The 53,295-nt window shown below is 31.0% G+C and overlaps 1 protein-coding gene, 1 long non-coding RNA gene and 1 other non-coding gene across 3 annotated transcripts; 1 reads left to right on the top strand and 2 right to left on the bottom strand.

The window, feature by feature from the left end:
- Positions 1-2,076: 2,076 nt before the first annotated feature.
- On the bottom strand, positions 2,077-6,590 carry LOC143203080 (uncharacterized). The gene is made up of 2 exons (XR_013007279.1): positions 6,433-6,590; positions 2,077-2,270 (listed from the first exon to the last, which is right to left on the bottom strand). It is a non-coding gene; the product is annotated as an uncharacterized LOC143203080 (long non-coding RNA).
- A 6,054-nt stretch (positions 6,591-12,644) lies between these two features.
- LOC143203275 (U6 spliceosomal RNA) lies at positions 12,645-12,747 on the bottom strand. Its single transcript, XR_013007301.1, has one exon. It is a non-coding gene; the product is annotated as a U6 spliceosomal RNA (small nuclear RNA).
- A 1,333-nt stretch (positions 12,748-14,080) lies between these two features.
- On the top strand, positions 14,081-21,709 carry LOC143203089 (larval cuticle protein 16/17-like). Its single transcript, XM_076415205.1, has 2 exons — positions 14,081-14,285; positions 21,321-21,709. Exons 1-2 carry the CDS (start codon positions 14,158-14,160, stop codon positions 21,556-21,558), a joined length of 366 nt encoding a protein of 121 aa, XP_076271320.1. The 5' UTR covers positions 14,081-14,157; the 3' UTR covers positions 21,559-21,709.
- The last annotated feature ends 31,586 nt before the right edge of the window (positions 21,710-53,295 follow it).

Here is a 53,295-nt window from a genome sequence, read left to right as displayed (position 1 = left end):
TTAAAACAATCAATTAAATTATTCCCTTCCATAAATTATTACCACCGAAAGGGGTAAAGATGATGCATTGATCACTATTCAATGATTTCTTGTGTTTGGTCCTCATCCAGTAACGTTTCCAATTATTCGTCACACTTTTTTATCCAACTCAAACCTTCTCTATCTTTCATATCAACATAACAAGCTTTAAAGCATTAAAATCAATAAAGAAGATAGAATACTAAATTGGAAAAAGTGCCTTTGACAATATATTGAGTGCCTAACATGTCAAATAATAAATTAGCCGTCAACCATTCGTTTTCAAACAGCGATAATGTATGCCTTCAATGAAATTCCAGAACTTTCCCCAATAAAATACTGATTATTCCAGTTATCCAAACAACAAGAGAATAATAGATGACTAGATATAATTCTGTTAAATTGTTACGAGTCGTAAAAGAAGTACTAGACACAAAAGAATTGAAATATGACTCAAATGGTTATCTTTTTGTGTTGATTTTCTCAAATACATATACTTTGTACGTATACAAAACCCAAAATGTGTGAATATTTTTTAAAATCTCCATTTATTTAACACAAGCTCAATCCTATAAAATTCCCTAAAAAAAAGAAAAATTTACCTAGAGGTGGCAATAGCAGGTTAATGTAAAAATATATTCCCCTGACTTTCATCATATCATCACTCAGTTGGGTTCATATAAAATTATCAAATGTATAATAGCAGTTAATAGACTAATTGGGAGTTTTTATCACTGTTTTAAAACAAACATTAATTTAAACAAGTTACATAAGCGGTACATCATTAACATTTCTTATTACGATGTGAAATAATCCTTAAATGGCAAGACGGCATTGTATAAAGGAATATTATATTAAAAAAGACATAACGCGTCGACGCTTTTTTGTTTAAATTATGGGTTATGTCTTCCAAGACCTAAGGTTAAAGGTTTAATAGTAGCCATGTATAGAACCTATCTCTTAAAGTTAGTGTAAACTATTAAAATTAATCATTATTAAAATACAATAAGATGTTTATTAGGTCAATATTATACCTTACAATCAAATAGTTATTCACAAAATATATACAGCTTGTTTGGCTAAAAGAAATGTTAGATTTGTGTAGGAAAACACCCAACGTATGGTTAGAATTGCTTTAATTACGTTTTATTCTCAAAGTTTTGGTGCTGTTATTTATATTATTACTCCTAGGTTGAGATAGAAAAGATTTGATCCAGTACACATCCCTCTGGTACATCTGCCCTAGCTTCTGTTCTTGTAGAATAGACTTTGCGTTGTTTGATTTTAAATATTCTAGTTGTGATATTATAATTTAGGAATTTTGCAATACTCTGGTAACATTTTCTGAAGTTTATGGATAAGTCGAAGTCTAAAAATATAACTGAGTAAAGCTTTTTCTTATCTACGTAGGATTTCTCAATGATGTCTGTGATTCTATACACCTAGTCAATTTTTTTCAAATACCTTAGCTATTACCTAGTTTTCCTGGTTTAAGAATCATAATAATTTCAGCCATCTTCCAAAGATATAGGATAATGTTTTAGTCGTAATACTGTATTAATTATCTTAATAAGCTTGCAATTCCATTTCTTGATAGATTTTTACACGTGTACACTTTAGCACTGTGCTCTTTTGGGTTGATATCAGCTTTTTAGCTTTAGTGCCTTCCTTTGGCATTTGAGCATTGAGTATCAATTATATATTAGTACATCTTAGTTTCTTTTACATAATATGTATAATTATTTCACATTGTTAGGCTTGATACCGTATTTTAAGACAACTAAAATAATAATGACCAACATATTTTTTATTCTAGTAGTATTTTATTGGCGACATTCTGGCGAAGGTATTTTTACTGTTACCTGTACAATGGCGAATGCGCTGGTAAAAGGAACACTCATTATTAAAGGATATTTAACCTAATGCGCCTGGTTGGCATAATCTATCGAGATCAGGAATAAATTCAATAATATATCTCTTTGGTGTCGTTACATCTGAAGGTAATGTATTCACTGTAATTTAAAAAAATGTCTTACAGCATCGGAAAAATACAACTGATTCAGTTTAATAATGGCCCAACGAATGAAACATTTCTTTATTATGCATGTTTGTTACAATTTCAATTTTCTTATCCTAAACCACCCCCACTAAGTTTATGGGTTGCTGGTGGGAATCCGATAATATAAAGTTTTTCAGTTGTTTGGTAATCGGCGCAAGGGGTTGCAGGTGATCCAAGTTGGCTATTTTCAGATCTAAAAAAATAATATTTTTGGAAACAACATGGAAGCCATACTTGTAATAATGTTGCCAATATTTAATATATGAAACTCTGAAATCTATTTAAATTATTACTAACGATAATGGGTTATGACGAATTGAAAAGAAATATAGAATAACATATATTATATTTTGTTACCTTCAATATAAATAATAATATAGCAAAACGAATAATACAATATTCAGTAATTTAATAATAATGGAGAAACAAATAAGATGCAATTCAAGTCTAGACAAGATGCAGAGTGCAATGATCTCCAAAAAATATAAACAATATTTATTTAATTGTAAATCGTGTTCAGTGTATAAACGATGATTCCAAAAATATATTCTTTTACGATATTTTTATTTAGTGTTTAAAATCAACATAACATTCTTTGTGATGAAGAAATTGCAAACAATCCTGTCAATTATTGCTCCATATTCATAAATCATTATCCTAAGAAATTGTTGTTCATTTGCTAAATATTCTGCAAAATGAATCCACATGAACAAAACATAAAATAAAAGTTATACCAAATGTATCAAGTGTTCGCAAAAAAATCAAGAGAATTTATAATAATATTCTTCAAAAATGTAATAGAAATAATCCAAATATAATAATAACATGAAAAAGTACATTTCCCAAAAAAACTATATCATAATCAATTCAAAAGCTTTCTAAAATCTGCAAAACAGATATCACAGATATTCAATCATAGGATCAAAATATAAAAATTAGAAAAATGAAAGCTCGAACAATATCTAAACACTCACTAAAATTAAACATGCCAAATTCTTGATGATATAATACCTAATAGGTACGTATTGATGTAGGCATACTCTTATTTCCATTTTACGGTTTTGTATTGCACAGTAGACTTTGTTTTTAGGTTCACATGATCATAAAAAATATTGCCAAAGTCAATTTGTTGTTATTGAATAAGAGCAACCATAATAACTGACTGTATCCTGTATAATAAGCATATTAAAAGATATAAAGAAATACCTGGGAAGATATGGACCAGACAAACTCAAGCAGGACTGAATAGGAATATAATAACAATACTGGACAATGGAGACTATATAATAATTTAATATTTATTATTATATAGCAAGACGTATTTTATATTAAAAAATAAAAAGGTCAATAACTTGCTAGGTCAATAATATTTTGAAGAATAAATATAAACAACATTACAATATAATACCAAAGCAAAATACAATTATTATAATATATACAATTATAATAATTTTATTAATACCAAAGCACTATCATTTAGTCATTTTGCTAGGAAGAACACATTTTTCTCACTAAAGATAGAGCCCAGATATCACCATTTCCAGAAATGTTATTTTTATTTGTTGTGAAATGTCTGCCTCACTATATCTCCTGCTTTTTAACTAATAGAGCTAGTAATTAACGTAGGCTCCGAACCACGGTCCTTGGCATTAAAACCTACTGACTAAAGTTACCAATTCAGGGACGATTTTAAAAAATATTCAATCTTCCCCAACCTTGTAACTGGAATACACTGAGATAATTATAGTTTGTCGAAATAAACACTCTTGTCTCTGCATAATTACAATTGCGAAAGATTACAACCAAGTGTGACAGAGTTGCAAAGCAAACGAAACCATCATAAAATTTACACCAAATTATCAGAAAGGTTACAAAAATATTTTGATATTACAATAATTTCCCTGTAAGAAAACGACTACATGGGAAATACAGAAAACTAGAGAACAATAGTTCCAAGTGACGAAAGCTTGAATTTATTTAGAGAAATAATTCACCCTAATTATACTTCCACCAAAACCCACAAATTATAAATAATAATTTATTTTTAATATTAATTTGAGTGTTGATTCAACTCTAACCAATCATTATAGTTAATTATTAGAGAACCTTATTTATAATACATACTAATTTTTAATTAATAAGTTGGTAAGTGTTAGAAATTAATTCATACTCTTTAAAAAAAAAGTCTATATAAACATAAATTATTAAATATTAACCAGTTACTATTACATATTATAGTTCATTTCGTTATATTTCATTTGATTACAGGACAACAACAAATAACATTGGTTTATATGCTTATATCACGTTTTATTTCAGTAGTTTAATATGAATAAAAGAATCACTAAGTAAAATTATATTTTAGCAAACTAGATTAACTTGAATCTGTCAAATAAATCAAAAATTATCCAAATTAGTTGTCTCACTGTTCTATCGACAGTAAGCAAACGCCTATAAAGCTAAAGCTTTACAAATACGAAATCAGAAAAGAAATTAGTTCCCTTACGATCTGAAACCCAGATATAATGTGAGGGGTTCTTTGATTTATAATCTGCTCTATTAACAATACAGAAAGAAAATATTTTAGCAATAATCTGCAACATAAACAAACATCAAATCAGAATCACAGCCGTTTAGTGGAATCAATAAGATGTAATATAACAGGTCAAATGCAAAGTCCCCGGCCTATCATAGTAACACACATTTTTTTGGCAAAATTATTTTTTTCTAATCAACTTAATTCCCTACAAGGATACACCGATTATAGCGACTCTCCAAATTTTCGATACCATTTTTGTAGTACGATTTGTCCTTTGCTTCAAAATAGGTCTCAGTTTCGGCGATCACCTCTTCATTCGACGAAAATTTCTTCCCAGCGAGCATCCTTTTGAGATCTGAGAACAGGAAATAGACGCCGGGGGCCAGATCTGGAGAATACGGTGGATGAGTAAGCAATTCGAAGCCCAATTGATGGATTTTTGACACGGTGAATTGTGTTGGTGAAGCAGCACTTTCATTTTCTTCAAATGCGGCCGTTTTCGGCGATTTCGTTCTTCAAACGGTCCAAATAGTCGCCGCTGATGGTTCTTCCCTTTTCAAGGTAATCAATGAAAATTATTCCATGCGCATTCCAAAATGCAGAGGCCATAAACTTGCCAGCTGACTGTTGCGTTTTCCCACGCTTTGGAGCAGGTTCATCATGTGCAGTCCACTCGGATAACCGTCGATTAGACTTCGGAGTGATATGATGGAGCCATGTTTCATCCATTATCACATATCGACGCAAAAACTCGGGTTTATCACGCTTGATCATCTTCAAACACTGCTCCGAATCATCAATTCGTCGTCGTTTTTGGTCAAAAGTGAGCTCGCGCGGCATCCACTTTGCACAGAGGTTTCTCATACCCAAATACTCGTCAATGATATGATGTAGACGTTCAGTTGATATCTTTAAAGTGTCTGCTATTTTATTCAATTTCAATTTACGGTAGTTCAAAATTATTTTGTGGATTTTTGTTGATTTCGTCGGTAACAACCTCTTTTGGACGTTCACTGCGTCCACCGCCTTCGGTGCTCATTTCACCACGTCTAAACTTAGCATACCAATCCTTGAGGGTTGATTTTCCTGGGGCAGTGTCCGGAAACTCGGCATCAACCCAAGTTTTTGCTTCAACTGTATTTTCTCCCTTCAAAAAGTAATATTTTATTAACAATCATCCATTTTTTCACAATAACAAAAGTTGCTTCAGTCAAGAAGCTATAATTCACAAACTAATGATCCGACAGCTGTCAAATTTATACACGCATCTTTTGAGGGTTAGGGCTAACTAAAAACATATGGATTTAAATCTAGTAGCGCCATCTATGTGTCAGGCCGGGGACAATTTCAATTTCAATTGACCTATTATTGCTGAAATTGATAAAATAAAATGATCAAACCAATTGGGGTAGCTGCTCGTGTCTAGTGGAAATTGAAATTCACTTCTTATACAACGATGATGCACGATTCTTTCGATTATATTCTAAATAATATATTTTTAAAGACACTATGAAAGAATTTCAACACGCAATAATACAGAGATTTTGATTTATTGGAACCAATATGTTTCTAAAGCAAATATGATTATTTATATTATGGTGAATGGTACCCTCAAGACTATTAATAATAACGAAAGAATTCAGTGATGTATTCGGTTTTTTTCTTCTTCTACTTTTGCTATTTTTCCGTCGTTAGCGCCCACTCATACCGTAGAGATATATAAATTATAAAAGAAAGTGATTAACTAATTAGAAGGAACCTTCACCAAACACGCATTTTAATATCTAAAAACATCTCTAACTAATTTTACAAATACCTGCTGTTGTATTGGGAACAATCGATCGTCGGTTGAGCTATAACCATGCAAATCATGGCATAAATAACCAAACTTTCTAATGTCAATCTGAACATGACGGGACGTCAATGAATTTTTACCGGCAAAATTATTTTGATCATTCGAAACGTGTTTTATATTTATATACAATTCAGTGAAGGCCACCGCATGGAAACAAGAAACATAAGTCAACTTGTTTTTTTTAATACAAACAAAAAGTCTATTATTATCAGCTCTTGACTCTTGACCACCTCTGCTCATACGTTATATAATCAAAAAACCACGATTAGTTTTGGTTTTTATGCCTGCATTTCTAGTTTAAACGCTAATGTTACCTGCCTCGGCAATCAATTATCATAAGATACGCTAACTTGAAGTCAACGCCCTTACCAAAACTCGACGAAGAGATAAAATGTATTAATATAGAAACGATATTACTTTAATTGATGAAAACCAGATATTTTTTTGCTAATAACTGCTTTGGTAACAACCTGATCAATATCTCGATCAGTTACTAATATTTCTCTAACCAAAACTTAGATGTAGTTTATTCAGAAATATTTAAATTGAACAAAGCCATCAGAAGCGATGGCAATTATTCATACAACCATTTTCCCACACAATTATGTTACTGTGATAAACAAAAAAGTAAAACAAATCGGTCGCTTATTTTTACAAATAAGCTTCATCCCCTTCAGTTCGTATCATATTATTTTATAATAAAATTATCTTTACTCTTAAAAACAGTTGAATAGTTTTTAAAGTCTTCTTCAATTTGGTTTAAATATCCGAACCGAATTTAGAGAATCACTATAAGTCCGATGTATTTAAACCAGGAGAATAGTTCAGTTGCTAAACGAAAAAGTTAGGAAAGACCAATATTGTAAGAGAATTTAAATTACCTACAGTTATTAAAGAATTATCAACAGATAAATCGTGCAACACTAACTTAAGTAATTCGTTTTTTTTTTTGGTAGCATTTTACAAAACCTGTGGAACCTGTGTATTTACACTTCGTATTCACCAAACATTACTTCAAATGATTTTAATTTATTCTAGTCCATACTCCATGATATCAGTAAATAGAGCCTTCTAACGAAGATACTCTCGCGCTCACCACTCATCCGTCCATCAGGCTACCCGTTTGGCCGCACACATCCATCACACTCTTGACCAACGTAAAAAGCATGGAGCAGTTCTTCTGGACCTATCCAAAGCCTTCGACAAGGTCTGGCACGACGGATTGATCGCAAAGTGCGTGCGGTTAGGCCTCCCAGAAGACCTAACCGCTCTCATCAAGTCCTATCTCTCGGACAGATCTTTCCAGGTCAAGATCAGGGAATCACTTTCCAGTCGTAAACAAATCGATGCTGGCGTACCTCAAGGTTCCCTGCTGGCCCCAGCCTTATTTGACCTCTTTATTTCAGATCTGTCGAGAAAAGAGCACATTGACGTAGCGTTTTACGCTGACGACACTGCTTTCTTCACGGCCGCCAGGTTCGGAGTTACAATTCATGAACGTTTACATAAGCAGCTCGATCATGCTGTCAAGTGGTTCAAATTCTGGAGGTTGCAAATCAACCCCCTGAAAACTCAGGCCATCATTTTCCACAAGAAGCGTTACGCACTGCGCGTCTCGCAACTTAAGATCGACACCGCAATAATTCCATGGCTGGATAACGTCACGTACCTAGGTCTTCACTTCGACCGGCGGTTCGGTTGTCATTCCCAAACCCAGAAAGCAATCCAAAAAGGTTCGGGGATAGCAAATCTGCTATCTTCTCTGATCTGCCCTTCTAGCAGACTTCCCATCTCCATCAAATGCTTATTTTACAAGATGTTAATTCGGTCCGTACTCCTCTACGGATCTAATGTCTACTTCAAGTTTGTTACACCCAACCAAGTCAAACGGCTTCAAGTTTTCCAAAATAAGCTCCTCAGGAGAATATTAAACGCTCCATAGTTTGTCAGAAATAATCAAATTTATAGGAAAACTGACACTCCAGAAATCAAGCACTTTATATCTCAATCATTCCACAAACAACAACTCAGCTCAAGTTCTTCTGGAAACGCACTTGTTCGCGAGCTGGTCGACATGCTGGGAGCTTAGCACCGCGTCACCGCCAAGCTCCCCCCTTTTCCAGGCTGAAAGGACCTCATCCGTCGCTACAGTCATAACTTTTGCCCCCATACAACAGTATCCAGTTGTGTGTTAACTCAGGTTCGCGAATCAATAGAATCGTCGGGCCCTCGTGCCCAATAACGGCTGCCCGATCAGCGGATGCCATATCCCCAAATTTAATGCAGTAGCAGTAGTGATCCACAGGGGTCAACTGTGAGACGGTTTCGGTTTAGTGTATTGGTAAGCCCAGAGGCAGTCCCACATAACCCGGTCCAACTTGTCACTCCAGGGCAAGTCTCCGCGGCCAGGTATGTGTCATGCATTCCACCGCCCGGTTTTTAGGCCAGAATAAAAAAAAACCAAGATACTCAAGAATGAGCACCAAAGATCCTAATATATATTCTTAGCGTTTAATGGTTACAAAGTCGCTTTTCTGTACGAAAGTTTCCTTGATCATCTTTTAGTTATCATAAATATATTCTAATATAACATCTATTCGTCTTATAAAAAGAGTCATAGACCAGAAGCATAAAGAAAAAGCAGAGCTCATCATGTCTAAAAATATCACACTAGTTATCCTAAAAAAAACCAACCAAGAAAATAAGGATAAACTTAAAATCAAATAAAGTATTGGTATCCGATCACATATGATAGCCATAATGCCAATAACAATGCCTATAAAAGCTATAATGAGTTTTTCTGCCTATCTAATGCAACCTTTAGACTATCTATATATGTATCTGCAAACCGGAAAACGACGGGGATACCAATGATACCAGAGTCTATTAAACAACTAATCGATGTTATAATAGATGTTGCAGCCCTATTCCTCTATTAACAATTGTCTCAAATATATTGATGGAATACTACTCAAAGACCTAAAATGAATAACAAAATGTACTTGTTTGGATTCAGAAAAAAATACTCAGAGTCAAATCCACAGAATAATAGGCATTGCTGAACGTTGTGGAAAAAACAGCTTTTGTTTGTGTTAACACACAAACTGACTGTTAAAGTAAACAAAATGTATCCGAACAGATATGTAGAAATCTTAATCTACTGTATCTCCAACAGACTCTTCTTAATTAGACATGAATATTCTTAATTAAAATAAATACAAGCAGGAGTGCATTAAGACAATTTCTTAGAACGTCTATCTCTATCTTCTATCATCTATCTGCTCTATATTGATAGTATACCTTGTTAATTGCTATAGCTACATTCGTGGATGATACAGTACCTTCAGCAATGAGCAAGAACTAAAAAGCATTTATAGCAACTTCAAGCACTTTGCAAGAAAATAATAAAATTGACTAAAAAATGGCGAAAAAATTATAAAGATCGGGAGCTAAAATCTGTTTCAATCAATTTTACGAACAAAAAACCCCCACTGACTTTAAATTTAAGTGGCATCACTTTACTATGTGATATCAAAAGTAAAATACAGCTTCTTGGAAAAAATATGAAATGATAATATACAATAACATTTTAATTGCAATTTTGTTTATAAGTGGTAAAACTAATATATAAAAAACTACTAACTTTCGGGAAAGCAATATAAGGAATATTCAAAAATTATTGTATTAATTTTATTTTATATTTTTGTATTAATTTATTATAAAAGTATGGTGTGTGCGCAGTGGAGAATACGCGAAAATGAAACCTAAGAATCCCTTCAGTTAAGTAATCTTGAAGGATTTGTTTCTTTTATCAATTCAACACTTGTATTTACAGAAAATGTACATACTATCTTTTGATATCAACCACTGCGCTACCAACTAAACTACTTGCCATTTAAATAAAAAAGTATAATCTTTTAACTAATGAGAATATTATCATTTAATTTAAAAACACTATACACATTTTTATAATCCTAAAAAAATATAAATATTACCTCTAAAGTATAGACGATCAACAATAATCCACAATATATAAATTTAATTTGCATTCGATCATATTAGTTACTATAAATAAACATTTGCAGGAGAATATTCTTAGAATCCAAAAAAAATTATGTACATTACCTTACTAAAATATTATTGCTAATTTAAATAATGAACAATAACTTCTTTGTAACAGTATAAATACACATTGGTTGTACTTAGATTTTTTAATAATTCCATAATTTTCTCTCAAAAACCCAAAACATAAAACATCTCGATGACACTTTTATTATTATTGCTAACATTTTAAATGCCAACATTCACTATTTTTAAGCGTAGAATAACTACGGTTGATAGTCAGCCATGACAAAATTTAAACAACATCGTATCGGTTGAACTGAAAAAATTCAAATAATTTATCAACTGGTTAAGATCAAGATTTTAAATGTTATACTAGAATAAAATACTATTGTAGTAGAAGGAATCATCCAAAGATGTTTTTTCTTCTGGTTATAAATATAGTTTGGTGGCATTTTAGTAATTAATTTTCAGTTTGATAGCCCAATGCCATTTATATTGTCTAAGGATCTTTGATATATCTTTACTAGAAATAATTAATCGATGTTATTTATAAATAGTATAGCAAATTGAAAGATTTTTAGATTTATAAATAGATCTTATTTCAGGATTTATGATATGAATTTATTTATTATTCGAACTTGTCAGAATAAGGGCCGGATTAAATTTTATTATTTTGTTATATTTTAGAGTCTCCTTTTTACCAATTAGGGTTTATCTGGATTGGACCTACCGCTTAACGTGGGCTCGGAACCACAGTCGTCGGCATTAAGCCTACTGACTGGTAAGTGATCCCAGGCAAGAACAAAGACATCCGGTCTTACCCAGCCTGGTTAATGGCGTGGCTGATATCAATTTACATGTCGAATATATACTTTTGCCCTTTCTAATATATACAATTAATATCGATCCGTTAATCAATGATTCTTCCAAGGTACATAGGGCCATATAGATATCCAGCAGCTCCGCGGAGGAAACGCTAGTTAGTGATGGAAGCCAAAAGTTTCTCTCAAGTAGGCTAGAAGTGTAAGCGGCGCCCACAAAGTTTTCTCGTTTTGATCTGTGTAGATGATAAGATGATTCGGATAATTCACTTTAATTATCTATCGAAAAAGCCTTTTTATTGTAGAGAGACTAGTTGTTTCCTTATGCAAAGCCTTCATAGAGAATTCTGTGTGTATTTTTAGGAACTGCCATGGTGGTATAGTAGTGATTCCACTGTTCACATCTGAGATCGTAATCATCATTCAATTGCATATCCCCTGGAAGACTGATGAAGGGCGTATGTGCCTTTTCTTTATATTGATTCAGTCAGTGTTTTCCGTGGGACAAAGGTAGTGAACTGGTTCATTTCTGGATGGAATTTGGAGCTCTCGCCGTGACTTTAGTGATGAGATCTGTGCCTCGCACTGTAAGCTTTCAACTGGACCAGCGCGGAATGCTCCCAGTATGATTCTCATAGCGACGTTTTCGACAGGATCCAGTTTCTTCACGTATTAAGGGGGTGCCGTAATGTAGCACTGGCTTCCATAGTCTTTGCTTTTGATTAGCGCCTGATATATATTGCTTAATGATGTTCTACGTGCTCCCCAATTACTGTAGAGGGTCTTCAATGGGCGTATGTCTGCCACACACTTATCCTTGATATGATTTATGTGTGGGGACCAGTTAAGCCTATGGTCAAACATCAAGCCAAGGAATTTGTGTTCTGGTTTATTTATCAGGTTCTTACCCTCCGTCATTAGTGCAGCTATTCGCGAGCAGCTCCTCCATCTACAGAAATGAACACTCAGGGACTTTTCAGCTGGGAACTTCAATCAATTCCATCCTGCCCACGTGAGTAATTCATCGAGGCAGTTCTGTAATAGGAATTGGCTATGCTCATAGTCTGTATGTTTGTTGTAGATAACCACATCACCCGCAGAGATTCGGGCGTTGATGTAAGTGGGGATGACTTCGTTAATGGAGTTCATGGCAATAATGAATAGTATTGGGCTGATGCATGAGCCTTGAGGTACACCGTTAGTTTGATAATATGTTGATGATGTTACTCCATTCACTCTGACCCGAAAGCTTCAGTAAGCCAAGAAGGAGGCAACGAAACCGAGCATAATAATGTGGAATGCTTCACGATTTTGCGTGTCATCCTTGCGCAGGGGCCATGCTAATCTTCTCTGTATCGTTCCAATTTTAGTATATGTACCGCCGAAGCCCTTTTATTTGCCTAAATATTTGCCTTTTTAAGTTATTTTATAATCTCGTTTTTGACCACTGGAATTGATCTAGATTACATTAACAATATTAACAAACAATTTCTAAATATAATTAAATTAACGAATAATTCTTTCATTTTTAATAACGTGAGAAGTGTAAAGGCGACAGGACGGTCCACCTACGGTTGCGATAGTCCCGGGTTCGAATCCTGCTGTGGCATGGTCGTAAATTTATGTTTGTAATTGTTTGATATTTGTGATTGTCCTAGGCAAGAACGTAAAATCCAACAAGTAAAATTATCCCAGTCACGCCAGTAACCAGGCTGGGTAAGACCGGATGCCTTCTTGGATGATTTTCTAAAGTTGGTCACTCGCCAGTTACCGTGGTTCAGAGCCCACGTTAAGCTGTAGGTCCAGTCACTAAAAAATCCAAGAGGTTGACGTGACTAAAAACAATATAACATTTTTTTGTTAACGTGAAAAGTCACTAAATATCTATCTTAAACTCCTCTATGATATGATATTTGTAAACACACTCTATTTTGCCATACGCCGCCCATCTTAAGAGTCATTTTCTCTTTTCAAATTCAGTTTCATTCAGGTTCAAAGAACACTGAATATCAAAAAAAAATGCAAAACAGAAAATGCCGTTATAAATATATATAAAGAAAGTTAAAATATATAGAGTGGATAAAAAAAAATGTATCCACATTTTACAGATAAAAAGTTTAATTTCTTTAATTTCCGTAATTTAATTTACGAACAAAATAATAAAAACATTTCTGTGTTTCTAGTTGAAACTGTATTTAATGACTAATTAACGTATATAATTACAATGGGAGTATTTCAAATATCCATTTTAGATATATTTTTAATCCCCTATTATTATATTCCTTTTCTTCTCTAAACACCAAATGTAACTTTATAAATGTATGTATCTCATAACTGAATCTCATCATATAATATTAATAGTTAACTAAACTGTCTTATTTTTTAGTTTTTTCAAATATTTTTTTTTGATAATGTAAAATATATTGTAGATAAAAAACATAATTTCAAAACTTATTTTTTATCCCATAATCTTAATAATAATCACCTATTTTGATCGGATTATTGAAACTTGACATTGACCTGGTTGCATGATCGTTTCTAGGACACCCTATAGCTAATTTTTATTAGATTGAATCGCCCGAAGCGCCATATTCGATTTCGTGATATTAAGCCCTAATTTTTCCACCGTCATCATCTACATCAACCACTGTTTTTTTATCTATCTGATGTATATTAAACAATCTGGTTGACCTCTAGCTCTTCAGAAGATATCAGCCAACGAATTACAGAAGAAGGTTCTTTCGACATCGTTTTCATAAACGTTCAGTTACGAAGAACAAAGTAGAACAACAGCATCACAATGAAAACATTAGTAAATTGTTGTGTTTTGGTGTTTATGATTTTACTGTCGGTTTCTCAATCGCAGAAGCATCAGTCCAGAATCGTTGATTATCAAAACGAACGAAGAGATACTGGATATTATTTTAAGTAAGTTAAACTTATTTTATCAGTATAGTTATTTATTTGATAATTAAAAGCATATGTACAGACGATATATTTAAAAGAAAATTTAGGTTTAATTAATTATAGTCTTTATAAGTGTATTTATGTATACTTGGGCTCTTTCAAAATATTGTATATATAAAATATAACATATACGGTTATCCTAAAATTTAGACAACACAGTTATTTTTTAATTGTAATTTTCCAAAGCACAAATGGAGGCTTGTTATATTTTACAAATCAGTTACATATAATTAACATAATAAAATACTTACAATGTAAATAACAACTGGAAACCATGTCCCTGTTAAGCAATGCTCTTCTATATTTCGGTTTGTAGTTATCCTGTGTAAAATGTACATTAAAAACCCTTTGCTCTAATTTAAGACCTCACAAGAGATTGCCATCAGTTTTTCATTATTTATTGCTAAAATCAATTTCTGGCATAGATCAGGGTCCCTAGGAAAGCTGTGTATTATATTTGAAATGGCGCTACATCCAGGAACGCAACATTTGAGATATCTTAAGATTTAAACAAATCATTTTAACTAAAAAAGAACCATAAAAACGCAGTTAACAAAATAATAAATATTCTTACACGTAAGTTCATAAATTTTTTAAGTTTGCTTAGTCTGAAATGAAAGAGATTCTTTCAACAAAAGCTTTGTCAAAAAAACGCCAAAATTATTTTTTTATAAATCAAATTGTTTCTATGGGAAGCATAGTATTACCAAAAAAGTCCAAAATATCCATTAAATGCTTAATCATTTCCACCAAATATAAACATACGTATACTACGCCTTCTTATTTTTAGCATAGGCTTCTGAAAGCAGAAAGTGTCAAATTTCAGCTTTGCTACAAAATTTATACCTCGAGCCACCTGGCGGCAAATTAATAAACTAATACACTGTATCGCATGCGCCCATTTAAGATACACTTCTAAATTCTCAATATTTTATGGAATTATTCCTTAACTTGAATGTCATTTGGCGCCATCTTTCTGAAATTACATATCATTCACATACATATTCAATTCAATTTCTCCAGAAAGGACTCAGTATTCGTGTGGCGATATCAATACGAGTACTTGCTGCTTCACAGGCCACATTTTCGAAAACGCCGCATAAAATTCCCAATAAATAGTGACGTATTATTTATAATTCAGCTTTGTGACAATCACGTGTAGGTTTTCAGAACACCAAATGTAGAAATGTAGTACTTTTAACGATTAATGTAGCCATGAAGGTGAAAATCTTCATTAATTAGAGTAATTTTGCCCAACAATTTGCAGCGATTCAGCAACATCTGTTCCATATACCCCCTACTCCTACTACTCCTGATTATTTTATGGTTTGCCAACAACCACATAAGCAGCAGTAAATTCTAGTGTAGTTTAAATGTTTACATCCTTTATATTCTTATTTAGTTTGTGCTGCGTTTCCTACTAATTACACAATAAATAAATATACCTTAATTGGCATTATTAAAATCTTACTAATATTGTTATAGATTGAAAAGTAATATAGTAAAGAGATAATGTAAAATATAATAAATATTGAGTTTAAAAATGTATGAATAGGCACAGATATAGTGTAATAATATAGGTATCTTTAAAGTTTTTGATACCCGTGTTCATTTAGGTATACATTTTATGGATCCTGCTATCTATTTAAATAAAAATAAAATATATTAAGCCTATAAATTAGTTTCAATTAAGCATAATTGTGAAAAAATGTTGCAATATATATTATTCAAAGCATTGTTCATCGATAGTCGCTGCTCTTCCTCGTCTTTCAGATTATATATATTAGTAATGTATTTATACCTGTTACCATTCAATTCATTAATTTCTTTGTACTCATCTGATGTTATGTTATTTTTATACCCATCATGACCTTTAAAGAGATGATCTAGTCGTTTTTATTGCTATCAAATAGGTGAAATCATTTTATTGTTTCGGTTTTTCTGTTTAGCAAACAATGGTTTGAGTTTCGATGCTTCTATTAGGTGGCCTAAAAAGATTCAGCATTTGATAAATATTCAATAGATGAATACATACAAGGATCACTATTTATATTTTGGGAATTGGTAACACTGTTGTCATGTGAGCCAATCTGACGGTTCCATCGTAAAGTTTGACATTTTTGACAATATACGTACTAAGAATATTTTGTCGCACGGACACTATTTGTTTATTTTATACTTAGTTGAAAGTTTCGTCTCGGCAAAAAATGGAACTGAATAGTGAACAGGAGTGCATCAATCAACTTAATTTGACTTTTGGCGATGAAGTTCCATCAAAAGCCAACGTGTATCGCTGGTTTAGTGAATTCAATCATGGTCGTAGATCGCTGTCCGACGAGTTTCGTGAAGCTCGTCCAAAATCGGCTGTTGTGCCAAAACACATCGATGCCGTGTGCGAAATGATAAAGCAAGATCGTCATGTCACCTATTGTGAGATTGAAGCATCCCTAAGCATTAGTTCCACCAGCATATATGCGATTAAAAATGAACACTTAGCTGTGCGAAAGTTATGTTAGTGTTGGATCCCACCACATAATAAAAATTGACAATCGTTCAAAAAAGGCTTGTATCGATTGGTGCAAAGAAATGCTTAAGAAATTCAATCGCGGTGCTTGGAAAGAGATTTATAAAATCGTGACATGTGACGAATCATGGATATATTCGTAAGAGCCCAAAAGTAAGCAGCAGTCGACTGTATGGGTGCTCTAAGATGAATCAAATCCAACACAAGATGTTCGCGCAAGAAGCACTTCAAAGAAAATGGTGGTCTGTTTCTTCGGGAAAACTGGTCATATTGCAACAGTGCCTCTAGAGGATCATAGAACAGTAAATTATGATTGGTACATAACCATTTGATTGCCAGAAGTCTTCGGTGAAATAATGAAAACAAACAAGAGACGCCGAATTGTTCTTCATTATGACAATGCGAGCTCTCACACATCGGCTCAAACAAGAGACTATTTGGGCACTCAAAACATCTAATTGATGGATCATCCGCCGTACAGCCCTGATTTGACACCCAATGACTTCTTGTTCCCATCCATGAAAAATAAACTGCGTGACCAACGATTTCCATCGGTAATTAGAAGCTATTGAAGCTTTCAAAAATCATGTTTTGAAGATACTTCATTCGGAATTGAATAAATGCTCTGAAAATTGGTTTAAGCGTATGCAAAAGTGTATCGATCATCGTGGCGAGTACTTTGAAAAACAATAAAACAACAAAAACAATAAAAATATATTCGCCGCTTAACTATTTGTTTTTTTTTACTATTCCCGAAATATAAATAGTGACCCTCGTATATACTGGATATGTTTCTACACATTACTCTCTATACTGATAGATGTTTATTGTGAATCACGATATATGTATTTACATTTGGTATCCATAGAGTCTTTGGATAGAAATCTATTATTTTAGTTTACTTCAAAAATCTGCCTTTTGGCATTGTTAAAAATATAATATAAGCCAAGATGTAATATGTTATCGAGAGATGTAATATGTTATATAAAATGTATATTAATGTGTACGTCATAAAATAATTATGGTTGTTTTTTGTTTTTTATGTCAGTATTTTCTTTAGAATTATAGTCCATTCAAAATAACAGTGAACTCACATCCTCACAATATCAAATGTATTGCCTATCGCAATTTGTAAGATCGTTTTAAAATCAAACAATATTTTCGTTCTTATTTTATTCTAGTTAAAAAGAGATACAATGCTGTCTAATACATACGAACATGTAACCGAGTCAGCAAACAAAATTCGCCTTGTTGTCAAACGTCTGCAAAATTCTTCAAAACATTATAATAATACTTAGAAGTTATAAACCGGCAAATGTTTTGGCGCTTTGACTGTTTAGATACATTTTTAACCACTGCCTATTATTACCCTTATTGAAAATGCCGAAGCTATTAGATGATCAGAGTGTGAAATAGATGACTACATACATCTGATAAACATATACTTGATAACTTTAACATATATAAATTTTGAAGAAAGTTTATTTCCGGTTTTTCTAATCTATGCTTTAAGTCTCATACCTCCAATGAAATTCATTCAAAGAAACCATGCAATGGAGCCTTTGAAAGGTAACAGTGCACAAAATATCCTAAATACAAAGGTAGTGTCATTTATTAAAAAGTTATTACCCTTTAAAAATGGATTCCAGAAGGCCATACTTTGATTTTTTATTTCTAGAAAGCAAAAAAATAAGCAGAAAAAGCAGCAAATACATTACCATGGAACTAAACATCGACTATAAGATATATTTGAAGTATTCAAGTAAGACTGGACTAAGACTCAAATGGAGTGGACACAGAAGCTCTGGATAATTGGATTCTGCATCAATTAATAGCGAAAATGTTCAGAAAAATGTGTTTGCATTTATGAATGATGCCAAATGAACAAGAATGATTGCAGATATAGTATAACAATAATATGCAAAAAAATGTAGTCCGAAAACACTACACAAATGGTTTCAACTCCCGCATTGACTCCAAGGAATAATAATTATGACAAGATTCAAAAGGAATTGTGTGAGCTGCTTGATCCACTGTTAACAAAAAAACACTTTCGGAAATCATATTAAAATCACTTGCTTCAGTGTCTTGCACAAAAATCTCATTTCCCAAAGCTCTACATTGACTAAATGAGAGGTTTTTATTAAAAAGCGACAAAAGTTGAGTAATCAAAACGGGACATATACTATTAATTAGCATTTCAAATTTATAACAACTGTTAGAAGCAATAAAACCTGCTTGCTAGGTTTTTTAGCTACTTATGTTGATAAATGCCTTAACAGTCCCCCAGTAATGGGATCATACACTGCTATTTTTTTAAATTATAGAATATTCAATAATCTCATGGAACTAAAGAATTATTTAAAACTGAAATATTTTTTATTATTATTATTTAATTAATATATTGTTACTAGTCGTTTCCGTCTAACTTACAATTTGTCTTTATAATAACTTATATCTAGGTATATAACTAGGAAGACCCATCAGCCCTATCTCAGTCTCTGGTGAAATAATGTTTATACATGTCACTGTTATATTTTCTATTATATGCACCTCACTACACAACACTACACAAGATCAGATGGTTCGATTCTTTTGAGTCTGTGTCCTATTCTGGTGGTATGCAATAGTTGCAATATCTCAATATTCGTATGAGAATGCAGTCTTTCCTCATGCCCCCTTACAATTTTCTTGATTTCTTCACTGACTGTGGGTATCTGAAGGTCTCGATGTAGATAATCAGTCCTATATTATTTGGGTGCACTCACAATACCTCTGAGGACTTTGTTCTGAAAAATTTGTGTTTGATTTATGTTACTTTTTGCAGAACATCCCCATAATTGAACTCCGTATGCCCATATAGGTTTTAGTATTTGCTTATATAATAACAATTTATTATGTACTGTTAATTGTGATTTTCTTCCAATTCGCCAGTACATTTTTCTATATTTCAATTCCAGTTCCTTTTCTTTTCTTCTTTATATGTTCCTTTCAGCGATGTATTGCATCGAGAGTCATTCCAAGATATTATATATATTCCAAGATAGCGTTGTTGTTATATGGAATGATAGTATTATTTAATGTTATTGGTGCTTGTGCGGTCTGTTTATAGGTGAACTGCACATGTACAGATCTACTTTCATTAATTTTTATTTTCCAAGCTTGTGTCCGATTGTTTATATTGTCACTTGCCTATTGTAATTTTCGTGAGGCTTCTTCACTATTGTCTCCGACAGCTATAATCACAGTATCATCAGCAACGTAGCCATCGTAATATTTTCTATTTGTGGTATATCACAAGTGTAGAGTAGATAAAGCATTGGCCCCAGTACACTTCCTTGTGGTACACCTGCTTTAGCACCTTTTATTGTAGAGTAAGCTTCTTCTTGTTTGATTCTAAACATTCTGGTTGTAATATATGATTTTAATAGTTCGGTGTGTTGTTTTGGTCGCATTTTCTGTAGTTTATGAACAAGGCCTTTTACTTTCGTAACAATTGAAATATTAAGTTTCTTTTTAAGTACTATTTCTTTTAGCTTCAATGTAGGGATACCGGAAAAATATCGATATATATATCGAAATTTTTGAAAAAAAAATCGTTATTTTTGTAAGCCGACATTTCTCAATAGTTTTTCAAAAAAAAACCATATTTCATAAATATTATAAAAACATTTAATTATTTTTAATAAATATTTTAAATTGATACATAATTTTAAATGTTTATTGTATTTTCGTACTTAATTGTAAGTGTTTATTAAAAGTGTCAATATATACTCTCCGATATATCGATAATTTTCTCGGTGGCCGACAACCGTACTTCAATGCACTTCCCCAACTATATCTTCAGCGAACTTATGAATCCATATACGGTAGCAGTTTTATTGATCGTATATCCCTCAACACCAGCTATTAAAATAAGCTGCATGTCGAAAGAATTCAGGCTTACATGAAGAATATACACTAAAAACTGATGCTAACAATTTGTTTATGAATTTACTTCACATCACATCTTAATCCTGATTCGTGAGCATGATGGTAGGTCCTAGATTCATTCATACTTCATACATAAAAAGCGACGATCAAAGTTATTATCACCATCTCTAAAACATACCAAAATTCCTAACAAAATCCCATTTGGATGAGTGTTTGTGACATTGTTAGCCAAAACAATAGCACATAGTTTTCTTTAACCAAAAGTTATCATTGTATCTAGGTATTAATAACATTCAACCTTCAACCAAATTCCTCTAGATCAAAGAAGGATATGCCAGAACTAAATTGTTCACCGAGGATATCTAATGTTGCTTCGTGATGCTTATAAAATTCGGAAGTATTTAACAACAGAATTTTATATAATGAATTAACAGAATCGTAATAAATATCTATTATCACTGCTAAATAAAGATTGATAATGATAAAACCCTTTAAATCCCAACATACATTATTGTAACTAATATAAATCTATTGCTTAGATATGTGACTGATGATCGACAACTACGTGAAGAAACTGGCGACCTATTGCAGAAAGATGGCGAGGATATTCTCTCTGTACATGGCACGTTTTCATTCATTTCACCAGAGAACAAACAGATCATAACCAATTATGTTTCCGACGAAAACGGATACAGAGCTAAGCAGGAAATCAAGCAGCTGTATGATGTGCCAGTTGAAGCTGTATCGTCGCTGGCTGGTGGTGGATTGCCACTGTAGATTAATAATAATGTTTTAAATAATTTAATCAGGATAATAGTACAAATATTTGTAAAATGCTCATATATCTTTAATATTTATAATTCTATCATAATTTATTATTATTACATATTTATTGTAATCAAATTAAATCATTTAACTAACTGATAAATGACTAGTTTTATATAAAAAAATTTTATCTAGCTGCAACCAGAATTACACATGTTTATGTTTTCAGAAACATCTAGTTTTTTTAATACACTACAAATTAATATAGATGTATTTTATTAAAGCTGTTTCACAATAAATTGTATGGAATTAATATTCAAATGAGATGGGGAGTTGTGACATATTATTATATTTATAAATATTATTTAAAAATGTTTAATTAGTATACTTTATATTCCATTTAAATTTCATAATCTTCCAAGGTTAATTGTTGGGATAACAATCGTTTTTAACATATATTTGAATAGAGAAATATAAATATTTTTGAAATTAACTATATTTGGAAATGTTATATAATAATTTGTTATATTATAACGACATATCTATATAAATACGGGGAAAGTCCAATAATATATCACTATTTCAGGTTGCTAGATTGTATAGAAAAAGAATTAAATCATAATGTACATTCTAATTTAATAAACATATATTTTATCATATATTTTTATAACATCTACATATCTTACTCATCTTATTAAGCACTTATGACTATTAGAAATATAATATAGTAAATAATTATATAGTGTAATTATATATCATTATATTATAACTACTGCACAAATAAATTACGAAACGTGTAAAGTTTACCTAAGAGATAATAGTGTCCATTCTATCCAACGTTAATGAAACCCGTGATCACCTTAAACCGCAATGAGATGGATTTAATTGAATAAAGGTGTTTTTCAGAGCATGGACGTTTCGTGATTGCAATAGGTCATGGCTATGGGACTCTGAGCAACTTTAATCCAGTTTTGGTGATATTACAGCTGAATCTGCGATACTCTTACCCCTTTACACTACACAAGTATTACTTGAAACATGAAACTCTTAGTTATATATCAGACTGAAAATTATTTTTTTACTGGAAGATTTCACTAGAGTTTATACCAGGTAAAGTTAAATGTTATTAGTCTTCAAGAGTAATGACCAGCCGAAAAAAATCTAGGATGAAGAAATATGCCCTTAAGTTGGACTGAGCCATCAGTAGATATTGGTATACATTCTAATTGAGACGTTTGAAACAAACATTGAGAAAAGACTCTAAATGCTATATAAATACAATGAAAGTCAATAAATTACTAGGTCAAATTTTTTTAAAAAGGAATATAAAAAGTACAAAGCTCTATATTAATTATCTTATATAATGGCGAAGGTGCTAGGGTTGGAAGGAAATACCATATGAGCAGAAACAAATTATAAAATGTATCTCTTTTTGGCGGTACATTTAATTTAACTACAATATAATTACGTAATTTATAAACATTATACACTCTTTATCCATGCCTCATTAATGTGTAATCTATTAAAAGTAATTGTCGCCTAAAACAAGGAAATTTTGATATTTTATTACTCTATTCCATTACTCTATCGTAAAGTATGAAGCATGCACTTTCAAATACTTTCCAATTATTAATTACTCATATATATATAATGCATCTTCGAAAATTCGATAAATTCTCGACGCACTACGTTAAAACGCAACAAATTGCATAACGGGCAGCAATACATGATGCAATGCCAGTTTCTCATCATTACAATTACAGGTAATTAACCAGAAAATTAAAAGGACCGGTAAATAAATATGTTTACTGAGTTTCCTTGATACTATTTCATCAAGTGTTCTGTGAAATAAAATATAGCATTATATTTAAATTATGATTATTATATAATATTATAGTAAATGTATTTATCAACACTTAACTGATAACGAAATAAAACCTCTTCTCCTATTTATTTTATACAAATATTGTATTAAGTTTACATAAAATAAGTATCAAAAATTGAATTAGCAATTGAAATTGTCTGTTTATTGCCCTATTTTGGTGAAGGTGCCACGTCTAACCGTTTCAACCATCCTTGCCTTTTTAAAAAATCTTGTATTTTACAAATCTTAACACTGTAGTGTATTCAAAAAAATTGTTTAATATCTACGATATTTCTACCTACATTAATTAAATAATCATAAAATGGTAAACAGTGCAAGTATTGTTTTATTTTGCTTGCTTGTGTTACCTAATAAAATACAATTAAAGGGTGGCACATCAGTCTATTCTTATAAATAGTGTTATTTCGATAATGGCAACCTTAGTGCTTCTGACACTGACATACATAGTATCACAAATTCAATTTGGAACTCCATAAACCCAAATATAATGATTGATTGGTTGGTTTTTATCAACAAACGATCCAACAGATCCTACGGCTTTTTAATCAAATTAATTTAATTTATTTTTTAGGTATCTTTAAACAAAGCTATCTAAAAAATAACAAATATATCTTCAAGTCCCTTTAATAAAAGTATTTCTTAGGTGCAATACCAATCTAACACTGACTATAATGAATGTTCTTCTTGCACCATTGACGAAGTATTTCACATGAGTGCTGTGATGCTTTCTGTGTAGACTAAAGAGATAGCGACAAATATCAAAGTTATAAAGATAGATTAATTTTTCTTGAAGGCGATAATTATAGGTGTATCTTGATAAAGTATTATTTTGGATTCACACACTTACCAGGTGTACCAAAAAGTCATTATGGATTTTCCTAACAGATGTCGCTAGGCTTAAGTATGCAAAGTTATGATTAGATACATGTGTCATTTTATTCTACTGACATCAAGCTTCAAAGCTATTAATGTGATATTTTGCGAATATAACCCCATCATAGATTTATACCTCTTTGAAAATGTCAAGTTTCGTGCCTGAAAATGTTCATTTGAGGCACGTATTACTATCCGTGTTTAAGGAAAAGAAAAAGCCATCGTTTGCTGGTAAAAACTTGCGGTCAACATGCTTTAATTTTAAAAACATGTGAGGGATGGTTTCGAAATCTCACAAGTGGTGATTTCGATGTTCAATATAAAGAACGTTCTGGTAGACCGAAAAAGCTTGAAGAGACAAAAATGCAAGAGTTATTGGATGAACAAACCAAACTCAAAAACAATTATCAGAAGCATTAAATGTGGCTCAAGCAGCGATTGAGTCGTGAAATGCTACTTCAAATATATGATCGTAAGTCATTCCTACAAATAAAATGCATTTTTGTTAAATACTCTAAGCGCAAAACCGGCCGATCGACTCTAAAGCCAAATTTTCTTGATTGCAAGACAATGCTCTATGTTTGGTGAGACTAGAATAGCGTGGTATAGTACGAACTGTTGAAACCTAGTGAAATAGTTAATAGTGATCGCTACCGACAACAAAAAATCAATTTTAACCCGAAAACACGGCAAAGCGATATCACAGCACGATAACGCACCATCTCATAGAGCAAAACAGGACAAAGAAGCGTTGAAAGCATTTGACTATAGAAGTTTGGCACCAGTGGGACACGTGCTTGCAGAGGTTTGGGGCTCGATGGCTCGATGAATGGTTTTGCTGAAAGCACAAACAGTTTTCTCGTACGGTATCCATAAATTGTCTGAAAGAAGGGCAAGATGTATAGAATCAAATGGTCAACAATTTGAATAAATACAATTTTCCATTTTCATGAAAATTAAGTAGTTTTTTTTTTTCGAATTTAACACTTTGTTAAGTATTATAATTAGCTTTGGGAACAATCGACTGAAAACAGTCGATAGTCGCAAAACAGTGGAAGCAAATAGTCCAAAAACTAGCGACTGAAAACAGTAATTACTAAGTTCAGTAAAATGCACAGTTCGACTGTTTTTTTAAATTCGTAATGTCAGACGAAGATGTATGAACCCTTTCTTGTATAAATTGTGGGAGGAAAGGACGGAGACAATTGCTTGGAGCAGTTAATTTTATATGTTTATATTTTCCAATGGTAGTATAAACGAGACGGAGATGTACATATTCGTTCACGTACTAACTTTAAAATAGAAAAGGAGAAAATTAATTACTGAATACTATTAACTTGTAATGAAAAATTTCAGTTTAAACGAACTAGAATTACTTTTATATTTGAATGTTCTTTGAATCTGTAAAAAGGAATGGAACTTTTCTATGGGATGGAATAGTACCCCACAAATGTTTTATGATATTTTAATATATTAATTACTATTTTTAAATAATATACTATAATAAATATAAACAACACAATACACTTAAACAAAACCTAAAAACTAAATAAGTACCATAACCATAAATACTACATGAAAATTAAGCATATACCTAATCATAGAAAAAAAATAATTCATGGCATAATTAAAAATTATGGCACAATAACTACTAGAGCTTTTTAAAATAAAGTCTTGCTTTATTTATTATTGAACGGAAATATTTTTTAACAAAGTCGAGAGAGTAATCCAAATATTACCTATTATTGCCATAAAAACAGTTAAGAGTATTTTACTATTTATCATTCACAATTTTAATATTTTTACCCTATTATATTAACATGTTGAAAAATATCGTTCCAAAATGTTGCTCTATTAATATGCAATGTATTGTTGTTTACAAGCAAACTACCAAAAAATTGTAAAACTATATATATTATATATAAATCTATATGAGCATAAATTTTAAATACAATTTTGTATGAATGAAATGAGCCGGAACGTTAAAAATCAGTCGAAAGAAATTAGTAGAACCAAAAATAGTAACTAAAAAAAGTACACGACTGAAACAGTCGATAGTAGATAGTAGCAAAATCAGTCGGACCGAAAATAGCGACTGAAAACAGCCGACTGAAACAGTCACTGGTAAACAGTAGTAAAATCAGTCGAACCAAAAATAGCGACTGAAACAATCGATAGTAAAAAGTAGTTAATTAGTAAACAGTTGATAGTCGATTTCAGTCGATAGTTCCCAACACTGATTATAACTATTTGATGAATAACATTAATAATTTATATTCACATATAGTGTATATTCACTCTCAAGTATTTCAAATGAAATAATCTTCAAAATTTATTCAAACAAAATGCCATATGTTTTATACATCAGTTGGTTCGTCATCATAAATCTTCAGCGTTTCCCAGATTAACACATTGAGACACAAAACGCGATTAAAGCCGAAATACATTAATCTATAGCAATAATGTCATTGTCAACCGAATAGTGTCACAACGATAATCCATTATATAAATATTTCGAAAGAAAATCTTGTTTATCATCATCCAAAAATCCACCCAATATTTTACCAGATTCCTTTTAGTTATTTATTCGAGATAAGCCTGTGAAACTACGGCCTGTTCATGTTAATTTACTAATCCGTTTTTGGTAACGTGATATAACTCTGTTGTTTCATTGATGAAACGAGTCTAACCTTTCGGGTCAAATGTGTCGCAAATGTTAGATTTACGTAAAATTAAGAAAAAAATCGGGATTAACCTCATTTCTAATGCTATTCCTAAAAAATCTTCAGTATAACTTATTAATTAAATTATTTTGAGCACATATCAACATATTACTGTGAAAAATGGTAAAACGTAAAAATCATGGTGCAAATTGTGAATAAAGAATATTTTTTGTACATTATGCATCGTTTAGTTGAAGATAGAAAATGATTTTGTTAGAGATGTTATTCACATCATAATAATATTATTAAATTATGTTTATATCGATAAAATAGTTTGTGCACTTACTGTTCTTACACATTTCGTATATTTGGTCTCGAACAGAGCCAATATCAAGGTGGTCAAGATTCATCACCCTCTTTGTATGTAGACGGATTTTCTTGGGTGAATCTAACGTATTATTCTTCATTTAGTAAGCGATGTTATTCACTGTACCCGCACTAATATTTAGCGCAGCAGCAACATGCTAAAAACATTTTAAATAAAATTGTAGGGACATATATTATTTAATATCATCAATAATTACTTCTCTAATGAAAATTATAGGCAAAAGGGGGCCTCCATTATTTCGTAATAAATATTAATCAAAGTATTTTAAATCATATCCGCTAGAATCTTTTTCCATCTTTCGGACAATAAGACGATTTAAAAATAATGTACCAGCCAAGCCATGTTGTGTCAATCTAAAGAAGTACATTAAAAAGTACTGTATCGGGTGAATACACTGAGTACAGAAGAAGAACCGATTTAAGCTGTAGTGTATCCTTCACACTACAAAAGAATAAACTTTGCGCATGTTACTTGCTATTAATGGTGTTTTTGCAACAATACGTTGTGCAGTTTGTTCAGTTGATTCAGTCATTAGATATTTGCAATGACAGTTTCATTCGGTTTTAGGAGTTTTAGGAGACTTAATGGATATGAATATTCCAGTTGTGGGTGTCGATCTGGATAGCTCTTCTAGGCAAATATCTCAATGGAAAAGCCATAGGTTAGGCTTTTTACAACAGGAATTCACAATATACCACAGAACACCTTTAAATTTCACTTGATAAGCAATAAAAAAGTTGAACAATGAGACCTTTATATCACATGTGAACTTCTAGAGATACCTGATTCTGTGGAGCTGGATATTCGTCCAATAAGTCTTGCAATTTATTGTCTTTCAACCTTTTGGATCCCCTCGAGGTCGCATTCTTGGAGTCTGTATACTAAATAATCTAATAACACACATTGCAACAATTTTAGTTAGTTCATTGAAATGGAAACCTGCTTTCTTTATGATTTTTTTTTATTTATATCATATTTATTTGCTTTGATTGGTATAGTTTTTTTATGCAAGGTAATAAACTTAAATAAACTTCAAAATACAAATTGAGGTGTTATTGTTAATTAATAAAGTAAATAGATAAGTAAAATATAAAATGTGCATGATATAACTATTAAGTAATAAATGTTAGATCAGCAATCGCTCCAAAGTTATTCCAAATATTCATTAACCAAATATACTGGAACCTTCTTTAGACCCATTCTTTAGGAATGAGGTGCTTGGTAAGAGGTAACGTATCACTATATTAATTAATTTTTAACTATCCCTATACAAGTTAAGATTAAATTTTTAGATGACATGAACTGAACTATAGACTGAACGTACTACTTATTGTAGCCACTGATTACCTACGATTGACACCCTTTGAGGCATTACGTTTCGGCAATTGGTGAAATCAACCAACTGGGAAGTAAGCAACGTCATTTCAGAAGGCAGTTTACTTAACCACTAGGATATTGGTGTAACTAAGACGAATTAGAGCACTTGTTATTGTTGGAAACTTACTTTATTTTTTGAAGTTATCCACGAATCGATATATTTTTTGGTATTTTCATGAGAAATGAGGCGCTGCTCAGGCAGACTATGACTCATATGTTGAAACAAGTAACAAGTGGGGTAAAAGTCCCGCTACCATTTTGATTGCGCGCCATCTAGATTATGTGACGTTTAGCTCAGTTTCGCTTTAACCATTGTATTGTGTGATGCAATTTCTGTCAATAATGGAACGATTATTTTCGATAAATATCGTGACTATTTCTACTCGATCATGTGGCGTATATTTATCCATAACAAAATCTGGAGATCTACACAAAATAATCGTTAAAGCGAAACTGAGCTAAACGTTAAAAAGCTAAATACATAACTAAGATGGCACGCAATCAAAATGATAGTGCGACTTTTGCCACACCTGTTAGTAATCAGAAGGAGCAAGGTTTGGGGAGTAATTCCATTTTAATGTTTCCAAGTATGTTTTCACTGGATTTGCACTTATTCAAAGGCATCATTTGTAGTCCCGCTCACCATTTATGGTTTCTTCGAGTATTTAATTAAGTATTTAACATGTTGAAATATATGGAACAGGTTTACCATTAGCTTCATACAGCATTCGATGATCTTCAGTCGCCATTTTAATTAAATTGAAGTAAAAAGGTAAAGAGGCAGTCATTTTCAACGCACTAAAAAAAATGTATCTTCAAAGATCGACCAAATGGCGCATACTGGAAGTGAAACCTGTTTGTGAGTCTTTAACATGAAGTTGGTTACAAATACACTCGAATCGATTAATACACACTAACCCACTATCGGTTTTAAGTCCTTTAAAATTAATGTATAGGCATGATATGAGATTGAAATCAGTAATATTGAAAATAACTTCCACAACCCTTTAATTATGAGAAATTAGATCTGGTATCAGTTATCAAGTCAAGTCATCAATCAAGGTAAGGCCGCGGTACCTGTAAAAGGAGACCTTGATACGAAATAGACGAAATTCCACCGACTTTTTTGGACTTGTCATTGCATCATAAGAGCGTTCAACGGCATTTTGGATCGATCACATTACGTATATTTGTTGGCGTATATGTAAACAAATTAATGAATAATTAAGAATAACATTTTTCACATAGTGTCTAGATAAATAGGATACGATTATTGTACGTTATTAAATAACACTCACGACTTTCACATTCACATTCTACGAATCATTTTAAGATTAATCAAAACAATAAAATATTTTTGAAAGAAAAATGAACGGATTTCAAAAAATAAACAAGGAACTCTATAAAAATTAAAAAATAATCAATCTTAGATTTTTAAGGCTAAAAAACGTTTTAAAATAAAATATGTACATAATAATCGTTGCAATAACTAAATAGAAATAAACAAATACCTCAAGTAAAAACCTATAGTAAAAAGTAGTCAATTACTAAACAGTCGATAGTCGATTTAAGCCGATAGTTCCCAACACTATTATTTATTCAATATACTACACCTATTTTATATTCTACTATATACACACAATTTAGCTTAACATCTACCTAAACCTATTTATCTATTTTCAATATCATTTTAACTACTACCAACTGATCACGTTCGTAATTTAATTTTGTTTATATATCACAAAATTATATTAAATTTGTATTGTCTAGGCTCGACACCGACTTCAAACTGATCCGTCTCTTGTATTGTCTATATTTATTATAGTATATTATTTGAAAATAACAATTAACATATTAAAATACCATAAAATACTTGTGGGGTATTATTCCCTTCCGTACAAAAATTTCATTCCTTTTTACAGATCTATAGAGCATTCAAATATAGAAGTAATTTTACTTCCTTTACAATGAAATTGTTAATTGCATGTTAATAGAATTCAGTAATTATTTTTTCCCTTTTCTTTTTTAAAGTTAGTACGTGAAGGAAGATGTACATCTCCGTCACACTTATACTACCGTTGGGAAATATAAACACATAAATTAACTGCTCCAAGAAATTATCTCCGTCCTTTCTTCTCTCAATTTATACAGGAAAGGGTTCGCACATCTTGGTCTGATATCATGAATTGATCAAAACGGACGAACCGTGCATTTGACTGAAAATATTAATTACTATTTTCAGTCGCTAGTTTTTTGACTATCAACTGTTTCGACTGTTTTGCGACTATCGACTGTTTCGACTGTTTTCAGTCGATAGTTCCCAACGATAATAACTAAAGTTTTTGTTGATTTTTATTTAGTTATTACAACGATTATTATGAACATATTTTATTTTAAAACGTTTTTTCTTTGTGCTAAAAAGCTAAGTTTGATTATTTTTTATTTTTTAGTGAGTTCCTTATATATTTTTTGAAATCGTTTCAATTTTTCTGTTAAAAATATGTCATCTTTCTCTTTTTAGTGTTAGATATTTACTTAATCAATTAAGCAGTTATTTTATTAAGTATTACAATGGGTAGACCAAACAAAGGTGCCGCCCCCGTATGAGGAAAAATAGGAATAAATAAACAATAATTGAAAATAAGGAACGTTTCAGGTCCTGGGGTCTGCTAGATAGTCTAGGTGATTTGAAAAATGTTCAATCAAACAAATTAAAACAAAAAAGTTGCTGCCCTGATGGGTATCGAACCCGCGAACTCCGCGTGTAAGATTAAGGTTCTAACCATTACACCATAGAAACAGTTGCCCATATAAATTCTATGACTTCTTATATGATATGTTTAGTGCTTTAAAAGCAAACTGAATGGCTTTTACATTAACCTACTTCCGATTTTTCGTCACTCAGCTCAGCAATAGCATTATACACCAATACATGTACGTGCCTTTGAAATTTTAGGTTTTCCCTCGATTTAGCCCACTACCCCCCAACAGATCCTGGCTTGGTTCCAATGGGACCATCTCAGAAGTGCTCTCTTCCGAATAAAACAATAATTCTGAAAATCGAATCTTGAGAAAATCAATAATTGAAGGAGAAATCGGCGAACATACATTAAATATATATATATATATATATATATATATATATATATATATATATATATATATATATATATATATCCGAACATAGAACTTCCTCCTTTTTTGAAGTCGTTTAAAAATTGGAATTGGACTACTTCACGGCAAGGACAGTCGAATTATGGTTTACAGGTCTCATGAACCCGTGAAAGCGAACGGTTTCTTTACTAAACGGTTAAAGCAAATAATAAACGTAGTAATCTGTTGTGGTTTTCATCGAGACTAAATGAAAATATCAACTCATTAACAGTTTAATAAACCGCAAAAGGTACAATTAAATAATGTTGGTTATTTTTTATAAAGATCAACTTTATTTGTTGAATCTATAAATATTCCATTATTCAGTTTAATTTCTTTCAAATTTTCTAAACTGTATGTATTAATTTGTTACTAGTATTCACGGACTAATCTACAATTTATCTTTACAATAACTTAAATCTAGGTATATAACTAGGAGGACCCATCGGCTCTACCTTAGTTTCTGGTCTAATATGTTAATGTTTATGTATTAACACTGCTGTGTGTTTTGACATGAGAATATAGCCTGTCATCATATATCCTTGCACCAATCTTGATTTATTGAGTTACTTTGTTCCAGAAAACATATATTGTATTTGTATTACTTTTTCCCATATTATATATATATATATATATATAGGTTTCAATAATTTCTTATATAAAACTAATTTGTTTTGTAATTGTGGTTTTCTTCCAATTAACTAGTACAGTTTCCTATCAGATTTTCTTAGTAAAACTAGATCATGATTTCATTTACAGTTTACTATACCTGACACGACTTTTGATTGTAAATTGTCGGTCAAAGATGAAAATCTAGAAGTATATGTAGTATAAACAAAAATGCTACAGGAAAAAAATCGGTGGAATCAGGCGAATCAAAAGATCAACTAATACAAACAGAACTGTTTGGAAAAATTTAATATGTTAGTGAATTGAGCCCGCAAGCCGACAAAGCTGGAAAGCACGAAAATGAATGTGTTAGACGGTATACAATCTATAATGAATACAATATCTGTTTAACGGTCCAAAATGGCTATTACTCCATTAGAAATTGTAACAGCAATTTACAACAACCTCAATATTACAAAAGTTGTTGAAATTAAGAATATTTCATCTGGATTATTGGAAGAAGTGTCACGAAAACAAATCATCATGTTGATATTAAATTACAGACTGAAGCATATTCTAAAATGTTTGAAAATGTCAGAAATAATTAAGCTTAAAGAATTGAACAAACTGACAGAAAATCGGATCTTACAAATATTACTTATAATTATATCGGACTTTCAGTTTGGATCCCGAAATCGCCATTCAACAATCGACCATGTGAGTAAAATAACAACGGTTATTCGCAAAGCGTTTGAAGAAAATAAATGCTCTCGTGGGATTTTCCTGGCCGTCTCACAGGCAGATAGATAAGCAAAGTGTTTTATTTGAACTATTGTCAATTACTGGAGCCGAAAAAAATGTGCCTATTTCGGATGGGGTTCCGAAGGTTTATCTTTAAACCATTTTTCTATGTGCTTTACACTGTTAATATCCCAACAACAAAATGACGAGACAGCCGTCATGGTAAAAGACATATTTAGATTAAAAATAAAGATTATAAAATAATAGAAATCAAGTTAAATTGAAAACATAATGTTGTTATCAAAAACACAAAATGATGCATTGATTACCGAGAAAATTCTCCTAACTTGGCCTAAGATCAAAGCGTTTGATTTGTCAGTCCATAATGAAGCCTATTTGCACAATTGACATCAAATCGACTAGTAATCCAGTACTGCTAAAAAAAGGTTCGTAATAACTAAAGAGAACTAACACATGAACTCGAAATTTAATGTGTCTATAAAGTTATCTAAGATTTCGCCATAAAACATGAGAGTACATGAGATTACATTACAGAGTTTTAGTTCAGTTTGGCTTTGATATACAACAGAATTCTAATCCGAATAAAATAATTGAACAAAAATGTTATTAAATATAATTTATTTTAACATTATAGTACATATAAAACTACAGTTAATTATACAGCAACAATAATTAATAGGTTAGAGTTATAACCCCTTATTACTATTGCTTTCAAGAATTTTACATACGTCTGACAACCGGACGACTTTGACAGGATTATTCCTTTACGTGATCGAACTAATCAGACGGCATTGTCTATTTTTAACTAGAATAAAATGAGAATATTGAATATTATAAATTGCAACAGGCAATACATTAAACATCTTGATGATGCATTTACAAAAAAACATTGAATATACTATATTGATTTATTTATCACACAATCGTTCTGTTTCTTAATTACAATGGATGCAATTACAATGGAATTTATGAATTAAGATTGTAGTAAAAAATGGATGAGGTAATTTTGTAATAAGTTATCGCAATTACTAAAATATTTTGTTAAAATATAACTTAACCTAGAGTAGCAATATAAGTGTCATCGATATATTTCTAATACTAACTATGAACTAAAAGATAAAAATCCTTGAAATCCTCCATGTAGACGATATTATGACCGACCATCAACCTAAACAATCACGAGTTAAGTACAAGGACATTTACCATCTCAATGAATGACTGAACGAGAACAAAATAAGGAAACCCATTTGCCACGAAAAAAAAAACACCACGAAAAGAAATCGACCAGACATGCTGATAATTAATTTTATAAAAATCCCTAGATAATTTGAGGAAATTATAAAACACATAGAAAAGAAACGATAAAATATTTCTTGATATGATTAAAATAAAATTAGCGAAAATATTTTTTGTTATTACTAAATATTTCAGAATTTGTTCGTTATATTTTAGTCTCCTTTTTAACAACGAGAGATTATCTGAACAGGATGTATTTTTTAACGTGGGCTCCGAGCCACGGTCCTCGGATTTAAGCCTACCGACTAGCGAGTGAACAACTTGGAGATCATCTCAGAAAACATACACTCTTGCCTACAGATAATCACAAATGTTTGTCAATCACAAACATAAATTTACGGCCATACTCCAACAGGATTCGAACCTGCGACTGCAGCAATAGCTGGAGGACCATCTGTCGCCCTTACCACTGCACCGACCAAGCCGGCTTATCAGAATTTTGATTGAAAAATATTACCTGAATGAAAGAATATTAGAATGTTCATTTTCATATATCCATATTATTGGTGGGTATGACAGAAATTTTACTAATAATTTAACGAATAATATTCCATATAGACAATCGATATAATATTCCATATAGAGACCGACCTTGCGGAACCTGGATGAATGAACCAAGCAATTGAGGAGAGTCAGAAAAAAAATGGACTGAATATATATCAAGCAAGTGAAAACATACACAAAATATAACAAAATTAAATATAATATGTTTACTAAGCCATTTAGTGGCAGAAAAGTTGTTTTATACCATATAAGTTAGCAATCTGTTTTTGTTATAAGGTCGGCAAAATTATATGATATGAAACAATACGTTTGATGTTTCATTCAATTCTTCTATCTAACAGGTTAATTGAAAAGTCCCCGGCCTACCATAGTAAAACACATTTTTTTGCCAAATTTTTTTTATTCAACATAATTCCCTTCAAGGGTGATACACTGATTTTAGCGATCCTCCAAGTTTTCGATGCCATTTTTGTAGTACGATTTGCTCTTTGATTCAAAATAGGCCTCAGTTTCGGCGATCACATCTTCATTCGACGAAAATTTCTTCCCGTTTTTCGGCGATTTCGTCCTTCCACCGGTCCAATACCGCTATGTAATAGTTGCTGTTGATGGCCCTTCCTTTTCCAAGGCAGTTAATGAAAATTATTCTTTGCGCATCCCAGAATACATACGACATAAACTTGCCAGCCGACTGTTGCGTTTACCTACGCTTTGGAGTGGGTCCATCGTGTGCAGTCCACTCGGATGACTGTCGATTGGACTTCGGCGTGAAATGATGGAGGCATGTTACATCCGTTATCACATATCGATGCAAAAACTCTGTGTGTCAGGCCGGGGAATTTTCAATTGAGCTGTTATATAGTATCATATTCTGTGAGATATATAATGGATTCCATATTGTAAGAAAATTGTGAGTGATAAAAAATTAGATAAATTGTTTTAAAACTTTTTACAAACAGTTTTTTATTAACCTATTCGAAAGTTCTCTCTTGATAAATACGATTTTTCGCTAGTAGACTAACACTAGTTTTATATCCTCAAACTTTGAACAAATAACTTCAAACAGTGACTTGTATTTTTCAGATTTATTAATCTCTAATTAATTATTACACCAAACCGAAATATGAATTTACTGAATGAAATTTTTGAATATGTTTGCAACAATTACAATTACAATAATTTCTTTTCGTCAAGCCTTTCATTTCCTATCACGTAAAAATTCACCTTGATATCAAGATAGATCAGATAACTTTTTGTTCAAGCTGAATTGTCCACTTTCAAAACAAGTTCTTTGACATTGCTTCCTACATTAGCCCTAGCATGATTCTCGGAAATGTCTACGTAAACTTTATATTACTACACTTGTTTCCTACATCTATAGCTAATAAATGTAATGATTGATCATAATAATACGTAATTAATAATATTAATAACGATAACTTTAACTCTAAAATATAAGTACTCGGTAAATTTAATAACAGACATATGTAATAATAAATTTTGATATCTAATAAATAATAACTTTGAACCAAGACCAAGACGAAAGAATTTCAAATATTAACGGTAACAAGTGACGAAAGCACAATCAGTTAATGTAGTTAATTTGTTTTAAAATATTATTAAAAATAGAGGCTGTTTTTATCATTTGAGATTATTAGACACTATTGGATATATTAGATACAGATATCAGCAACGACAAAGACATTGCCCCGACACTTTACCAGAAAGACTACTTTTTAAAGGCATGCAAGCATTTCGTATAAAATGTTAACTATAATGATGCAGTTTATATAATATATAAAGTCTTAGAAATGGTATTTGACAGACTACAACTAAAGAAACAATATGTGGAAAAAGGTTGGCTCCTTAAGTTCATGTTAATTTAGATAAAATGAATAACTTTTGAATTTTTATTGATTATGCGTAATGTTTTGGCTATTTCTAAAAGAATATTCAGTATTCTTGATCAAGAAATACAGTTTCATTACAATATTGTTCATATTATTATTTAAATAACTTTTCCTTGACATTGTAACTCATCTTACTGCAATTGCAACTGTCAGTATTTAATACTATTTTAAGATAATTAATGGAACTTAAATATATTAGAGATTTGTTCTAACAATTTACTACAATCCAAAATGAAATCAAAATGGTATGAATGGAATCTTACCACATTATTTAAATTTACTAACACAGTCTTATTCCTAATTAAGCAACTTAAAATAATTTGAAATAGTGCTGTTTAAATAACAGTTTTTAACTAAGGTAGTCTTTTAGATTAACTAAATTGGATGAAATAAAAAAATATATAAATACAATATATTCCAAAAGTCTGTTATTTGATTATTACCTATTTATGTAATGTTTGTGCTTATGCATTATTAATAGTATATACGAGATCTAGATGTACTCTGTTTAGTTGAACAGTGTCGTTGCCTATATCTCCATCATGATCGATCCTTATATCATTATCATTACTTATATCATGTCATTATCAGTTCCTTATATATATTATAAACCCCACTGTGGTAATAACATAAACAGTGATGTAAACAAATTTAATACTTTCTACAAAGTAGTTGTTCAATAACCATTCGTCTTTCATATTGTCTACCACTATCATTCAACTCAAACTGGTATTCAACATATAGATTACTCTATGCTTGAATATTAGCTAGATTTTTGATTCAACGTTACTGGTATTCTGTCAAACAAAAAATGTGTAAATAATATCATAAAATGGAACCATAACTGGAATCTTATTAAAATAATATTGATATAAAATTGACTAACTTAATGATGTTTAGCCATTCAGTGATTTCCAAAATCTTCAAATGATAAGTAATCATAAAAAAACGTAATCACAAATGTGTTGCCTCAGTCTTCTATATTCGCTAGAGTTTCATAATTTTCTCTTTGGTTACCGATAAAAAACAAGTGTTATTTTTCTCTGCATTTCATCAGATATTTGCTAAAGTAAATTACCAAATATTAAGCAACTCAAAGTATAAATATATAATTTATTTTCTAACCAAGTTTATTTTGCTAAATTGCGCGTGCGCAGAATAGTCTAGTTTAATTGATAATACCACTCCTGACTCTAGAATATAACATAAATTATATACTCATAGTAAAACATAGTTTGCATTATTCTAACATCAAAACTTATATAGTTAACGTGTGAAAGCAGTTGGATTGGACAGGATTACATTATTATTAAAATATATTGTTATATTATGGATGATATCTTCTTTTTGGCAACTAAAATTATTGCGGATCTATTCGGGGAATACAATCAACCAAGAGGATATCTTAGAAGATTGGAAAACATATTGTTGTCGTCTCAGCCTGTTTAAACTGGCTCCACTGGGATCGTACCTCGATGGAGTTTGCACTCTTGTCTACAGACAATCGCAAACATAACGTAATAATACCAGTACCATAAAGCAAATCAAACCCATTGCTTTTGAAATATAAAAGGGAAACCCCAATTATATGTGAGATTAAATTTTCAAAAAAAGTAATTCATAACATAAAAATTCTATTTTACGATGAGATATTTCTAAATTTTATCAACTTTTAGTCACTATGTACCTCAAGAGCCATTAAAGTAATAACTATTATTAACATAACATTCTCCCAACATTCGATAGGTTAATTCCAATCAATGTCTTTAGAGTTGAAAAAAAAACATGTATTTTATACTAATCAAACTGACACCTAACAAAAAGAAAAACATAATGATAAAGTGTCAACCCAAATATTGTTAATAAAATATTCGATGCAATAAACAACATAAACATAAATTAAAAAAATATATAAATAAATTTAAAAAAAAATATATATATATATATATATAATAAATTAAAATTAATTAATAAAATTTAAAATAACTGTAAATGCCTCAAAATTAATTGGTATAAATCATAAAATCATAATCATAAATCATCAATCAACAGAGTTTGCATTGTTCTAACATCAAATCTTATATAGTTGATTTGTCTAAAATTGTGAAAATCTATTATTATATTTTGGATATCTTCCTTTTAGCAATTAGAATTATTCTGGATCTGTTCTGCAAACACGATCAATCTAGAGGATATCTCAGAAGACATATTTTCGTCTCAGCCTGTTTAAAGTGGCTCCACTGGAATATTGGTACCTCGATGGAGTTTGCACTCTTCGACGAGAGAGAGGAGACGATGGATTGTCTTCAGATAATCACAAATATAACGTAATAATGCCAGTACCATAAAGGAATTCGAACACACAGCTTTTGAAGTATAAAAGGGAAACCCTAATTATTTCTGAGTTTAATGTTTCATAAAAAAATAATTTAAAATATCAAAATTCTATTCTACGATGAAATATTTCTAAATTTTATCCACTTTTTATCCACCATATATCTGCAAGGAGACCCGAAACTTAACGAAATAATGATGAATGCGTGACAGTGACATCTTTATCGTGTGACTTATGAGTTTTCGATTTTACAGCGACAATGCGGAAGCAATCGGCTCGTTTTATTACCATAAGACAAAATTAGAAAAATGGACACATGATTGCGGCATCCGACCAGGCATAACATTAACCCAGAAGATGTTCAGATTATGGTAATAAAAGAAGAGCGATTAGATAACATGCAAAACGCCACGGTTTTAATCCTTAGAATTTATCTTTTCCATGTGTGCGTCTAGTGGGGTTTTCGATAGGCCGTATATATTAGTGATTTGGTCAATATGGCCGTCAGTATTCGACCAGGTCGTTCATACGGTTTTCGTCCAATAATGGAGAGAATTTTGACAGTAAGTACCAACAACAAAAGAAATTAGTGACGCAAGTGAATTGTCTCAGTGATGTAGTGTAAATGTATTTGGATATTACGCTTTGTAATCATAGTGGTGTATAATTTTACGTATAAGTGATATATTATCGATTCAACAGTACAAAATAGTTCTGAAAATTTGACTGTAACTAGGTTAAAACTGCTTTTAATTTATAATATTATAATCTTATTATTCAATACCTTTTTTAATAATAGGGCATTTTTAAAGATTTATATAACAACCAGAGACGTTTTAATTTAATAATTGTCTTCTATATAAATTATGATGCCAGAATAATATACATTTTTTATTTTGAGAACAATTGATGCGATTTATTTTATAAATCATAATGCTTTAGATACTTAGTTTTTGTTATGTCTGGCTTTGTTAAACCATGAAAACAACTATTCTATGAATTGAGTGAAAAAGTAATTAAAAAAATCAGTATATGTAATACGGTATAATCATTTGTGAATAGAAAAAACCAAAATATTCCTTCCATTTTCGCTACTTTTTTATGTACTTACAAGATAAATAATTATTATAATTGATTTAAAATTCATATTGGACGATAACTAAATTATAACTATTATAATGACTTCTTTAAGCACATAAGATGATAACTAATATGAAATTTACTAAATTGTTACTTTTAAATTGCTATATGTTGTTCCAGTTTGACGTTATAAAGGATTTAAAACAAGTTTTCTTTTTTTATATTTCTTTTTTTTGATAATAATACCATATTCATTAATGGCAAATAATAATGTATTCAACAGTAATAATCAAATAATTCTAAGAAACGTTAGAGAATAGGATTTTATTTACACCTATATATAATGATATTAACACAGCATATGATTACCATATTCCGTGGGGTCTTTCTCTCATGCCGTACAAAGGCAGCACGTCGTATTTTAGTTCTGTAAAAGCTAAAATAGAACTGGAAGATGACTTCTTCTTTGATATAAACGAGCACCAAAGGCTTTTTTGACTGAACGATGTTTACGTAAGTTCTTTATGCTAAATTTAAGGCCATTTTTCATTCCAAAAGTCTCCTGCGGCATCCCCTTTTAATTCCCTAATACTATAATACGTATTTCAAAATGTTTGGAAACGTCATGATGAAGTGTGCACTTTTGCTCCAATATTATTGTCATGTAATATTGTAATTATAATTAGCATAGTTAATTAAATCTCTGACCAATATATTTTTATTATTATTTAACTATTACATTGTTAGTAGTGATTTCCGACTAACTTACAGTTTGTCTTTATGATAACTTAAATCTAGGTATATTACTAGGATGGCCCATCGACTGTATCTATCTATCTCTGGTGAAATAATGTTTATACATGTCACTACTGTATTTTTTATTATATGCACCACACTACACAACACTACGCAAGATCAGATGGTTTGATTCTTTTGAGTCTGTGTCCTGTTCTGGTAGTATCCAAAAGCTGCAATACTTCAATATTCTCATGAGAATGGAGTCTTTGGTATCGAAAGATCGCGATGTAGGTAATCAGTCCCATAGTATTTGGGTGCACCCACAATACCTCTCAGGACTTTGTTCTGAAAAATTTGTATTTTTTGTTTATGTTACTCTTTTCAGAACATCCTCATAATTGAACTCCGTATGTCCATATAGGTTTCAGTATTTGCTTATATAATAGCAATTCCTTTTGAACTGATAATTGTGATTTTGTTCCAATTAGCCAGTACATTTTCCTATATTTCAATTTCAGTTCTTTTCATTTCTTGTTTATATCTTCCTTCCAGCGAAGTTTTGCATCAAAATTCATTCCGAGAGATTTAGCGTTGTTGCTATTTGGAATGATAATATTACTTAATGTTATTGGTGCTTGTATGGTCTGATTGCAGGTGAACTGCACTGATTTACTTTTATTAATGTTTATTTTCAAAGTTTGTGTCCAATTATTTATATTGTCACTTGCCTGTTGTAATTTTCGTGAGGTTTCTTCGCTATTATCTCCGACAACTATAATCGCAGAATCATCAGCAAATGTAGCCATCGTAATATTGTCCATTTGTGGTATATCACAAGTGTAGAGTAGAGAAATCATTGGCCCCAGCACACTTCCTTGTGGTACACCTGTTTTAGCTTATTTTATTGTAGAGTAAGCTTCTTCTTGTTTGACTCTAAACATTCTGGTTGTAATGTACAATATTTAATAGTTCGGTGTGTTGTTTTGGTAACATTTTCTGTAGTTTATGAACAAGGCCTTCATGCCAAATCTTTTCGAAGGCTTGTGCTACATCTAAGAACATAGCTGAGCATACTTTTATACTTTCGTATGCTTTTTCAATAACATCTGTTATTCTTTGGACCTGGTCAATTGTTAAATGCTTGCTAATACATCCAAACTGATGTGTTGGTATTAGGGTGTTTCTCTCTATCGGTTTTATTCTTTTCAACAGAAGGTTTTCAAAAACCTTAGATATTACTGGCAGCAATGTTACTGGCCTATAGGCTTTTATTTCGTTCGATGACTTTCCAGATTTTGGGATCATTATAATTTCCGCCAACTGTTTAATGTCATGTTTTAATCTAAATGCTTCTTGGGTTTAATGTCAGTTTTAATAACTTTGGTTAGCTCTATTGGCGTGACTAATTCAATCATTAGTTTCATTCGGTTTGAATGTTTTTTCTAGATATTCAGCAAATTCTTTTGCTTTTTGGTGATTGTCAAGTGCCTAATTCCCACATAGGTCTCTTATAGGTGGACTGTGTAGACATGAGCGCTTCAGATATTTCGCGGCTTGCCAGGGTGAATAATCAGTTTCTTTATTATCTGTTAAATTTCTCAGATAGTCATTTATGGTTTTGTTTTTAATTTGCAGTATTTCCCTTTTCAGTCTTTGGGTTATATTGCTTAACGTATTTTTATTTTCAGGTGTTCTGTTTTGTTTTTTTTTTCGTTCTGACCAATAATGTTTTGAAAGTTTGTGTACATGTTGTTGAGCATGTTTATTTAGTAATAGCATGATCTACCTGCAGGGTGCAAAGTTAGTTCGAGGACGAAGATACGACAATGAAACTATTCAATAAGCTTTATAAACCACATCATAAGATTGGGGTTAGTTTCTCGTCTCGTAGTTTCGAACACTTATAACATCTATTACATAAATATACTGAGATTGAAGACAATACAAATATTAAATGGCTATTTTATATTCAGGCTGATACTAAGGCAGCAAATAGTTATTCTAATTTATATTGAATGAATCAATAGTAAATGTAACTTTTTTCTTTCGATCTATTTTTAGCAACTAGACAAGTTTTTAAATATTAAATATCAGTTATTTAAATTTAAATAAATCTTGATGTTAATTAACAACTGAATGCAAAACTTGAAACTTGTTCTACAATCTAACAAAAAATACCTTTCATCATACAATATATAGCTCAAATAATATATCAACGCTGTTCCCAATGAATAAAAATATCTAACAACTTATTTTTATCCATTTAGATTTAGGTTCACGAATATTTATAATTCTAACTAATATTATTTGTTATTGATTTCTTAGTATTTATTGCATTTTGAAATTCATTTGTGGAATTTGATCAATTCATTCATCCATTCATTCATTTTTTAATACAAAAAACTTACTTAAAAATGATTCTGAACAAATTTGTCATTAATTTCTTCAAGTTCAATCCATAAATAGACCAGTTTTTTTATAATCTTCATTAGAGAAGAGATACAGTTGGCCCAACAGTACATAGGATTACATACCCTCAGCAGGACCTGTGGATATAATCGATTTTTATGATTTGCCAAAATTTTCTTCGCCATTATCCAAGCCATCATTTTATGAGCCATTAACAAAATTTCCAATAATTTAGATAATGGGCGAAATAATTTACATACTCATCATTGAGCAATTCCTCCAATTATTTATTATTGAGCTTTATCCGAGTAGTTTCTTGTCTTTGAAATCACCATTGATAAAGCACCTTTAACAAGTTTAATGAGCTATAACTTGACTTTCATTAAATAAAATTCATATAAATATAAAATATATATAAAATATATAAAATATATGTAAAATATATATAAAATATATATAAAATATATATAAAATATATATAAAATATATATAAAATATATATAAAATATATATAAAATATATATAAAATATATATAAAATATATATAAAATATATATAAAATATATATAAAATATATAAAAATAGCACTTTCCTTGATATTTTCCTGCAATAATTTTCATAAATTGTTATTATTATTTAGTCCTTATCAGTTATTCTTGCATGATGTTGTATTACTCGTATACAGTGTTATCCACGACACCTTTTGGTAAAGGCTACAAATAAATATCAATTAATTGCCATAAGTAAAAACATTAAATAAAAATGAAACATAATTAATGCCATGCAATATAACAAAATGATGATTATTTTTAATTGTATATGTCACAAAATTTATTTACATTTATTTTCTTTTGAATATATATACCTTATTTGATGACTTTTTCAGTATTTCAGCTCGGATGATAACAGTAATCAGCAATAAAAGAAATGCTGTATTTGTCTAATGAAACTGGATTAATTAATTTGTTAAAATTTATTTATTTCTGTTATGATGGATGCTTAAGATTACTAGGATAAATTTACTATACGACAACCAAATGAAAGACTCTGCATCTGGGGAATATATTAATTTGTTGAAAATATATTGTTTTTGATAGCTATTCTATATTTGAATCTGTCGATATTACTATTAAACTTCGACAATCTTTGGAATTTTTTGATCGTTTAATAGTTTTATATGCATTTGTAGAGTAGTACTCAGCATTTACAATTTTGCTGTGTTTTCGTCCAATTTAATTGTTTATTAACTGCATACTGATGTCATAAGGTGCGAATTTACTTATACATATACTTCCTGGAGAAATTATATATTTTTAATGCATAGTAAATACATTAGAATATTATAGAATGTTTTTTTCTCAAAATTATTCATCATTCCAATTATTAACTGCCAATTATTATTTAATTTAAATGTTTAATAAGATATTAAAAACAAATAAATCAAAATAGATTCACCTCTGATAAACCCATGATCTCGGAAGTATAAGTCATACAAATATAATAAATGTTTTATTATTATTAATATTTAAATAGAAACTCGATTTCCGTTCTACCATTTTGAATCTCCTGCAATTTATAATAATTAAAAATACTTTCCACCAACTGATGCTTCAGTCAGCTGTATTTTTATTACGTAATTCTGTGTTTTTAATATTTAAATATATGCAGTTGTTAAGCCAAGAATTTTAGAGGTGTATATAATGTTAATGTTAATGCACTTTAATGTTATATAAAATCAGGTTAAAGTAGTACAGGTAACAACGTCTGATCATTTCATTTTACAGCTAAGAAACGAGTATTAATTTTTCCATTAAATTTAATTTGTTTGCCGCCACTTTGAGTTTGATCACTTTAATACATTTCAACAAGCAAGAGATAATATTCAGTGATGCTTTTCCATTAATCAAAGCATAACGCAATAGATGAAATTCAATTGTAGAGCAATTTGTAACTAAAATAAAAAATATATAAAATTATAAACAGAATTAGAATAGAAAGTAAATTAGTTAGATCATTTTTATTTTATTATAAAAATTGATTTAGTCTATCAAAATAACAATTTCTTTAATACAAGACCAATATTAGTTTTGTATGATCAAATTAGATAGAAAGCACATCATCAAACATAATTATCGTTCATAAAAAATATTTGATAGTTAAAAAAGGACTCTTTATTGGAACTAAATCGCTTCACATACAGCATATTTTGGACATCACTTTGTTTATTTACAATTTGTTGATGATATTACTCATGACCATTTAATGCATTTGTATTTCAATTTTAACAAAATAGTTTAACTTAAAAATTACTAATTGAATGGGAAATTAATTTATAATATATGTAATATCATCATAATACAAAATTAAACTAGATTGAAAGTATGATGAGTTCATTTTGCCCTTTGTCCAATGTAGAACTTCATTAGTCGATATATGTTTCTAAATGGGATTTAAAACAATGTTAAAATTGATAGTACAGTAATGAGACCAAAATTGGTGACTTGAACTTTTTCTAAGTTAAGATATAATTAATTTAGCTTTTTTTTTGTTAATGATTTGAAATGATCAGAGACAGTCTCTTGAACTAACAGATTTTGGAAGCCACAAACATCAGATTTGCCATATTATAAATGAATACTAAGAAAATAATAGCTCTGAAGCATCGAAGTCAATTTACAGTATTTGTGATTACGAACCTGTGCCTTATAAAAAGTATAGTTACCGCTAAAAGTGCCTTAGAAGTAATAATTTGAACTAATCTTAAGGACTAAAATGTATGAAGTATGTTTAATTAAATTGTATGAAGACTGGGTCGATAAGCAAGTAAAAATTCTGAATGATGGGCGAATTCGTCCATAATTGCTTAGCTTCGAAGCCTAAAGTTTTCTTCACGACAGCATTCGTATTCAGCATTCAGGTATAACGCAAGGTCATTAAGTCATAATATCCAATATTATTATGACTATGTCTTGTGATATTTCAAGCTAATTGTTTATTTATTATTATTCTTTATAAGTAATTTAGTTAGTTCTATCTCATTTCCTCAATCAATGTTCTCAAATCATCAACTCTATTCGTTTGATCAATGTTTTCTCACTAAAATTGGTATTTTTGTTAATCTATAACTATCCATTTAATACCGGTAAAATTTTTGTCCAATTATAATAGCAAGACAGATATTATTTTATAAATAAAATTTTTCTGTATTTTGATCATCTTTTGCCACAAATTTCCTGGTGACATATGAATTAAAAGTCGAAAACACTACTTTTTTTGAAATCGTCCAAGAAACGGCTTATTGGTGACTAACTGTTTCTTAGTTGGATACTTACTTGCAACGGAAAATATACAAAGGGATGCAAAATAGCTACCACACGAATTAACTGAAAATGCCATTTCGAACCTTATCAATATCGGGATTTCATTGCTTGCCAGCCAAATAAATAGGCCTTTTTGTGTAGTATTGTTGCATAACATTAAAAGTGGATCTAGTAAGACAATCCCAAGCACAAAAAGCTATCCACATTGACACCGAAGCGGAATACTCATGGCCCAAAACGTCTTGCTGTTCATATGGTATGATCAGCAAGGTGTAGTGTATTACGCACTATCAAAACCGAATGAAAGTGTTACTGTGGATGTCTATCGATCTCTGTTGAAGAAACCTAAAGACGTATTATTGAAAAAAAGAACATCAGTAGCGAGTAACAGACGCAAAGACCATAGCAACGCTCGGTCGCATATTTCAAGATTTATGAAAGATACGCTGTTGCAGGTCAAGTGAGAAGTTCTGTCAAATCTAACGTGCTCGTTAGACATAGCCCCTCCTCATTACCACTTAATTCTGAACAATGAATATGAAAATAGCGGAAATGAATCAATAGTTTAATCGTTGTCAAAGCAAAATCGTTCTTTCTGGCAACACAGTATCGCCATATTCTCTGAAATACGGTAAAAATATATAGCAAATTATGGAAAATAATTTTATTAATATATATTGTACCAATGTTTCTAAATAAATTATTAATTTTAGTAAAAAATGATCAGAATACATGCAACCAACTAATAAAATATAATCATATTATATTTATTACCATCGTTGATCCTCACAGTTTGATTCCATAATCCAATATAGCAAAAGTTACTTGGAACGTATTTAGTTTTTTTTCTTCTAATAACATAAAAAACCCGCAATAAATTAGTTTACATAATAAACGATTTTTCAATCCCCAATAGGTACGAAGCGGAAAAACGAATCCGTTCGAAAAAGGTCGGAACGATTTTCCATCAGCACGAGGCCGCTTCACATACAATGAACCCAACGGTAACATCGAGTCAGAATCCGATTTCTTCTACCAGAACTCGAAAAATCGCGATGACTCGAGGATTTTTTCGGGTCTTTTGTAGTTTTTTTTTCGAAATTACGATGATGGTAAAGGTACTATTGAAGAATGTCGTTGATATTGTTTATGAATCGGAAGCCGCCAGCTGCCTAATAATGTAGACCAGAAAAATACCCGATCAGGCAAGATCCTGTTGTAGATCTAGACCGATATCTATCGTTCCACGAAATCGGATCGCTTTTAATGTTAATTAACATATTTTGTTCAATAAAGCGGTTGGTTTTTTCTGTGTAATCGACACGGTTGAGATACTGTGAAGACTTTTTGAAAAAAAGTACCGAAATGTTATCTTCAATTGGAATAATTGATTAAAGGAAATTCCACAAAAGAATATTCTATTTATCCGTAAAATCAAATGTAACATCTTAGTATGACTAAAATATGACAGTGATGAATCCATACTATGCCAATCCTTGTAATCCAATTTTGTTTTTTTATCTTTTTTTACTATATATATTCCTTATTATTCTATTATTATATATCTTATTTAAATATGCTTAGTACCATATTAAATCATAAAGTTAAAGTATTACTAACAGGACAATTGAAAAGACCCCGGCCTGACACATAGATGGCGCTACTAAAATTAAATCCATATGTTTTTTAGTTAGTCCAAACCCTCAAAAGATGAGTGTATAAATTTGACAGCTGTCGGATCCTTAGTTTGTGAATTATAGAATTTTGAATGAAGTAACTTTTGTTATTGTGAAAAATGGATAAAAAGGAATTTCGCGTGTTGATAAAACATTGCTATTTGAAGGGAAAAATGCAGTTGAAGCAAAAACTTGGCTTGATGCCGAGTTTCCGGTCACTGCCGCAGGAAAATCAACCATCAATGATTAGTATGCTAACTTTAGACGTGGTGAGATGGGCACCGAAGATGGTGAACGCAGTGGACGTCCAAAAGAGGTTGTTACCGACGAAAACAATCCACGACATGATTTTGAATGATTGGGTATGAGAAAGCTTTGTGCAAAGTGGGTGCCGCGAGAGCTCACATTTGACCAAAAATAACGAGTTGATGATTCGGAGCAGTGGTTGAAGATAATCAAGCGTAATTAACCCGAGTTTTTACAATGGATGAAACATTCCAAAGTCTAATCGACAGTCATCCGAGTGAACTGCACACGATGAACTCGCTCCAAAGCGCGGGAAAACGCAACAGTCGGCTGGCAATGTTATGGCGTCTGTATTTTGGGATGCAATGCAATAATTAATGATGAATGATGAATGAATAATAATAATGATGCAATGGAATAATTTGCATTGACTACCTTGAAAAAGGAAGGACCATCAACAGCGACTATTACATAGCGTTATTGAACCGTTCGAAGGACGAAATCGCCGAAAACGACCGCATTTGACGTAAAAGAAAGTGCTGCTTTACCAGGACAATGCACTGTGTTAGAACTCAGTGAAAACGATGGTAAAAATCCATGAATTGGGTTTCAAATTGCTCTCCAGATCTGGCCCCTAGCGACTATTTCCTGTTCTCAGATCTCAATAGAATGCTCACTGAGAAGAAATTTTCATCGAATAAAGGGGTGATCGCCGAAACTGAGGCATATTTTGAAGGGAATTATGTTGAATAAAAAAAATTAATTTTACCAAAAAATGTGTTTTACTATGGTAGGCCTGGGACTTTTCAATTAACCTGTTACTATTCTGTTGTACAAGCAAGACGAGTGTGGCATATCCTCAGTATCTACTTCCCAAATTAAAATTAAATTAGACTACTTAAGCTGATTTTTATCAATTAGCTACATTGCTTCTACCTAGCTATGATACAGTAACCTTATTTCATATTTTAAGACGAAACCTTGGATATCAGTAAATTCATTTGACCTCGAAATCATCGTGTAATTTTTCGTTAGTTGCGTAGCAATAAGCATTGGTAATCAATAGAAATACTTTGTTTTGCCATCATTGGATTCCTAGTTGGCTGCTAGTTGATGTTTTCGTGCAGCCCCATATTTTAGCCTCCAAGTACAAATAGGCTTTATAATAGAATGATAAATCAATTTCCTTAATATTAGGTCAAGTTGGGAGTATTTTACGACTAACCAGTACGGTTCTTTCGGTTTGAGCCTGATCTGCTCTGCTTTTTGTCTAAGATGATGTGCATAACTTTAGTGATACTTATTCAGTCAAACCTTATTAACATTCGAGTCCGTAGAGAATTTCAGATATAATGTTATTGAACCTTGAATTTGGGGAGTGCATTTTGTAATATATCAGTTTTTCATTTTAAAAATGTGCTAATAGTTATGAGTGAGCTAATATTAGAATTTATATGTTTATTTTCATTTCGGTGTTATATATGAACCTTGCCCTGGCTGGCAAATTATTGAAAAAGTCGAGGAAATTCTTTAAAATAGTCTGTAACCGACATATTGAATATTGACCTGTTATAGCCCTTTACGTCAGTCCAGTCTGACCAAGGAAGGCCAAGAGAAGGTCCATGTTTGATTTCCTCTTAAATTACTGATAGATTAGTGATAAAAGAGACAAACATTCATTATGGAATTTCCAGTAATCCTACATAGATTAAAAGCTATATCTTATTCTGATAGATTGATAGATTATGCAATTTAATGAATTAGCTAGAATATTAGTTTACGCTAACATTCTTTCTTTCTTTACTTGTAGTACTTAACGCTTAGACAGTGAATTACACAGCGGTACGTTCTAGAAGGGGTATTATATCGAATCATCCTCACTAGAACCGTGGTACGAAGATGCATAGCTACGTCAGACTTAAGTTAGAGTTATGCTAACAGTACAACGAAATAAACCTAAACCTTGTCTTAAACAGAACTGTGATCAATACCTTGCCAAATCAAGCAAAAATAATACACTAACTAACTAACTTTCATCAAAGTGTAATCTTTTTGATATTTCGTTTCGTAAAAAGAAATAAAATATTTTAGTTGAAATGCACTTATGTCATAAACATATAAAAATAATAACAATTCAATTATTACAAAAAACTCCCATTAAGTATAGGTCGGAAAAACCTATAAACAAACTAAGCGAAAAACAAATCAGAGGGTTCTAGAAACATTTTCAATTTATTTATTTTTCAGATCTTTATCGTGGGCCTTTCTTTCTTGATTGCTGGGTTAGCGGCAGTAGATGAGAGCAAGGCCACAATCCTCCAATATAATTATGAAAATAAAGGAGATGGTCGATACAAGTATAGGTAAATAATTTATTTCATTATTGTTTGATTCCCATTGTCGAAATTAATATAAACATATCTCAAACTTCAGCAATATTTATACTTTTATACAAGCTGTGTCAATAAAATAATAATAAACTGATTGCAGATATCAAGAGGAGTTTAAAATTGATTTAAAATAGGATAAATATGAAACTTTTATGTAATATTTTAATATAGTTTAACAAAACTTACAACTTACAGCAACTATGTTATATTATTATATGCTGAATCGATAACTAGTCATTATAGTTCAGGTGTAAATCGAGATTATACTGTCTAACATAATTCCTTAACTATCTTAATCCTTTAATTATAGTTTAATTGTGCATAATTTAAAAAAAAACTAAATAAAAGTATATTGGAATTGGTTCAATATTTATAGCTTTATATTTTTATCATATTTATTAGCAGTACACTTTATTTACGAGGCTTTACAACTCTTTTGGTCAATTCGCATTGATAAACATTAAAAAATCGAAATTACTTTGTCGCTAGCTCATTACGTATATCTAAAGTTGAAGATAACAATTTCTGACCTATCATAGACTATTAACAATATTCTTCCTAATAATACTGTGATTTCCTTAGAGAACGAGAATATTTCTGTTACTGGTGCATTCTTAGACTTGTCTGCCATAAGTTCAGACTGATCTGCAATACCTTCGGTAAAACCAGTCCATTAAATGTCCATAGCAATGAGCAATTTGCGATAAAAAGTTAATATTCTTAAATACATGCACAAAATTCCTTTTTCCAATTTTTGCTAGCAGCATACATTTCTTCACATCATTGTTATTCCATATAATTCATCTATGTCCATATATCATCCATATATTTCCATATCTCACATATAATATTTAAAAAAACGTGAACCAAAACCGTCAACTGTAACAAAGTCTGTCACTGACAAGTGAGAGTAATAAAATTAAAAAATATTTTACACTGAGGTGTTGATCTCAAATCATCCTTGAACATATGGAAATTCAAACCTGCTTGACATCAAACACCAAAGTAAGATCACAAATGATTTAATTGCTTATGAACGGTTATCACGAAAGAAATTTTGATGTGTAAAGATAATCAGAGGTATATGACCAGTAAGCTTGAAGCAATTGACACTAAATAAATCGCACTAGAACATGTTTTTGTTTCATTGTTAATGAACGCGGCAGCAGTTGTGCATACGTCGTTAACATTCTAATATCTTTAACATAATCAATTTTGATTTAGTTTGATCATGAAATTTGTCTTGATTAATAGAATTGGAAAATAACAATGATAAGGTACTAATCATGAAAATTAAAAATAAATATGTACTAACGAGAACCTGTCTAAAGAAGACCATTATCAGAAATAAATCGAAGGAATAGAAGAAGAAGAAGAGCAAAACAGTAAAAATCCTGATAGAAGGGCAGAATATAAACATGAAACACGAAAGAGGGTTTGGGTACAACCGGATGTGGAAAGGAAGCTGGAAGATTAGTTTGACCAGGTTGGATATACTAGCACTAACCGCAACAAAAAAGGAGTTTGTAATCTATAAAATGAGTAGCGGAGATACGTTTGACTAGAGTACATAAATATATTTTAAACAAAATTGAACCGACTTCAAGAAATAAAAAAGGAACTCATTAAAAATTAGAAAATAATCAAACTATTAAACACAAAAAAATTAAAATAAAATATATACATAATAATCGTTCTAATAACTAAATAAAAATAACCAAAACCCTTATTTAATCTATCTACTACACGTATTCTATATTCTACTATATAAACACAATTTAGCTTAATACCTACCAAAACCTATTTATTTACAATACTATTTTAACTACTACCAACTAAACAAATTAGATTTATTTAGTTTAATGTTATGTAAATGTCACAAAATTATATTACTTTTGCGCTACCTAGCCAGAGATATTTGAGAAATGTTCTAACCAAACTAGAACATCAACAAAGAACTGCTGTCCCCGCCGAGAATCGAACCCGCGATCTCCGCGTGTGAGCTGTACGCTCTAACCATTGCCCCGTAGGAGTAGTTGCCTAGAATATTCCTACGACTTCTCATATGATATTTTTGTGATTAAAAAGCAAACAATGACTTTTGCACTGAACGACTTCTGATTCTCCGCCACATC

This window comes from Rhynchophorus ferrugineus, unplaced genomic scaffold, assembly GCF_030347505.1.
Source record: "Rhynchophorus ferrugineus isolate W39M unplaced genomic scaffold, kcgeb_rfMv2 rfM9, whole genome shotgun sequence".
In the NCBI taxonomy this organism is placed as follows: Eukaryota; Metazoa; Arthropoda; class Insecta; order Coleoptera; family Curculionidae; genus Rhynchophorus; species Rhynchophorus ferrugineus.
This window is presented reverse-complemented; position numbering and strand designations above follow the sequence as displayed.

Bases quoted from the DNA above. Each gene is read 5' to 3' on its own strand.
- LOC143203089 (XM_076415205.1), top strand. From the start codon at position 14,158: ATGAAAACATTAGTAAATTGTTGTGTTTTGGTGTTTATGATTTTACTG. The intron at 14,286-21,320 runs GTAAGTTAAACT...TCTATTGCTTAG, and splicing joins GATACTGGATATTATTTTAA to ATATGTGACTGATGATCGAC.